The following is a 72,089-nucleotide window of genomic DNA, read 5'->3' on the forward strand; positions in this document are numbered from 1 at the left end:
AATTCTCGTCGGAATCCGATTCATCGGAGAATTGGTAATCCTCCCAATATTTTGCTTCCTTGGCGGAAACACCATTGACCATAATTAACCTTGGTCGGTTGGTTGAGGATTTTCTTTTACTTAACCGTTTTATTATTTCCCCCACCGGTTCTATTTCTTCATCTGGTTCCGATTCTTCATCTGGTTCCGATTCTTCTTCCGGTTCTGATTCTTCTTCCGGTTCCGACTCTTCTTACGGTTCCTCTTCGGGAACTTGTGAATCAGTCCACGAATCATTCCAATTTATATTTGACTCTTCATTATTATTAGGTGAGTCAATGGGACTTGTTCTAGAGGTAGACATCTATCACATAATATCAAACGCGTTAAGAGATTAATATATCACATAATATTCACATGTTAAAAATATATAGTTTCTAACAAAATTTGTTAAGCAATCATTTTTCAAGTAAACACGGTCGAAGTCCAGACTCACTAATGCATCCTAACAAACTCGATAAGACACACTAACGCAAAATTCTGGTTCTCTAAGACCAACGCTCGGATACCAACTGAAATGTCCCGTTCTTATTGATTAAAAACGTTCCATATTAATTGATTTCGTTGCGAGGTTTTGACCTCTATATGAGACGTTTTTCAAAGACTGCATTCATTTTAAAACAAACCATAACCTTTATTTCATCAATAAAGGTTTAAAAAGCTTTACGTAGATTATCAAATAATGATAATCTAAAATATCCTGTTTACACACGACCATTACATAATGGTTTACAATACAAATATGTTACAACAAAATAAGTTTCTTGAATGCAGTTTTTACACAATATCATACAAGCATGGACTCCAAATCTTGTCCTTATTTAAGTATGCGACAGCGGAAGCTCTTAATAATCACCTGAGAATAAACATGCTTAAAACGTCAACAAAAAATGTTGGTGAGTTATAGGTTTAACCTATATATATCAAATCGTAATAATAGACCACAAGATTTCATATTTCAATACACATCCCATACATAGAGATAAAAATCATTCATATGGTGAACACCTGATAACCGACATTAACAAGATGCATATATTTAAGAATATCCCCATCATTCCGGGACACCCTTCGGATATGATATAAATTTCGAAGTACTAAAGCATCCGGTACTTTGGATGGGGTTTGTTAGGCCCAATAGATCTATCTTTAGGATTCGCGTCAATTAGGGTGTCTGTTCCCTAATTCTTAGATTACCAGACTTAATAAAAAGGGGCATATTCGATTTTGATAATTCAACCATAGAATGTAGTTTCACGTACTTGTGTCTATTTTGTAAATCATTTATAAAACCTGCATGTATTCTCATCTCAAAAATATTAGATTTTAAAAGTGGGACTATAACTCACTTTCACAGATTTTTACTTCGTCGAGAAGTAAGACTTGGCCACTGGTTGATTCACGAACCTATAACAATATATACATATATATCAAAGTATGTTCAAAATATATTTACAACACTTTTAATATATTTTGATGTTTTAAGTTTATTAAGTCAGCTGTCCTCGTTAGTAACCTACAACTAGTTGTCCACAATTAGATGTACAGAAATAAATCAATAAATATTATCTTGAATCAATCCACGACCCAGTGTATACGTATCTCAGTATTGATCACAACTCAAACTATATATATTTTGGAATCAACCTCAACCCTGTATAGCTAACTCCAACATTCACATATAGAGTGTCTATGGTTATTCCGAAATATATATAGATGTGTCGACATGATAGGTCGAAACATTGTATACGTGTCTATGGTATCTCAAGATTACATAATATACAATACAAGTTGATTAAGTTATGGTTGGAATAGATTTGTTACCAATTTTCACGTAGCTAAAATGAGAAAAATTATCCAATCTTGTTTTACCCATAACTTCTTCATTTTAAATCCGTTTTGAGTGAATCAAATTGCTATGATTTCATATTGAACTCTATTTTATGAATCTAAACAGAAAAAGTATAGGTTTATAGTCGGAAAAATAAGTTACAAGTAGTTTTTGTAAAGGTAGTCATTTCAGTCGAAAGAACGACGTCTAGATGACCATTTTAGAAAACATACTTCCACTTTGAGTTTAACCATAATTTTTGGATATAGTTTCATGTTCATAATAAAAATCATTTTCTCAGAATAACAACTTTTAAATCAAAGTTTATCATAGTTTTTAATTAACTAACCCAAAACAGCCCGCGGTGTTACTACGACGGCGTAAATCCGGTTTTACGGTGTTTTTCGTGTTTCCAGGTTTTAAATCATTAAGTTAGCATATCATATAGATATAGAACATGTGTTTAGTTGATTTTAAAAGTCAAGTTAGAAGGATTAACTTTTGTTTGCGAACAAGTTTAGAATTAACTAAACTATGTTCTAGTGATTACAAGTTTAAACCTTCGAATAAGATAGCTTTATATGTATGAATCGAATGATGTTATGAACATCATTACTACCTTAAGTTCCTTGGATAAACCTACTGGAAAAGAGAAAAATGGATCTAGCTTCAACGGATCCTTGGATGGCTCGAAGTTCTTGAAGCAGAATCATGACACGAAAACAAGTTCAAGTAAGATCATCACTTGAAATAAGATTGTTATAGTTATAGAAATTGAACCAAAGTTTGAATATGATTATTACCTTGTATTAGAATGATAACCTACTGTAAGAAACAAATATTTCTTGAGGTTGGATGATCACCTTACAAGATTGGAAGTGAGCTAGCAAACTTGAAAGTATTCTTGATTTTATGTAACTAGAACTTGTAGAATATATGAAGAACACTTAGAACTTGAAGATAGAACTTGAGAGAGATCAATTAGATGAAGAAAATTGAAGAATGAAAGTGTTTGTAGGTGTTTTTGGTCGTTGGTGTATGGATTAGATATAAAGGATATGTAATTTTATTTTCATGTAAATAAGTCATGAATGATTACTCATATTTTTGTAATTTTATGAGATATTTCATGCTAGTTGCCAAATGATGGTTCCCACATGTGTTAGGTGACTCACATGGGCTGCTAAGAGCTGATCATTGGAGTGTATATACCAATAGTACATACATCTAAAAGCTGTGTATTGTACGAGTACGAATACGGGTGCATACGAGTAGAATTGTTGATGAAACTGAACGAGGATGTAATTGTAAGCATTTTTGTTAAGTAGAAGTATTTTGATAAGTGTATTGAAGTCTTTCAAAATTGTATAAATACATGTTAAAACACTACATGTATATACATTTTAACTGAGTCGTTAAGTCATCGTTAGTCGTTACATGTAAGTGTTGTTTTGAAACTTTTAGGTTAACGATCTTGTTAAATGTTGTTAACCCAATGTTTATAATATCAAATGAGATTTTAAATTATTATATTATCATGATATTATCATGTATGAATATCTCTTAATATGATATATATACATTAAATGTCTTTACAACGATAATCGTTACATATATGTCTCGTTTAAAAATCATTAAGTTAGTAGTCTTGTTTTTACATATGTAGTTCATTGTTAATATACTTAACGATATGTTTACTTATCATAGTATCATGTTAACTATATATATATCCATATATATGTCATCATATAGTTTTTACAAGTTTTAACGTTCGTGAATCACCGGTCAACTTGGGTGGTCAATTGTCTATATGAAACATATTTCAATTAATCAAGTCTTAACAAGTTTGATTGCTTAACATGTTGGAAACATTTAATCATGTAAATATCAATCTCAATTAATATTTATAAACATGAAAAAGTTCGGGTCACTACAGATATCAACCAAAGAATCACCCACAACTTCTTATTTCTGTCGACCTAAGGTCACCACCAAACGAAGCCATCCACCTTTCTTCACCTTCTTCTTCGAGAACCCACACCACCGAGAACAACCACCATGGTTTCACCTCCCACGACCACTAGTAAACAAACCACCCTCATTCAAATAAATCACCACTTTCTTTAAACCGTAATGATCACCATCACCCTATCTCCTACCACCGGCCATCACCTTCAGCCTCATGATCACCACACCATCACCACCTTGACAACCTCACTATCGAACCACCACCTCCATCGTGAATAAACAACATCACTTAAATCACCTTATGAATAACCCATATCATCACAACACAAACCAAACGATAATCACCTTTTGTTTCTTGTTTCGATTAATCATAATCACCACCGCAACCATACACCACCATTCATCCACTTGTGTTTCTGTATCCAGTTTATAATTCGATCCCCATGCAACATCTTTAATAAAACCCGTCCTTTGAACAACCACTAGAATCGTTTTGTTTTTCTATTGCCAAATCTAAACCACTTGTGTTTAACTAAGAATTTACATAATCTGCAAATTCCTGTCTCTTTTCCTAATCAAACACAGCCGTCTCCATCTCCTGTTAACCGTTCCTGCTACAGCTGTTTCTTTTGTTGTTGTACGCTACCAAAACATTCTCCACACCACCTTCGGACCACTCTCGAACACCCTAATAAAACACCACAGCAATCATCGACACCATCAAGCTATTCCTGCCTACTGACTGCTCGAGTTATTACTGCTACTTACATGTTTCTGCTGGAATATAAACACGAAAAAAAAATGATATTGAACGATGATAAATGATTAATTATGAAAAAGAAGATGATCGGTGGTTTGAGGTATATGTTAATGACGGCTTGCGTATTTTTGTTGTTGCAACTGAATAAAACCAAACCAGACCTCACCTATTGTGTGCTACTAAATTCACGAAATCTGCAATGGGCATTTAATCAAAAGTGGGCTTAGTTAAATTGTTGGGCCGAGATTCACATTTTTTTTGGGCCGAAAACTGGATTTGTTTGTTGGGCCGGTACATGGTTGTAGGGATGAGCCGAGATAAATCATGATGATGGATTATGATACATAATCATGATAATGATGTTAATATTTTATGATGATGATATGAAGAGATGAGTCTTGGTTTAATTGACTGAGTTTTGGTTTTAGAAAGGATATAGCTGCTACTTACAATCTTAAAACAATTAAACTGCAAATTAATTTAAAAACAAGCAAATTGGTTCAATGGTTAGGAGTATGTTGGGGTAGCGAGAGGTTAGGGGTTCAAGCTTTGTCTGAGGCATTTTTTTTTGGGGAAAAGCTTCAAAGGTAGTTATTATTATTATTATTAAAAGTATTATTATTATTATTATTATTATTATTATTATTATTATTATTATTATTATTATTATTATTATTATTATTATTATTATTATTATTATTATTATTATTATTATTATTGTTATTATTAGTTATTTATTATTATTATTATTATTATTATTATTATTATTATCATTATTATTATTATCATTATTATTATTACTACAACATATATTACTTACATAAATGTATCTAACACATATATAATACCTATGTTAATATTGCAAACTATTTTGTTTTCAAAATAAAATATTATTATTTATTATTAATTAAATTACATATAAGATATAAATATATTTTAATGTAAAATTATATATAAATTTTAATATATCATATATGTTTCAATTAAAATACTTTAATAAGAATCCGATATATATAAATATTAACTATGTAATTAAAATATATAAAATAGATATAATTAATATATTTAGTTAGGGTAACATATAAATCATTAGTAAAACTAGTATATTAATAATATCAACTTGTTTAAATGTTATTATATGTTTTAATATATATATATATAGCTGATATAGGTTCGTGAATCCGAGGCCAACCCTATACTTGCTCAATGTCGTCATATGTATTTTTACTACAAAATACATTATGGTGAGTTTCATTTGCTCCCTTTTTAATTGCTTTTGCAATATATATTTTTGGGCTGAGAATACATGCACTGCTTTTATAAATGTTTACGAAATAGACACAAGTACTTAAAAATATATTCTACGTTGAGTTGTACCACTGGCATACTTCCCTGTAGCTTGGTAACTACTATTTACATGGGTATTGTAAACGCGAATCCTGTTGATAGATCTATCAGGCCTGACAACCCCAACCGGACTGGACGACCAGTATTCAACGGTTGCACAGTACTTCGTTTTGGTGACTACACTTGGTACGGTGTAGTGAGATTTCATAATAAAGGGAATATGCGACGTTGATTAAATGTTAAGTATGGTTACCAAGTGCTCAACCACTTAGAATGCTTTACATACACTTGCGAGTGTATTATGTTTATGATTATGAAATCTTGTGGTCTATTAACATATTGAAATGATTGTTATGATAAACCTATGAACTCACCAACCTTTTGGTTGACACTTTAAAGCATGTTTATTCTCATATACGAATTAAGTCTTCCGCTGTGCATTTGCTCAATATAAGGACATTACTTGGAGCCGATCATTGCAATGGGACCAAATGTTGATGATTTCGTCCAGGTGGATTAGGACGGGTTATGACAGTTGGTATCAGAGCTGGTTTAATGCCATTTATGAGCGGGTTAATCGTAGTGGGGGTTCTCACAGTGTTACCTGTGACGAAGCATTGGCTCTTACTCCTTGCGGTCCCTATTAGGGTTGGATGTACGTTGCCGAGAGGCGGGCCGTAAAATCAGTGTCTGAGGTACGCTCAGTGGTCACCAGGCGGTTAGCTGGGAAGGCACTGAGTGGGATGCGTCTCCACTGTTATGACAGTTGGTATCAGAGCGTTGGTCCTAGTGAACCATGTCTTGCATTAGTGTGTCTAACTGATAGTTGTTAGGATGCATTAGCGAGTCTGGACTTCGACCTTAGCTGCATATTATACGTATTGTTTATCATTCCTAGTGGAAAATTTCCTGCTTAGCATTCCTAAGTCTAGACACGTCTTACTGCCTTAATTGCATAGATAGTGTATAGATAAATTCATATCCTAGTGTATCTGTTACTGTAGACTTTATCTGACACATTTCCTTAAATCCCTTCGTAATCTACGGGATCTTCTGTACTATGTATAGGTATTCTATATAATTAGAATATCATCCGATATCCGAAAATCATTTCATATTGAAAAATCCTTTATTCAATCGTACGCAATGGAACTCACCACTAGTTCAAGTCCCTCGGATTCCGATATGGATTTTCACTCGAGCTCTGAAGACAACGTCACCAGAATGAATCAACCAATCAGCCATCCTCAATTTATCTGGTGGGTTCGTAGTCGACTTAACCAATGGAGACGAGAAAAAGGCGATCCTTTCCGCCCACCAACCTGCACCCTCAGCGAAGAACCTGAAGCATTTACCGGTGAACCTATCTGAAACACCATTTTCACCCTCATTACCCGAATATCTCGTCAGGATTATATATTATCTCAAATTCAAAACCTTATTCATCCGCTCGTTCCGACCGACAATCATCCCAGAATAATAGAAGAAGTCAACGAACTTCGCGCTCGAGTAATCAATTTAGAGAATATGGTGCAAAATTTACCAGATTCAGCAACGTCACCGGCACCAACAGTACCATCAGTAATAGCACCAGTACCATCAACAATCTATACCTCAACATCGCAATCTATACCTCAAGCATAATCATCGTTCTACGAATCGTTCTACATAAACTATCTTCGTCCTTCATGGCGATTATGTAATCTCTAATGTTTTAGAGATTATGTACTCTAGTTCTAGCCGTAAATCTAATGAGTTTAATATCACATTGACTCATTAAATCCATGATTACGTCTGAAGAAAATATATATGTATATATGTTTTCATAAAGATTGTAATTAAAAATTCTTTCGTACAAACTGTTAATGGTGAAAATATTTTAACGGGTAGGTAATACCCGGGGAATATTTAGATTTTACATTAATAAGTTACACTGTACATTCTTCCAATCTGATTCAGCAGTCATTTACTATCCTACTTACATCCACCGATATACGTATCCGTTCACCAAAGAACAACTATTTTCATTCATATTTGGATTTTGACCTATCAGAATCCAACAAGTGGCATAATGAAGAAAACATCGGACAAATAAAATTTGTTAGAAACAAACAATTTAACTAATGGGAAGAATTTTGTTAAGAATCCACGCTAACTGTTCCTAGCTAACTGGTTACATTTTAATTATCGCAATTTACATTCTCGCAATTTTATTTATCGTCATTTAATTTCTGCATTTATTTTACGCACTTTAAATAATGGGACACGTATACAAGGTTTCGACATATCATATTGACCCATCTATATATTTATCTTGGAACAACCATAGACACTCTATATGCAAATGACGGAGTTAGCTATACAGGGTTGAGGTTGATTCCAAAATATATATATAGTTTGAGTTGTGATCAATACTGAGACCGGTACACGGATCACGATACGAATTAATTAATTCAATTATTATATATTAAACTGTGTATGAATTATTGGACTGTTAACTGTGGACTATCGACTGTGGACTACCAACATTGGACAATTAAAATGAATTAAAATATTGATTATAATATATGAAACTAAATAATTCTTCAAGGTTGCCACTTGATTTCATCTTAAATCTCATTTTGTATCTTGACGATTAAAATCTGCGGTCAAACCTTTCATGATTCTTGAAAACACCTCAATCGAGAGGATGAACCAATCGCACTTCATCTACAGAAGGAAAGATTTATGCATATAGTTATGCACCTGAAAAATTCTCGGAAACTGAGTAAACGTTTAACACGTATCTGTGCTAGCTCCTTTGACATTAATATTACCAAAAATCACTTTTCAATTCCTTTTCAAATTAGCCAATTTTATCACAGCTCCAGCAAGACAATTTCGACTTTTCGTTCAAAACAACCTTATTATAACTTTGATATATATGTGTGCTCTTTTATTGTTACCGGGGAACCTTTTATATTCCATCATATTACCACTAGCGTTTAATCATCTAAAAACACAATTCTCCTGAAACCACCTTGGTTTGATAACCGATGACCCAAATCCGTTAACTTTGAAAAGGCTGACGAAGCAGCATGTTGTAGATGGTATTAATGGCCAAAAGTTGATGATAAAGAAGGAAGTGTTAGGAACGCTCGATAGAAAATTTGGTACTAAAAATCGGATTGAGCACACCATGAAGGAGACCAAGGATAAATACAAGGACTAAACCCTATATTCAAAGAATCCAGGTAATTTTGGATCCGATGAAATCTTTAGAGAATATCTTGATCCAAAGTCTTGTTAAAATCTTGCGGAAAATTTTTCTTTATCAACCTTCGAACTTAGAAATTTTAAAATATCATCATAAATATCTTCGATATTTCTGAGGATATTTTCATAAATATTCTTGTCCGAAATTATCTACCTCTTTGTATTTCTGAATTCCATTATATTGGAAACTTCTGTAAAGTCTAAGTATAAATTATGAATGAATTGTGGAGAAGTGTTGGGAACTGAAGCATGAGTTAGTATAATATAATGCGCTTGGCCAACGCGATTATATTACAGTAAGTCATGCTGAGTTTCTAATGAAACGTGATGACTCACAGATCATAACATCATCATGTGCCATGTCACACGACTCTTTCATTCTATTTAATCTCTAAGCATATCACGGAAATATTTCCTTGATATTTCCGTTCTTCCGTAATTCCAACAGTTGTTAATAATTCGTGCTAATACATTTTTCTTTTGATTAGAAGACTTCCTTAAATTCCTTGAATTTCGGAAATCCACCATGACTACGTCAAAAGTTAAGATGAAACTTTTCACTATAGCTTCACTCGTACGCTCCACCTGATCGAATCATTTTATCTATATTAATCAATAATGATAAAATTTTAATTATCAACTTATATTCGTCATGAAAACATTTTTATTGTTAGCCATGACGACCTCACTCAAATTTCAGGACGAAATTTTTTTAACCGGTAGGTACTGTCACGACCCGAAAAATTTCGACTAATTTTAAACCAAACTCTTGATACGATTTAATATTTTTGACACGATAAGAAAAATCTGTTAGATTGAGTCTCAAAATTTTTGAACTATCTCATATGTTCATTTAACCTTTAACTGTTCTCAACGAATCACGAACAACTATTTGTAAATAGGTATGTATATATTTTAAATAAATATATATATGATTTGAAATATAATTTATGATGTAATTGTTAGAAATTAATTATGTAAAAATAATAATTTTTATTTAAAACATATTCATATACAATTAGATATATTAAAAATAGATATTAAATAATTGTAATACTCATTAATGTTCCGGTTGATATTAAGCAAGTTAAATTCAAATTGATATTATTTTAAAATAAACGGTGATCCGAAAATTAGCTCTATAAATTTGAAGTTTATTAAAGATATATTTAAGAACCATTTGTTGAATTTTAAAACTTTTCATATTTTACTTGGGGTTGGGAGTGAATGATTAATGTATTTTTTTATAGTTAATGACCAAATTCTATACCAAAATGACTGAAATAAATAAAGATAGTTACTGTAAAATTTTGGGATTTTCCGAAGACTTTTATTCTGCCACTGATTAACAACGGACCACGATATAATACCCATAATAAACTGACAGCTAAATGAATCATTGGATTCTTCTAACTCACACGTTTTAATCTCATTAGATTATTATAATGGATACTTTATATAGGCTACTGTTTCTGATTGATTGAATATCAATCCATAATATGCATATAGAGTTTATTTTTATTATTATTATATTATTTTATCACTGTGCACCCAATCTTCATTCTCTGAATCCATCCATATTCTATATTATATAGATAGCTTATATATACATAGACATAACATAGATATCAACCAAAGAATCACCCACAACTTCTTATTTCTGTCGACCTAAGGTCACCACCAAACGAAGCCATCCACCTTTCTTCACCTTCTTCTTTGAGAACCCACACCACCGAGAACAACCACCATGGTTTCACCTCCCACGACCACTAGTAAACAAACCACCCTCATTCAAATAAATCACCACTTTCTTTAAACCGTAATGATCACCATCACCCTATCTCCTACCACCGGCCATCACCTTCAGCCTCATGATCACCACACCATCACCACCTTGACAACCTCACTATCGAACCACCACCTCCATCGTGAATAAACAACATCACTTAAATCACCTTATGAATAACCCATATCATCACAACACAAACCAAACGATAATCACCTTTTGTTTCTTGTTTCGGTTAATCATAATCACCACCGCAACCATACACCACCATTCATCCACTTGTGTTTCTGTATCCAGTTTATAATTCGATCCCCATACAACATCTTTAAGAAAACCCGTCCTTTGAACAACCACTATAATCGTTTTGTTTTTCTATTGCCAAATCTAAACCACTTGTGTTTAACTAAGAATTTACATAATCTGCAAATTCCTGTCTCTTTTCCTAATCAAACACAGCCGTCTCCATCTCCCGTTAACCGTTCCTGCTACAACTATTTCTTTTGTTGTTGTACGCTACCAAAACATTCTCCACACCACCTTCGGACCACTCTCGAACACCCCAATAAAACACCACAGCAATCATCGACACCATCAAGCTATTCCTGCCTACTGACTGCTCGAGTTATTACTGCTACTTACATGTTTCTGCTGGAATATAAACACGAAAAAAAAATGATATTGAACGATGATAAATGATTAATTATGAAGAAGAAGATGATCGGTGGTTTGAGGTATATGTTAATGACGGCTTGCGTATTTTTGTTGTTGCAACTGAATAAAACCAAACCAGACCTCACCTATTGTGTGCTACTAAATTCACGAAATCTGCAATGGGCATTTAATCAAAAGTGGGCTTAGTTAAATTGTTGGGCCGAGATTCACATTTTTTTTTTGGGCCGAAAACTGGATTTATTTGTTGGGCCGGTACATGGTTGTAGGGATGAGCCGAGATAAATCATGATGATGGATTATGATACATAATCATGATAATGATGTTAATATTTTATGATGATGATATGAAGAGATGAGTCTTGGTTTAATTGACTGAGTTTTGGTTTTAGAAAGGATATAGCTGCTACTTACAATCTTAAAACAATTAAACTGCAAATTAATTTAAAAACAAGCAAATTGGTTCAATGGTTAGGAGTATGTTGGGGTAGCGAGAGGTTAGGGGTTCAAGCTTTGTCTGAGGCATTTTTTTTTTGGGGAAAAGCTTCAAAGGTAGTTATTATTATTATTATTAAAAGTATTATTATTATTATTATTATTATTATTATTATTGTTATTATTAGTTATTTATTATTATTATTATTATTATTATTATTATTATTATTATTATTATTATTATTATTATTATTATTATTATCATTATTATTATTATCATTATTATTATTATTACAACATATATTACTTACATAAATGTATCTAACACATATCTAACACATATATAATACCTATGTTAATATTGCAAACTATTTTGTTTTCAAAATAAAATATTATTATTTATTATTAATTAAATTACATATAAGATATAAATATATTTTAATGTAAAATTATATATAAATTTTAATATATCATATATGTTTCAATTAAAATACTTTAATAAGAATCCGATATATATAAATATTAACTATGTAATTAAAATATATAAAATAGATATAATTAATATATTTAGTTAGGGTAACATATAAATCATTAGTAAAACTAGTATATTAATAATATCAACTTGTTTAAATGTTATTATATGTTTTAATATATATATAGCTGATATAGGTTCGTGAATCCGAGGCCAACCCTATACTTGCTCAATGTCGTCATATGTATTTTTACTACAAAATACATTATGGTGAGTTTCATTTGCTCCCTTTTTAATTGCTTTTGCAATATATATTTTTGGGCTGAGAATACATGCACTGCTTTTATAAATGTTTACGAAATAGACACAAGTACTTAAAAATATATTCTACGTTGAGTTGTACCACTGGCATACTTCCCTGTAGCTTGGTAACTACTATTTACATGGGTATTGTAAACGCGAATCCTGTTGATAGATCTATCGGGCCTGACAACCCCAACCGGACTGGACGACCAGTATTCAACGGTTGCACAGTACTTCGTTTTGGTGACTACACTTGGTACGGTGTAGTGAGATTTCATAATAAAGGGAATATGCGACGTTGATTAAATGTTAAGTATGGTTACCAAGTGCTCAACCACTTAGAATGCTTTACATACACTTGCGAGTGTATTATGTTTATGATTATGAAATCTTGTGGTCTATTAACATATTGAAATGATTGTTATGATAAACCTATGAACTCACCAACCTTTTGGTTGACACTTTAAAGCATGTTTATTCTCATATACGAATTAAGTCTTCCGCTGTGCATTTGCTCAATATAAGGACATTACTTGGAGCCGATCATTGCAATGGGACCAAATGTTGATGATTACGTCCAGGTGGATTAGGACGGGTTATGACATTTATCATAAACAAACATTTCATAATTGTAATAGACCACAAGATTTCATATTTCCAATTCTTATAAATAAACGTCCCATGCATAGAGACAAAAATATCATTCATATGGATTGAACACCTGGTAACCGACATTAACAATGTGCATATAAGAATATCCCCATCATTCCGGGATCCTCCTTCGGACATGATATAAATTTCGAAGTACTAAAGCATCCGGTACTTTGGATGGGGCGTGTTGGGCCCAATATATCTATCTTTAGGATTCGCGTCAATTAGGGTGTCTGTTCCCTAATTCTTAGATTACCAGACTTAATAAAAAAGGGCATATTCGGTTTAATAATTCAACCATAGAATATAGTTTCGATTACTTGTGTCTATTTCGTAAAACAATTATAAAAATTGCGCATGTATTCTCAGCCCAAAAATATAAAGGGTAAAAAGGCAAATGAAACTCACCATACTGTATTTTGTAGTAAAAATACATATAACATCATTGAACAAGTGTAAGGTTGGCCTTGGATTCACGAACCTAAATTAATTATATATATTTATATGTTGGTCAATATTTGTCTAACAATTTAAGTCAAGCCATAGTGTACCACAATCCTAATGCTCGAGTCTAATATGTAAAAGTCAACAAAAGTTAATTTGACTCAAAATGATTTCCAAAATTTATACATAATTATTATATAGTTTAGATATCGTCATTTTATATTTTTAAATATTTTAAAAGATTTATTAGAGTAAATAACATAATTCATTTGTTAATAAAATTTTATATTACAATTTATATATAATAAATTATACTTATATATATATTAGGTATAAAATTTATAAAGTTTATAAAGATAATATGATGGGTATTATTAACGTAATTATATTACACGTAGTAAAATATCTTTGTATTACATATTTATTTGATAAAATAACATTGATAATAATAATAATAAATAAAAGTCATATTATTTTGTAATAGTAATTATTATTATTTAATTAATAAAAATCAATATTTATATTTACTAAAAATGATATTATAATAAAATGATAATTCTAATTATGACGTCTTTAATATTTACGATACTTTTTATTATTAACTTTAAAATACTAATTTTTATTTAAAATGATAATAATAATGATATTTTATAATAACAATGACATTTCTATAAAAAATGATAATTTTGATAAAATGATAGTTTTAATGCTAACGATACTTTTAATAATACTAGTAATGATAAAAATAAAAAGAACGATAATTTTATCTAAATCATTATCTTACAATATTTAAATTTCATCATGATACTCATACTCATTATTTCCTAATTAATTTGTTAAAGGTTCCTAAATCGTCTTTTATATCGCGTTCATTTTAATGAATATAATAATAATCATATTAGTTAAATATTACTGTTACTAGTTTTAATTATAATACTAATAATAATTATTATGATAATGATAATACTAATAATCTATTTTAATGATAATAATAATAATAATAATACTAAGTATAACTTTTAATAATAATAAGTGATAGTAATAAAATAACAATTTTTAAGGATAATACTTTTTATAGATAATGATAATAATAATAATAATAATAATGATAATAATAATAATAATAATAATAATAATAATAATAATAATAATAATAATTAAATAAAAATTAGAACGACGATAATGACGACGATAATAATAATCATTTTTATAGAACTTCAAATGACTGTAACTTCCAATCCGTTCATCGGAACGATTCGACATCTAAAGGAAAAGTTATTAATTTTTCGCTAGCTTTCCAATGACATGCATATCTTATACCTTATCTCGACTGTAGGCGTAACTAATTCAAGATTTAACATAACCTATCTAAGGGCAATATCAAAAGTATAAGCATGCATAATCCTATTTTCTCGAGCACTAGTAAGGGATACACTATTAATAAATAAAAATTAATTTACGAGTACTCACGTATCAATATTGAGATTCAATATTGCAGGAAAGGTACGTAGGCGCAACGGAGATGATAAACACTAGATTGACCTCACGAGCATACCCCCGAACATTACCCATATCCTCCATAGCTATAACCCATAATTTCCTTATCTCTATCCCTCTCACAAAACTTGTCTTGAAATGACCCGCTCATGACCTCGTCGTAATATTTTATGTATAATACTACTAATAACACTTCCTAATAATGCTACTATCAATAATAAAATTAATAATAATAATTTTAATATTAATAGTAATTTTAATATTAATAATAATAATAATTACAATAGATATATATATGTGTGTATGTTACGAGATGCAGAAGGGAAAGAAATGATCCACCAAAACTGAATTTCGTTCGATTTAAAGCATTTGAAGCCACCTACCACCCCATGATCGAAATAATTGAGTGCCGACACTTCTTATCCTTTTCATTTCATTACACAATACGTAATACTTATATGTAATTTAATATTTATTATATTAAATCTTTAGAATTAATTAAATATTATATTATATTTACGCTCATGGTAAAAATATAATTTTTACCAAAATGACACGGTCGTGGTCTCACGATTCATGTACCACTTTCGGTTTTTCGAGCGCACTTTCGTACGCTTAGAAAACTAGCCTTTTACGTTATGTGACGTGTACCTTTTACAAAAATTAAACTTTCTCATCAATAATTTACCTCTATAAAAATGTAACTTATAAAATCGAGCGTTGTGGTCATTTCCTTCTATAAATCAAAGTCTCGTTGTTTGTCAAAATATTTTATTTTTAAATTAAACTTTTTGTGTCATGTACCTTTACTAATAACTAGACCTAAATTATTTAAACTAACCCACTCAAAGTGTAACTTAATCTTTTGAGTGTTTTGATCATTTCCTTTTATAAATCATAAACTCGTTATTTATCAAAGTCCATCTATTAATATTAGTTTAAAATCAAAACGTTCTATGATTAATTATAATCCATCACTTTATAAAATATATTTATTTTTATTTAAAACTATAAACTTGTACATATCGTATATAATGGAAATATTAACGTAATAATATACTAATTAAATTTCTCAATACTAATAATAGTTCAAAGTTTATTTAAAATCCGTTTAGAAAATCTTTTAACATGTAACGTTCACACTTTAAAACTTAAGTCTATATAATTCATTTATGAGCCATCGTTTAACTTAATTTCCTTATCTTTCTTAATATATCTTAATATCTAATGAATCAAATGATCAGGTTCTATTATATCGAAAATGTTTTCGCATGTTTGAAAGTAAATCAATCTAATATTATAAAATTTAATTCTCCACCAACTTTTGTCTAATCCTCAATAATAATACTTTTGTCCTTACACGTAATCACTTTACTAAATCTTCCGAATACTGTTAAAAAGTAAAGGTTTCCTAATTCAAAGTGGACCTCATAACAAAGACTCGTAATCATAATTCAATGTATCTGATAATTCAATCATTTGATTACATGAATATAGTTTCAAAGCTTTCGAGACTCAACATTACAGATTTTTTTTTGCTTATCGTGTCGGATATATATAAAGATCAAAGTTTAAATTTGTTTGAAAATTTTCGGGTCATCACATACTCCACATTTATTTATTTTTTGGATTTTACCGAGTTAGGAATTGTAATTGATTGATCAATTCATCGGATATCTGTCCGATTCATCGGATATATATCGATCCGATTCATTATAGTGGTTGGTGGAGAATGAAGTTCGTAAAATTTTCTAAAATTGTTCGCAAAAAGTAGGTGAACTCTTGTAATGGAACGGATGTAATATTATTTAGTTAAAATTATTTAATTTTTCATTAAATAATACTTAGTATTTGTTAAACAACTAAAAAAGGATTCAAAATGTAAGCAAATAAAAACAAATAAAGAAATAAAAGACCAACAAACAAATAAAAGATCATTAGAGTGAAATGATTTTTAATTGGAATTGGAATAAATATGAAAATAAAAATGTATATATATATATATATATATATATATATATATATATATATATATATATATATATATATATATATATATATATATATATATATATATATATATTGTGGAGTATCTAGATATACTGAATTTATAAGGCCACTCCCTATCGTAACTAAATTATTCATCCTCTTAACCTTTCACATCAGCGCCACATCAACATCAATATCCTATAACTAACTCATAATTAAACACTCTCTATCATGTCTAAAACAATACTCCTCTTAATATACAACGTACAAGCAATAAAGCATCAAGTCCAACAATAAAAAGCACTGAGACCCGCAATTCCTATAACTCTTCCGTTAAATCTATGGTGAAAGCGGATAACTAACGCGAGTAACTAAGTGGTGTCTATGGTTAGTTACGGGTAATGAGGGGTGGTCTAACTATCTATGGAAAAATAATAAAAAAGTTAAAATAAAATAGTCAAAGATGTCAGGGGCTAGGGGGAGGGGTCCTCTTAGAATTTCCGGCAAAGTATACACACTATTGCAAGTGGTTGTGTCTCATCTTTCTTGAAAGACAGTACGCTCCATTCAATACTCTTTGCCAGATGTCAGACACCGACAGTGTTTTGTCATTTCTAATTATCTTCTTGCTCAGAGGGTAAAGATTGGTCCCAACAAAAGTGGAAAACAATGTCATATTACCCATATCTAAATCAAGTTTCCCGCCGTTTATATTTCAACGATCATATGCAATGTATACAGTATACTGTTTACTATTTCTTCGCAAATGTCTCTTATCAATTTATCATGTACACTATACTATTTAATATTGTACACATCATTTTCATTGATAAGAGCTTCGGGAGTGATTTGTGGAACGGTAATTCTTGATCGACCCCTTCCCTATTTGACCCCTTAGCCTGCGCCTCCCACTTACATCTGACAACTTTGACTTTTTTGTTTATTTATTATGAATTACGAATTATTAATATAAATTAATGTATTCGTTGTATTTAATGATATTTTTTTTCTGATAATCTAGGTATCATACATTTTTTTAATTGACTAATTCCATTACGACTACCCGCTTTGCGAGCAGCCCGTAATTATTGCAGGCGAACTTCCGTGACCATGAGTTTGTTAATTTATTAATAAATTAATACTAATAGAACTTATAAAGTTAATTACTTCTAGTTTTTTGCTTTTCAAATATTTTTTGGTAATCGCGTTGTATAAGCATAACCTTTCATATACATAATATGTTCATGATTATGTAATGAACTTTTCATTGTTATATAAGGGTGAGTTACTCGATAAACAACATTATATTTATAATTTTTAAACTAATTTTTAAAGTGACAATTAACTGCTTGTAAATTATATGAGTCTTGAACAACTGGGCCAATTAATTTACAAGTATTTGAACAAAATAATACATTTGAGACTTAGTCATTAAGGGGACTATAATTATTTGGACATAAAATACAATTAAAATTTGAGCTTTATTTGGTCGTGGAGGAAGTTGAGCACCCCTTAGTCCCACATTGTCTCCGCCTCTTATTGAATTAGTAAAAGAAGTGTATATGTTACGGAGTAATATTTTAAATAAAAAAGATAGAGTAGTAGAAGTATTACTCCGTATTTATTAAAGTGTCCACTCTAAGTTGTATTATCATACTCATATTGTATGTATCCATCCAGCCCTAAAAAAAAGAAAAAAGGGGAATAATCAGACTAATAGCATGGGAACGAATAGGTAGACTAATAGCCTAGGTGTGCTTGTAGTCGGTCCACCCGTTTCATATATTATATTATATTATATTATATTATATTATATTAATAGTACTCCAATAATAAACTAAATAGAAAGTTTAGAAAACTCTCATCACTATTTTTTTTTTTGTTACTTCACAGCTATACATCTTTCTTTTTTTATCTTTTCTTTTTTGTTGCAAAAAAATAAAACTTTATAAAACTCGAGGAAACTTCATCAAAAAGATGAAGACTTGTAACAAATTACAACCAAATGGCATCAACGACCTTACAACAAACGAAACAACACACCAAAACCAACGTAACAAAAACAAAACAATCCAACAAATCACACCAATAATAAGAAAAATCACATCCCTTCCACGTCAAAATTACGCAACTCTTCTCCATGAACCTTTCCGGCCCTAAGAATTTTCTTTTGCCTTTGCTTCATATTATGTGCCGTTTTCGGATTAAGCACTTTACCTTCAACCCAACAATCTTTAAACTCTTTAGTCGCCTCCTCGAAAAACCTAGAATTTTTGCCCGACAGAGAGCTCCCGATGTCTACATTTGACGAAGACGAAGGTGAGTCCGTATTACTCACAGTATGTCGGACACCAACATCTGTAACACTCTCGACACCAGCAGGATGTCGAACTGGACCAACAATTACCGAATGGGCCTTCACGTTCGAAGAAGCACCCCAAGGAGAAATAGGCCAAAAATCCCCAGGACCCAAAACTAAGTTCTATTAGAACTTTCAAAATGTCAAAATATCAAATCATTTAACGCTTAATTATTTTGTTTTAAGCGTTGGTTACGTGATTTTTCTCTTACATGTTGATCGTAGGATTGGTCGGTGTGATACCCAACAGAGGGTCAATTCTACCCTTTTTCTTAATATTTGTTTTTATCAAGCCGAAGCTAAAACAATCTTAACTAAATAAATAGTAGTTTATATATGTTATCGTATCAAATATTACGGACTACTCTATATTCTAATAAAGACAACATAGTCTCCTTAGTGTTTAAATGGTGGTGGCATTTTTTAAACAACCCGAATGACTTGTGGGCTAGAGTTGTTTAATCGATACATGGGCATAAATTTCATTCGGATCACAGCAGCTCGTCAGTTTGGGCTTCGATCATTTCTGTCTGTTCGAATATCACGAATAAGAACCTGTTACCGACAGATTGTTTTCATATGTTAATAGGGGATGGTCGTTGTATTCGATTTTGGCATGACATATGGGTTGGAAACGAACCTCTTTCGCATCGTTTTAAAAGAATACTTCACTTGGATTCAACCCCGAATGCGTTCATCTCGGATAAATGGGTCGATGGTAATTGGCTTTTCACTTGGGTTAGAGATTATTTAGGTGGAAGAAATGAGGTCCTTATTAATAGTCTTTTCGGGATTATTGGTAAACCTGTTTTGTGTGATCGCCCGGATTCTTGGACATGCTCGTTGAATAAGGATGGTTGTTATACAGTTAAAAAAGCTAGAGAGCTTTTAGATCGCATGCTTCTTCCGACCTCACAAGTTAATACTCTTTGGTACGTGTTTTTACCTAGAAAAGTTAATATTTTCTTATGGCGTTTTCGTTTAGATTCTCTTCCTGTTCGTTGGAACCTATCCGCGAAGGGGATTGATGTTTCTTCTATTGTTTGTCCGTCTTGTAATAATGGGGTGGAGTATAGAGATCATTTGTTTTTCGAGTGTGATGTGGCTCGGGGTTTATGGCATAAAATTCGTATCTGGCTTGATTGTGATATGCCTCAATTTTTATCTTGGGATTCCTTTTTGGCATGGTTAGAAGGTATTCGTTTACGTCCATTGTCTAAAGATCGGATCATTGCGGTTATGGTGACGTCTTTGTGGGCTTTATGACGATTCAGGAACGATGTTGTTTTCTTAGATTCTTTTTGTAACAAAAGTAGTTTATTTGATTTCATTAGATTAATTACTTTTCGTTGGATTAAACATAGAGGTCATTTAGTTTCAAATTGAAATTCATGACTTTCTATGCCTTTGTAATTTTCTTTTAGCTCCTTGCTGGGAATCTTTTTTAATTTATATAATTATTCTTTGACCGTTAAAAAAAAATGAGGAATACTTTAACAATCATAAGAGCACATGATATGGTACTTGATTATCGTCCTAGTGGACGGACCACAACGGTGTAGTTGTCAAGTTGATAGAGGCAACATGTGTGGAACCATAGATTAATAAAGTGACTACTTTTTTTAGAGTTCAAATGGTAGGTTTCGATTTGGATTTAATGTCACCGTATTGGGAAGTTGAATTTAACTTTAGACAAGTGATTATGTGTTTTAAACAATAATAATATAATCAGTTGTAATAAAACGGATTAATAATTAATCCTCCTATTGCTAAAAGCTACGGCCTTCTTTGCCGCCTCATAAGGCAACAACGACAACAGCGAGCAACGCCTCTCGCACTTGCTATTTCGATTCTTCCCCCCCTCAACTTCACACAACTTGCAAAACAAACACCAAATTTCAGGGGGGTAAATTCAACTTCCCTAAATTAAAAAAAAAAAAAAATTCACCCAAATCCTTTGACAGTCCGTATCTTCCGCCTCGCTCCGAGTTAAATTTCACCAACCACTTTGTTAAACTCGAAATATTTTCACGAACAAAGCAAACCTAACTAAGTTCTTTGTTAAAAGCTATGGCCTTCTTTGTTCCACTCTGTTAATCCTCCTATTGCTAAAAGCTATGGCCTTCTTTGTCGTCCCATAAGGCAACAACGACAACAGTGAGCAAAGCCTCTCGCACTTGCTATTTTGATTCTTCCCCCCCTCAACTTCACACAACTTGCAAAACAAACACCAAATTTCAGGGGGGTAAATGCAACTTCCCTAAATTAAAAAAAAAAATTCACCCAAATCCTTTGACAGCCCGTATCTTTCGCCTCGCTCCGAGTTAAATTTCACCAACCACTCTGTTAAACTCGAAATATTTTCACGAACAAAACAAAACTAAGTACGTTCGAAACGGACACTTTTTAAAAACGCTAAACACAACGTCAGCCCGTATCTTCCCGCTCGCCTCGAGTTATATTTTTCCGAGAGCACCGACATACTCGAAATAATTTTATGAACAAAACGATACTAACTACGTTCGAAACGGGCACTTTTTAAAAACGCTAAACACAACGACAACCCGTATCTTCCTGCTCGCCGCGAGTTAAATTTTTTCGCCAACACCGTCAGACTCGAAATAATCTTACCAACGAAACGATACTGAGCACGTCCGAACCGGACTAGTTAGTAGCATTTGATTTTGATTATACTATTTAATAACGCAATAATAAAATAATTACTAGTTTTTAGTATTTGGTACTACGTATATAAGATCTTTTGAGAACTTTACAAGTAAAAAAGGCTAAAAGGGACATATAAAAAATACAGTATACATATTTTAATACTATATAATTCTTCAAATTTATTAATTGTACAAATTTATAATTTATGAAATATTGAAAATATCAAAATAGTAAGTTCTTATAGTTATAACTAGATGATTACCAAAACTTAACATAGCAAATTTAGTCCAAATAAAGTGCCCTCTAAAATGAACAATAAAAATCGATTAGTTCTTTGTTGAGATTCTTTGAAGAAAAACACTCGAGTACCTAACCGTTTTCGGTGGTGTCAATGACAAACTGTTCCAATGTTGGAATTTAGTGGTGTTTAGTCATGATTAATCACATTGCTAAGTCTTTTAACCTCACGATCCATTATTTCGACGGGTTCTTCGATGAATTGAAGTTTATCTGGATTCTTTGAATATAGGGTATGGTCCTTGTATTTGTCCTTGGTCTCCTTCATGGTTAACCGTTTTCCACGTCACAACCAAATTCAATTTTTTTGCTCATTATGAATGAAATTGACATCCTTACTCCACCCGTGTTGACATAGCGTAAGGGCGTCAAATTCATTAAACTTCTGCCAAGTAACCGTCATAAAAATTGATGCCTTCGATCTCAAGTAAATGCACAACTTTGATTTTTGGGGAATTTTTTTCCGGTGAACATTCAGTTAGTTTTGTTCGGTAAACGAGTGAATAATAGCTCCTGCGTTGTAGCGGGAAAATAATTTCGCTCGATAACTTAAACATGATTTCGCTCGTTTGCAGCAAAGAAAATTTGGCTAGTAAACAATTATTCGATATTATTATTATATCATTATAATACGCATAGAAACTATCACAATTTGTTAATTGAGAAGTAAGAAAAGATTAAAACTTCACATTAATGTTTCGGACGTCGCTTGCAAAAAGCAATCCAATAGGGTACTAAAATGGATGAAATTCTTTGTGATTGTGCGAGAAATTCGTAATATCGATTTTTATGTTTATTCTTATAACACGTTTGAAATAATGGCATTTTGATTAATACCTCTAATAGTTATAACTAGAAGAGTGGACCGCGCTTCGCGGCGGTGTGCAATTTTTTTTTTAATTTTGTGATATAGTTGCGTTTTTATTGTCTTCCGAAACATCTACATACCATAAAGTGAAAATGATTATACACGATGAACAAATGGTGTCGGTAAAGACTAAAGACCATAATAAGAACTAAAAAAGACTCATACATGCTGATTTCATAGTTCTTCTATATAATTTTAGCAAAATCAGATGGTAACAACAATACTAACAATTTAGTATACATATATATTACAAATATTAATAGGAAGAATGTTATTCATGTGGTTTGTAAACGAAATACATGTTCATCAACTTACTAAAAAAATGCATTTTCAAATTAACAACACATATGGTTGTTGCACCTAATAAGTGTTCCAGTTACAACACCACACAGCAAAAAATTAGTTACCTTATAATGGCAACATGTCCACAATCAAAGTACAAATTCGATTAAAGCGTGTGATCAGCAAACTAAACTAACGATTAGGGATTCGGTATCGGTTCCGGTCCTTGATTTTAAGCTAATTCGGTAGCGGTACCATTCGGTGTCGGTCCAATTCGGTATCGGTACCATTTGGTATCCGTACCCAAAATTTAAACCGTATTTAATACCGAAAATACCAAAAATCGAAAAAATGTAAATTCGGGACAAACGGGTATAATATCGAAAAATACCGGTACCGAACCCGGTACCGATATTGAAAAAATGGTACGGTATCGGTATTCGATATCGGGTAAATTCGGGATCGGTATTTTTCGGTTCCGGTACGGTTCCGTACCGAAACCATCCCTACAGTTTATCAACAAAACTAACAATTAAACAAACCTTCAATACACACATTAAGCCTTATACATGTTACATAAAGTCTTCATAGTGGATATTATTTCATGGTCTTTTACAAACTAACCTTATGACAACCCAAGTACAACCTTATGACTATTATGTGGGCTATAGGCGAATTTCTAAACAAAGAAATAGAAGTTTATTAACTTAGCAAATGCAATGAGCAAAGTTTAATACACATTACACAACTCAAATATGGACTAAAAAATATGTAGATAATGTGATACGTACCTAGGTTTAAATGCAGTAGAAATAGCAGTAGCTTCAAAGTAATTAAACCATCGGCAGCTCATTTTTCATACTATTATGAACTGCAACAGCTCTCTAATACAATCAACAAACAAATAATTAACAAATCTGTTTAACTATAATAAAATGCAAATAAATCAAATATAAACACAACTGAAAAAACAGCTTACATCGAATAGCAGCCTTTTATTAATCATAACAGAAATTAAAGGTTTCACGTTTTGGTTCTTTAACTGTTGTCTAATTCCCTCGAAAGCTCCAAAAGTTGGCAGGTTGATCGTTCACGATGTGGCTCAAACACATTCTCTTGATTAGTTACTGAATACTAATTGTATAAAACCTTCTCTGTTTAAGCCACTATAAGTTCAACTCATTTAAGGTGGCAATTTGAACCCATTAATGGTGTATATGTACATAAGAACATCTATAACTAAATCATAAGTTCAACAACCAAACCATATGCTTAAAATCATAACTGTTTCCAATTTCTTTTTAGTGTCGCCTGAACATCACATATTTGTGGAAAATGTGTTCTACTATAACATGATAGGATTAAAACTTTTTTACCTTGTAAGAAAAAACAGCACAAAGTGATAATCTAAGATCATTCTCACCAACCAAAACTGCAACACCCGTAATTCATGTATTTATTTTTAGCTTTAATAGCATACCCAAATACCCATTCATTTCTACCATCCTACTAAAGCATCTTTATATATATCTTTCTATTAAAGCTTTTAATTAAATGGTAACGATGTAAATAAATCCGGGTCACAAATGACCATTTACCGAGAATGGAAACTCCATAATAGATTTTAAACGCATAACAATGCTGGTTCGATGCATATAAATGTCTAAGCTTGCTAAAATTCCAACAAACATGATCCATTATGTGATAGAGATTAGTCAAACCAAATTATAAACGGTAAAAAACTAATCAATCACTAATTAAAAAAGTTTAATATGACACATAAAAATAACAGCAGTACCTTCTTATTCAAGTTTTCTCTAATTCCAACAATCCATCACAAAGTATAAGGAATCGGCTTTTTGGATTAATAGATGCTATAAAAACTCTATCAATTTCAACATACACAAATTCATTTTCTATAGGAGACCTATTAATCCCAGCTGCGAGATAATGAGCAACATTTTTTCAAACTCGATATCGATCAACATAAACAATAAACATGCCTTAAAGAGAAACGGACCATGGAGATGAGATTTATGTTATTTGCTTCGAGTAGTGACTTGATATGTAGATGGCTACAAAAAATATGCCTTACTTGCTAACTACCTAGAAGTAGTTCTGTATACGATCTAAAGAAACTCATAAATTAAAAAAAAAAAAAAAACTTATGATCCTAATCTACTAAAAATCATAGATTAGGTGTACAATAGGACTTGGAAGCACTCTCATTTTCACCATCCAAGGCACTTAAATAATCCCCAGTAAATGATTTTGGGTCCTAAAATGGCATTAAGACTAATATATCTAAATGTCTAATGAAACATTAAAATAAACAATTGAAACAGGTCCAACTATGTTACTCTAATGGAACTTCACTAAAAACAGATCATACAGAAATTTCAAAAGGGTACGTATTGAAACTCGAAGTCTGTGAACGGGAACAGATCATAAATAAAAAAATATATCTGATATCTAAGATGGAAGTTAAATACCTTGTGCACAAAATTGGCATCTTGTGATTCCAAAGGGTTCCCATAATCACCATGGTCATTTGCCCTGAAATATTTGGTAATGTTAATCAGTAAGCTAAATTAAGAATAAAGAGTAGAACTTTTGTTAAGTGATTAAATGTTATTATTTGGGTCACTGTTAACAAAATCATCCATCAACCAATGTTAGAAAATTATCACTATAGCACAAGAAAGCAATCTCTAAATCAAGTTTTTTGTTTGACATGTTCTGGTCAGTTTTTGCCACTTCAACAACTGTGGTATACATTTAAAAGCGAACCCATTATTGTTGAACCCAAAGTGGTATACATTTCATTTTACGTCAACTTAGATATACAAATACAGAGTATAATTCATCAAAGCACTACTTTTGAAAAATAATACGTTCATATATAAAAAAGGAGACAATAATTTAATCGAGGACATGCGATAATTACCTTCTTTAGCATCCTCTTTTGGTTAATTAGAAAAAAATCAAAAAAAAGCTGGACACAAAGCGCTGCACTATAGCCAAATTCATCTAGGTCATTTCATCAAACACCTTGTCTGCATGAAAGAAAATGCATATCTATAAAGCATACATATATACACATACTATAAATTTGAGATTGAGATTAAGTAGATAAAACAATAATAATTCCGAATAAAATTGAACGCATTCATTGACCACAGATCCTTCACCTCAACATTGTCATTGACACTGAACAATATTTCGAACAAAAACATTTCAATTTTCGTTTCCCACAAAATCTACTAAACTGTATTTTTGACATGACTATATTAACTTAAATCTCACTTTTACATTGAAAATGATAGTTCTAAAAGCCTCTTGTCTCAGCTTCATGATGTCATCACAAACACTGCACTGAAATAAAATAAAAAATAAAATCAAAGAAAGCAAAAACAAAAGACAGGATAGTAATTCTTAATTAATGCAATTGTAATAAAATTCATACTCATATATAAGAAGTTATTTTATATAGCTACTTACCTTTGATTTTCTAGATGTAAAAGTTTGAAAAATTTTCATCTATTACTGAAATCTATATAAATTATAAATGACAAATTAAAAAAGAAAGGTTTTATAGGAAGAGACCAGAAAAAGCATTAAAATAAACAAATATGACCATAAACTTACCATATTATAGTCGAAACTGAGTCTTCACATCCAAATATTGTTTACAGTCTAGATTCAAAATACGCTTAATATGTTAACAAAGATGAATATAGAAAATGCTAAAAATAACTAAAGAACAACCGAGTTATCTAATGCCATTACCTGTGGATAATAAACATGCATTCATGTTTGATAAACATTGGCAACCACAATATTATCAAAATCATTTTCCTTTGAAGGGTTTTTTAGTATCAAATAGATTAAATGCATAACCAAAAGAAATTACCTGAAACAATAACATAGAACAACAATAAACAAAAGGAGAGCAAAAATTGATTAAACAAAAGTAATGGAAATACCTATTTCCTCTCGAAAAAAGCTCATGATAGCTTGGATCACTCAAAGAGGATGTTTATTAGTAACTTTATAGCGTTTTATGTAATTATAGTTCTCTCTTGGTAATTTCATCGAACAGGTTGTACGCATTACAAATTTGAAGTTTGTGAATTAGAAAATATAAAACCTACATACTTATATGATACTTTATGCAGTTTGCGATTACATAACATGAAGTATAAAACATGAAAATAATAACATCCTAGAAAAGTAGCTTACCTTATGATGGTGTGCAAACAGGCCAAACGGGTGTGCATTTTATAGTTTTGGGGTTTTTATGTTGTGGATTTTATCTTGCTTTTGATCGAATTCAAATGAAATTGGAATCACCTGTGGCATATTAAAAGTAGAAGATGAAGAGCGTAATTGATTTGGTGGCGGTGGCGGCGGGGTTTGGTTGCGGTGGAGACGCAGGTGGTGGGGGCGGAGTCGCCAAAAAAATCACCGCAAGAATGTTATTGTTGATGATGATGTCGACGGATGATGATGGTGATCATGAGGAGGCGGTAATGGCGCATAGGGAAGGGTACAGAGTCTTCTTCTCCAAAAAAAAAAAAAAAATAGTAAAAAAACGTTACTGTTATATTATTTACGGGAATTAGTATAATCACCGCAAGAATGTTATTGTTGATGATGATGTCGACGGATGATGATGGTGATCATGAGGAGGCGGTAATGGCGCATAGGGAAGGGTCCAGAGTCTTTTCTCCAAAAAAAAAAAATTTAGTAAAAAAACGTTACTGTTATACTATTTACGGGAATTAGTATAATCACCGCAAGAATGTTATTGTTGATGATGATGTCGACGGATGATGATGGTGATCATGAGGAGGCGGTAATGGCGCATAGGGAAGGGTACAGAGTCTTCTTCACCAAAAAAAAAAAATTTTAGTAAAAAAACGTTACTGTTATACTATTTACGGGAATTAGTATATAGTATACTGTTATACTATTTACGGGAATTAGTATGTAGTATAATAATATAAATATAAATATAAATATAAATATAAATATAAATATAAATATAATATAATATAATATAATATAATATAATATAATATAATATAATATAATATAATATAATATAATATAATATAATGATATCATAATAGATATTGACACGATTAATATAAATTTTTTATAAACTATAAACACATGGTGCTATTTCTTTTTGTAACGGCGAAATCGGCATCGAATGCTCTAATTTGTCATCCACACACGCGTTAGGAGGAAACCCAATTCGCGACGATGCAGTACCATCGAAGGTTGGAAAAATCCAGAGACCTTCTCAAATTGCATTGATGTTGGCAGTACAATCAAAGGATGAAAACTCTCTGCTTGGAGTGAGAATCGAACCCGGGTTGGCAGTACCCCAATTTAGATCTTACACCCATACCACTCAAGCCAGGATTCGATGAACACATGATGCTATTAAAAAAGCATCAAAATCAAAAGACAACGTTTTTTTAAACGACATTTCGTAAACAACCAGACGACCATATTCTCCATGACGTTTCATATAAATGGAGAAATGGGCAACATGTTGTTACGGTGAATGACTCAGTTGGATAACTTTAACATTGTTTAAGGTTGTAAAACTCACAACTCGGGAAGAACTCAGCAGGAGGTTTTTGAGGAGTTATCGGCGTCTCGGGGACAACTCGGGGGAGAACTCGATGTTGACTAGCGTCTACTCTTCTAATATAAATAAATATTTTTAATATATCATAGATATATATATATATATATATATATATATATATATATATATATATATATATATATATATTAGATATAAACAAACTTTTTATAAATATATAAATTTAGTTACATATAAATATTTGTTTTATTTTGGGTAAAGGGTTTTACCCGGTGAATATTATTTATAAAAATAATAAAAAGTACATATAAGGACAATGACCTCAAGCGCACCTTGAGGCCTTTCAAACAACCACGACCTAAGCTAGAATAAAAAAAAAAATACTAGCAAAACCAAAGCACCTAGCCACACCTGACCTAGAAAGCGACCTATAACTGATGTTATGCGAGGTGTATACGAAATAGTTATATTTTTAATACGAAAAACTATTAAATACGATACAATTTTACACAAGTTATTTATTTATTTATAGAGTGGATATACCTAAACCTTGCTACAACACTTATAGGCAGTGTATCTAATCGTACAGTAGTCTAGTTTTTAGTAAGTCCGGTTCGTTCCACAGGGAGCTAGCCAAGTTTAATGCTATATTTTTAAAACTATATTTGTAAATATATAAATATAAATATAAGTAGTATTATTATTATAAAAGAGAGTTTTTACCGTTTAATGACCGGTTTGTCGATTTTAAAACTTTAGTCGCAGTTAAAACCTAATGTAAAATATTAAAAATAAAAATAACTTAATTTAAAGCGTAAAGTAATTGAAAATAATTAAAAATGCGATAATTTAAAGTTCGATAAATAAAATGAAGATAAATAAAAATTGCGATAATTAAAAAAATGTACGATAATTAAAAATGCTATAAGATATAAAATAAATGAATTATGCTTATTTAAACTTCCGTAATCATGATTTTTGACGTGTTGATTTTAATTTATTACCATGGGTTAATTGTCCTTTGTCCTAGATTATTCGATACGTCCATCTGGTTTTTGTCCATAACAGTCCATCAGTCATAAATATAAAGTGCGAGTGTCCTCGTCAAATTATCCTTATATCCGAAGTCAAATATTCCAACTAAATGGGGACTTAAACTGTAATAAGGTTTTATTACTTTATTATCAATTACACCAAGTGTCCTTGCATGTAATCCACCCCTGTTTTAATGAGTCCATTGACTATTAATCCATTCCCGTGTCCGGTCAAATGAACGATTATTAGTACTTATAAATATCCCGCCCATCGTGTCCGATCGAGTGTATGTGGTTATTTATAATTACTTCCAATTGTAAATCTTTATATTAAATTAATGAACTATCATTCAATTAAACAAATACAAAGCCCATTAATAGCCCATAGTCTAATTTTCACAAGTGTCAGTCTTTTGTCCATACCCCAATTATGGTCCAAAGCCCAATTACCCCGTCTTTAATATTTAGCCTAACATCACGATTACTTCGATTTAAATAAGCATAATAATAACTTAGTTACGAGACATTAATTTAAAAAGGTTGAACATAACTTACAATGATTAAAAATAGCGTAGCGTTACACGGACAGAATTTTGACTTATACACTTACAACATTTGCTAACATAACCTTATTATTATTAATCTTAAATTAAAATTAAAATTATAAATTATATATATATATATATATATATATATATATATATATATATATATATATATATATATATATATATATATATATATATATATATATATATATATATATATATATATATATATATATATATATATCGTGAGATAGAGAGATTGAAAAAGGAGTAAGGAATCGATCAGAATGCGCGGCCTTTTATAGGCCCACGTTTCACTGTTAAGCTCCGCGAGTGCGGATGTTTGCTTCATAAAAGCTCCGCGAGTGCAGAGGTCTGGAATCCAGCTCACCAAATGAATTAAACGTGGGCTGCTTTGATTAAAATAATATACAATATATATATATAATTAATTACATATAATATTATATTCTTGTGCATAGTTGACTTGTAATTTTTGGTCCGTTGCGTCGCGCGCTGAAAGTTGGTTCATGTCTCGGTTCTGGATTTTCGAACGCCTTTTCGTACAATTTAATATCTTGCACTTTGTGTTTCACGGCTTGTACTCCTGTAATTTTTAGACGTTTCTCATCAATAATTTGAACCACTTGGATTGTACTTTGTACTTTTTAGCTTTTTGGTCATTTGCGTCTTCAATTCGTCGAATCTGTCTTTTGTCTTCACCTTTTATTATTTAAACGAATATTATTTGTAAATAGAACATTTGCAACTAAAAGCTTGTCTTTCTTGAGGGATAATGCTATGAAATATATGTTCGTTTTTAGCATTATCAAATATTCCCACACTTGAGCGTTGCTTGTCCTCAAGCAATATAGTCTTGAAATAAAAATACTAGAATCACTTCTTTATTCTTCACACTTTGTACATCAGTGATTTCTATACGGCGGTATGAACAATGGTAGTAACATTGTGGTTTACAGTCCCACATGACTATGAAAATTTAGATCCTTTAAGGAAATTGGATCTTTATGAAAACATTTGATCTTTTTGAAAATTCAATCTAACTTTTATCCTGGATAAGTTTTCCGGGATAACCCTTCACCGGTGTTTGCGAGATGTTTTTGTAGGTTTGGTGAGTTTTAGATTTGAAAATTTTAGCTCAAAACTTGCGGTTTTGTGTCACCCACTTGCTATCCTTGTATTGGGAAAGCAACACGTCCAGTATACTTGCTCCGTATATTATCTTTTGGTAAACTACCGTCCGGTTGTAAAGGAAAGCGTTGAACAAGCAACTGTTAAGGCAATGTCCCGTGACATGCTTTTGATTATGGTCTATATCGTGTCGGATGCAATTACTATCTTTTGTAGGAGCAATAGTAAAGATCACCCTATAGTTTTTTTGGTCTGGCACAAGGTCCTGTCTTCGACTATGCTATGCAACCACCGTTCTTACGGTTGACACCCGATTTGGTTCAGGTGACCTAATGAATTCTAGGTGAATTTCTAGGATTTTACGTTCAATGGTAATGAACGCATTGAAAATAGGTTTTCAGAAAACAAATCGGTTTGTAATTTTGATCAAAATATTTTCTCGTTCAAGCTCGAGTTTAGATATCATTGAATTCCATGAGTTTGAATTCTCAATCTTTAAGGTCAATCTCAAGGATTGAGTAATATCAGTCTTAAAAGCTGATTTTTGATCTTTAAGGAGATTATCCTTTCTGGGGATCTGATTCATTAGTCTTATAAGCTAATTTGCATGGTGCCCCCATTGTACGAGACAGATCCTCTCATGGTTAGGATAAGTCTGACCACTTGGCGAACCTGTTTGATGCTGAGGTCCGTGGATTTTCAGCTGATTTTCAAGAAAACTTTTCAAGGTTTTTCGTAGACTCTACAACTGGTCTGGACGACAACTTCCTGACCTAAATCAAGAAGCGCGTGTCTTTTTCTCGAAAGTCTTTACTTCCTTTTAAATCAAGTGGCACATTTCTTTCAAATATATTATAAGAAATCGGGTAAAACTGATAAAATTGTCCAAAACAAAAGTATCTTCAATTATTTGTAGAAAAATATGTGATATACGTTCTAAATAACTTGATAAATTTTTTCCACACTTGGCTTTTATTTTCCTTTCTTTGCCTTTTTATTTTCCTCTATTCCATTTTAAATGAATTCAAGCGTTTTGAGTTGTTTCTTCAATTTATGTCCTTTCCGAGGTAACAATAATTTCGGTGTTAACACCTAGTTTTATCGTTCATAAATATGTATAAACATAATTTTGAGTTCATTTAGTTGAAAATTTTAAATTTTTTTACTAGAATTGGGTAGTCAGTATATAAGACTAGGCTGTTCTTTATTATCAGAGAGCACTAGATTCTAATACAACTACTGCGTTACTAGTATTTTTAATGGTAACCAAGTGTACAAGTCAAAAATTTTAAAAATCCGAAAGAATTTAACCCCTTCCCACACTTAAGATCTTGCAATGTCCTCATTTGCAAGAAATCAGTACAATTTAAATTATTGAGGGTGATTAGTGTAGAAAAATGATTAAATTTTACCAAAGTTTCCAAACATATTGGTATTTGTGTTGAATGATAAATGGTGCACATCATTTGTTCATTCCTGCAGTTGTTATTTCACATATATTTTGCATCTTGTCGTCAAAATTAGTTGCTTTTGCTGAACTTAATGCCAGTCTTTGAAAATGCGTTGTTTTACCCTGTTTTGTACATGAGATAAACTACAAACATATATATACATATTTTTGAAGTTGGGTATATCACCCCACATTCAAAAATTATTAAAAATCTAATAATAAAAGTTAGAAAATTATAAAAACTATTATAGTATCAAAAGAAATATTAAAAGTATAAAATTACAAGTTACCAAATAAATAAAAATAGGCATAAAAGAAAATTAGGGTTGATGAGGATGGTGCTAGTAGGGATCCCATTCATAGCCGTATGTGCTGTAGAATGCTTGAGCTGGGTCATATGTTGGGTACGGTGGTCGGGTCTGTATAGTCCAGGGAGGAAATACGGGCATTGGAGTAGGAATGTAGTTTGTATTTATATGTGCACAATGACTTATGATTTGGTTTTGATGATACTGTCAATCTTGAAATGCTCTTTGTCTAGCCATTTCATACTTATGTTGAGCCATAAAAATTTGCATTTCTGTCATCTGATTCCCCCTCCCGCATTACCTTGCTGCTGATCTCTTTCGACCTGTGGATGCTGGCTATCATATGGTGCTGCAGCGTTATGTCGTTTCTTTAAAACCTTAGCACCATGATATACTTTCAAACCAATTGTATCATGGGGTTCTGGTGCTGCAATTATTAATCCCCCATGACTTCTATCGACACCGAGATATTTAGCAATTAAAGTAACAAAGATACCACCTCCTATTATACCATTAGGCCGTATACTCTTAACCATAACCGATAAATAATAACCCACACAATAAGGTATACTCACAGTGCTCTGTGGGTCTCGAATACACATGAGATAAAATAAATCATTCTCATTTACTTTCTCTTTGTTCTTACCTCGCTGTGTAATCGAGTTTGCTAAGAACCTATGGATTACTCTTAGCTCAGCTCTATCAATATTAGTATAAGAGTTATTCCCCCCACGAAGTCGGTTATGCCTAGTCATTCTACTCCATAATCCATTCATATCAAAATTTTCATCAACCCTCCTACCATTAACTATCAACCTTTGACAATCGGTAGATGCTAGTTCCTCAGGCGTATATATACACAAAGTCTGAGCCATGTCTAGTAGAGACATATGGTGCATCACACCTCCTAATAAAAATCTAATAAAACTACGATCGGTTAAGGTAGCTACCCGATCATTTATTTCAACACTACATAATAATTCCACACACCATTCTCTATATACACGCCTACGTATATTAAACAAACGTTCCCAATTATTAAAAGTAGAATTACCATACCTTTGTGTAAGTAATTCTCTGATTGGATCGGCCAATCCCACTGTTTCTAACGGTTTCCAATCTATTACCCTGGGTACTTCAACAACATTAGACTGAAGGGTGCGCAAGTTCCTCTGATATTTTGGATAATCTATCCAATGTCGGTCAAACCTTAAATTAGGATGTAAATCTGCCAATTCTATATTTGAATATGAAATAAATTGATGCGGTAGATTTTGTCTATATTGGTCGTTAATCTCCTGTTGTTCTGCATTCTCAGGAGAAGCATTGTGAGCCTGAGATGCGGATGAAGATTCACCCCTTTCAGTCTGCAAAACACATTAAACACAATTTTTGTGCATCCAAATATGCATTAGTGTTAGCAAAATCATAAATCAAAACAATCAATATGACATGTTTAATCCATATTAAACTTTATACGTAGTTTCATAATATTAACAATTCTACACTTTTACAGATAAACATATATGAAAATGTATACAATGTTCTTTAGCTTTTATCTCAAATAACATGTCAAAATAATTATTACTAGCAATTAAACAAGTTCCAAATGACATTCATATCAATTAAATCGAGTTCATGCATTTTTGACTCAAAAAGTCCACTTTAATACTTAAAAATCATGTTTAGGATCAAAGTTTTGATCATTTAGCAACCTACAGATGTTACACTACTCAATTTAGTATAAACTAACAACAAAATTCGGCCATAACCCGTTTATATCAAAAAGCCCCAATTTTGCTCAAGAACACAAACCATAGATTACTCAAAATTTGAAGTTTAAGGCTTCTAATCATGTTAAATAGCATCAATCTAGGTTATACAAACATAATACACAAACAATTTAAGCATAATTAAACTAGAAATTATCAAAATCAAATTAGGTATAAATTTATTCAAGAACACTAAAAATCCAAATTAAAGAGTGTTTAGATGTAGAAATTATCGATCTCCTTGAGAAACTTCTTGGTAGGATCCTTCTCAACATGATTTTAGCAAAAAATTTGATGTTTAACGGTAAAAAATCGCGATTTTTATAGTGTTTTGTGTGTGTTTTTCGCAGAAAATATGGGTGTGGTTGTGTTGGGGACTGGTCTGTTCGACCAGTTAACCCATCTGGAATTTGATACCTCTGCGAGTGCGGATGTGAGACCCTTTCAAGATCCGCGAGTGCGGAATTTTTTTTTATATATATAAAAACCTTTTACTAATAAAACATAAATTAATAAATTTTAAAAATTTGTTTATTTTAGAATGAGGGCGTTTCGGATCTTAGTCCTAGTTCGTCTCTCGACAAAATTTTAAAATTTATCACTTTAAAGCGTTGTTTTAGAAGCAAAGATTTTTGGGTTTTTTAATGTTTTTGGCATACTTTAATTCAAATAAGATTAAAAATAATGATAATAAAATTTCTCATCCCGCCCTCGGGTAAAGCAATTTCGGTTCAACGACCTAGTTTTCAACTCACGATGAATTTTTAGAAATCATATTTTTAATTTAATGAAATAAAGTAAATTTTATTTTTAAATTCTCACCAAACTTATATTTAAAATGCATAAAATTAAAAATTCATATTATTAATATTTTTATACATTAATTTTACAAACTTATATTAAAAATATTAATTTTTTTTTAAATATTTAAAAACTTAAATATATTGATTTTAAAAAATTAGATTATTAATTTAGTATTTATATATTAATTTTAAAAACATGGTAAAAATTAAAATTAAAAATTTTTTTGGTCTTTTATCCCACTTTAATCAATCAAATATTATTAAAAATATATGCCCCTCTTTTCGGTAAAGTAATTTCGGTTCCATAGCCTAGTTTTACTCCTGACGAATTTTTGAAATATTTTGGGTTGATTAATTAAATATATTTATAGCTTAAGAATAAACGGTAAATTTCGCAGTGATGTAATAAATTTTTGTATGATATCAATAATTTCGGTTTCGCATACCTAATTTTATTGAATATCAATTTAATACTTTATAGCGAACGATTCAGCGTTTATTATCAAAAGGTTAAAAACAATAAATAAAAACAAAAATAAAAACTGTACATACTTACATGTGAGATAGAATTCTCAGAGACCTACTTTAGCTGACTCATAGGAGAGTCGTGTGATTTGGTTCTCCATAGCTACGTAAGCGTAACCTCGATTCTTCAATATCTTTTCTTCTAAACATATAAATGGTCCTTCTCTGCATAGAGTAACAAATTCGGTATTTGAATATGTTTGATAGTTCGAACATTTACCTTCGTGTGACCATTTTCCACATTTATAACATCTTTCAAGGTGTCGTGCTCTTCTTTTTGTTGCGGATTTTGATTTTCCTTTACCAAAATGTATCTTATGATGATCTTTTATGAGTTCTTTCCTTACTTCGTCCATTTTGCCTCTTATGAATGATACCAGTTCACTCGGGAAAGTGTTATTATTACGTTTAGTAATCATAGCGTGTAGTAGTAGACCATGGTTCAGATCAAAGGAATTCTTCATCTCGTAAAACCTAAAAGAAATAAAAATTCAGAATGGAGGGAGAAGACTAGTTCTTTAGGGTCTGCTAGGGAAAGACCATGCGGATTCCATTCTCGAGAACTACACGAAAACAGAATATCTAACTCTAACAGAAATACATATTACCCTAAAAAGATTCGAATATTCCCACACTTAGTTAGCTGTGGTATCGAAATTGTGATTTACTTCATCTTCAACTTCCATTGGATTATCTATGTAATGTTTAACTCTGTGACCATTAACTTTAAATTCAACCCCATTTGAATTTATTAATTCTACTGTTCCATATGAGAAAACTCTTTTGACTATGAATGGTCCAGACCATCTTGATTTCAATTTTCCAGGAAATAGCTTGAATCTTGAATTGAAAAGAAGAACTCTGTCTCCTTCTTTAAATTCTTTTGAACTTCTGATTCTTTTATCATGACATTTCTTCGTTCTTTCCTTATAGATTAACGAATTTTCGTATGCATCATGTCTTAATTCTTCTAATTCATTTAGTTGACTTAACCGTAGACGTCCAGCTTCATGTAAATTAAGATTACATGTCTTCAAAGCCCAAAATGCTTTGTGCTCAATTTCTACTGGAAGGTGACATGCTTTTCCGTAAATGAGTTTAAAAGGTGTGGTTCCAATTGGAGTTTTGTATGTTGTTTTAAAAGCCCAGAGTGCATCCTCCAATTTCATGGACCATTGCTTTGGATTTGATCCTATAGTTTTCTCTAGAATACGTTTTAATGCTCGGTTGGTATTTTCAACTTGTCCACTTGTTTGTGGATGATAAGCGGTTGAAATTTTATGAGTTACTCCATATCTTTTGAGAACTTTCTCAAGTTGACTATTACAAAAATGAGTACCCCGATCACTTATTAAAGCTTTTGGTGTTCCGAATCTTGCAAAAAGACTTTTTAAAAAGTTGACTACAACTCGTGCATCGTTAGTTGGGAGAGCTTGTGCTTCCGCTGTAGTGACCCGAACTTTTTCATGTTTATATATATTAATTGATATTGATATTTACATGATTAAATGTTTTCAACATGTTAAGCAATCAAACTTGTTAAGACTTGATTAATTGAAATATGTTTCATATAGACAATTGACCACCCAAGTTGACCGGTGATTCACGAACGTTAAAACTTGTAAAAACTATATGATGACATATATATGGATATATATATAGTTAACATGATACTATGATAAGTAAACATATCATTAAGTATATTAACAATGAACTACATATGTAAAAACAAGACTACTAACTTAATGATTTTTAAACGAGACATATATGTAACGATTATCGTTGTAAAGACATTTAATGTATATATATCATATTAAGAGATATTCATACATGATAATATCATGATAATATAATAATTTAAAATCTCATTTGATATTATAAACATTGGGTTAACAACATTTAACAAGATCGTTAACCTAAAGGTTTCAAAACAACACTTACATGTAACAACTAACGATGACTTAACGACTCAGTTAAAATGTATATACATGTAGTGTTTTAACATGTATTTATACACTTTTGAAAGACTTCAATACACTTATCAAAATACTTCTACTTAACAAAAATGCTTACAATTACATCCTCGTTCAGTTTCATCAACAATTCTACTCGTATGCACCCGTATTCGTACTCGTACAATACACAGCTTTTAGATGTATGTACTATTGGTATATACACTCCAATGATCAGCTATTAGCAGCCCATGTGAGTCACCTAACACATGTGGGAACCATCATTTGGCAACTAGCATGAAATATCTCATAAAATTACAAAAATATGAGTAATCATTCATGACTTATTTACATGAAAACAAAATTACATATCCTTTATATCTAATCCATACACCAATGACCAAAAACACCTACAAACACTTTCATTCTTCAATTTTCTTCATCTAATTGATCTCTCTCAAGTTCTATCTTCAAGTTCTAAGTGTTCTTCATATATTCTACAAGTTCTAGTTACATAAAATCAAAAATACTTTCAAGTTTGCTAGCTCACTTCCAATCTTGTAAGGTGATCATCCAACCTCAAGAAATCTTTGTTTCTTACAGTAGGTTATCATTCTAATACAAGGTAATAATTATATTCAAACTTTGGTTCAATTTCTATAACTATAACAATCTTATTTCAAGTGATGATCTTACTTGAACTTGTTTTCGTGTCATGATTCTGCTTCAAGAACTTCGAGCCATCCAAGGATCCGTTGAAGCTAGATCCATTTTTCTCTTTTCCAGTAGGTTTATCCAAGGAAATTAAGGTAGTAATGATGTTCATAACATCATTCGATTCATACGTATAAAGCTATCTTATTCGAAGGTTTAAACTTGTAATCACTATAACATAGTTTAGTTAATTCTAAACTTGTTCGCAAACAAAAGTTAATCCTTCTAACTTGACTTTTAAAATCAACTAAACACATGTTCTATATCTATATGATATGCTAACTTAATGATTTAAAAACTGGAAACACGAAAAACACCGTAAAACCGGATTTACGCCGTCGTAGTAACACCGCGGGCTGTTTTGGGTTAGTTAATTAAAAACTATGATAAATTTTGATTTAAAAGTTGTTATTCTGAGAAAATGATTTTTATTATGAACATGAAACTATATCCAAAAATTATGGTTAAACTCAAAGTGGAAGTATGTTTTCTAAAATGGTCATCTAGACGTCGTTCTTTCGACTGAAATGACTACCTTTACAAAAACGACTTGTAACTTATTTTTCCGACTATAAACCTATACTTTTTCTGTTTAGATTCATAAAATAGAGTTCAATATGAAACCATAGCAATTTGATTCACTCAAAACGGATTTAAAATGAAGAAGTTATGGGTAAAACAAGATTGGATAATTTTTCTCATTTTAGCTACGTGAAAATTGGTAACAAATCTATTCCAACCATAACTTAATCAACTTGTATTGTATATTATGTAATCTTGAGATACCATATACACGTATACAATGTTTCGACCTATCATGTCGACACATCTATATATATTTCGGAACAACAATAGACACTCTATATGTGAATGTTGGAGTTAGCTATACAGGGTTGAGGTTGATTCCAAAATATATATAGTTTGAGTTGTGATCAATACTGAGATACGTATACACTGGGTCGTGGATTGATTCAAGATAATATTTATCGATTTATTTCTGTACATCTAACTGTGGACAACTAGTTGTAGGTTACTAACGAGGACAGCTGACTTAAGAAACTTAAAACATCAAAATATATTAAAAGTGTTGTAAATATATTTTGAACATACTTTGATATATATGTATATATTGTTATAGGTTCGTGAATCAACCAGTGGCCAAGTCTTACTTCCCGACGAATTAAAAATCTGTGAAAGTGAGTTATAGTCCCACTTTTAAAATCTAATATTTTTGGGATGAGAATACATGCAGGTTTTATAAATGATTTACAAAATAGACACAAGTACGTGAAACTACATTCTATGGTTGAATTATCGAAATCGAATATGCCCCTTTTTATTAAGTCTGGTAATCTAAGAATTAGGGAACAGACACCCTAATTGACGCGAATCCTAAAGATAGATCTATTGGGCCTAACAAACACCATCCAAAGTACCGGATGCTTTAGTACTTCGAAATTTATATCATATCCGAAGGGTGTCCCGGAATGATGGGGATATTCTTATATATGCATCTTGTTAATGTCGGTTACCAGGTATTCACCATATGAATGATTTTTATCTCTATGTATGGGATGTGTATTGAAATATGAAATCTTGTGGTCTATTATTATGATTTGATATATATAGGTTAAACCTATAACTCACCAACATTTTTGTTGACGTTTTAAGCATGTTTATTCTCAGGTGATTATTAAGAGCTTCCGCTGTCGCATACTTAAATAAGGACGAGATTTGGAGTCCATGCTTGTATGATTTTGTGTAAAAACTGCATTCAAGAAACTTATTTTGTTGTAACATATTTGTATTGTAAACCATTATGTAATGGTCGTGTGTAAACAGGATATTTTAGATTATCATTATTTGATAATCTACGTATAGCTTTTTTAACCTTTATTGATGAAATAAAGGTTATGGTTTGTTTTAAAATGAATTCAGTGTTTGAAAAACGTCTCATATAGAGGTCAAAACCTCGCAACGAAATCAATTAATATGGAACGTTTTTAATCAATAAGAACGGGACATTTCAGTTGGTATCCGAGCGTTGGTCTTAGAGAAACAGAATTTTGCATTAGTGTGTCTTATCGAGTTTGTTAGGATGCATTAGTGAGTTTGGACTTCGACCGTGTTTACTTGAAAAATGATTGCTTAACAAATTTTGTTGGAAACTATATATTTTTAACATGTGAATATTATGTGATATATTAATCTCTTAACGCGTTTGATATTATGTGATAGATGTCTACCTCTAGAACAAGTCCCATTGACTCACCTAATAATAATGAAGAGTCAAATATAAATTGGAATGATTCGTGGACTGATTCACAAGTTCCCGAAGAGGAACCGGAAGAAGAGTCGGAACCGGAAGAAGAATCGGAACCGGAAGAAGAATCGGAACCGGATGAAGAAATAGAACCGGTGGGGGAAATAATAAAACGGTTAAGTAAAAGAAAATCCTCAACCAACCGACCAAGGTTAATTATGGTCAATGGTGTTTCCGCCAAGGAAGCAAAATATTGGGAGGATTACCAATTCTCCGATGAATCGGATTCCGACGAGAATTCCGATGATGTTATAGAAATTACCCTAACTGAATTTAAAAATGCAAAAGAAAATAATCAGGGAAAGGGCATAAAAATAGAGAAATCTAATTCCAACCCCGATGAACTTTATATGTATCGTCAACCCCCGAAGTCCTTAAGTTGTAACAATGACCCGGGAACCTCTAAACCACCAGGTTTTTCTAAACCAATGTGGAAAACGACGGTTCGTATTAGGGGAACATCATATATCCCTAGAAACTTTGCAAAACGAACCAAAACCGAAGAAGAAGAAACAAGCGAGTCGGAATAAGATAGTTGTATTCGTGTGGTGTAATATATGTAATATAGTGTGCTTATGCTTTATGATATATGTAAAAATTGCTTGTATTAATAAGTATTTTTTTTATGAATCTAACTCTTGTCTATTTTACAATATAAAAACACAAAATGGATAGACAACCCAATATTTTAAGAGACCTACCCGGAGACATGATTGATGAAATCTTGTCTAGAGTCGGTCAGAATTCTTCGGCACAACTATTTAAGGCGAGATCAGTTTGTAAGACATTCGAAGAACGTTCTAAGAATGCCTTGGTTTATAAAAGGCTTTCGTTCGAAAGATGGGGGATATCACATTGGGAAATCCATAAGTTACGATGTGTTTACTTTGACGCATATATTGCGGGGAACCCAAATGCTATTTTACGCAATGGGTTAAGAAATTATTTTGACTCAATATATCCGAATATTGGACTTCGTGATTTAGAAAAAGCGGCTAACATGCAACATAAAGAAGCATGTTATGCTTACGGATTAGTAATGTTCGCTTCTCACCAAAGTGAGAACAAGAACATCGGGCTACAACTATTAAACAAAACGTTTCCACAAGTGACGGAGTCGGTAATTGGGGTAAGAAATGAGGTTTTTAGATTGTTACGGGACTGTTGGACATTACGTAACCCTCATCCCTTTGACGACGTTACAACACGCTGTCTTATCAATGGCCATAACGGTTATGTTCCACAAGACCAAGGATGGGAAGTAATCCTAGTAAAACCAGAATGCATGACTTGTTTCTGGACGTATGAATTACGTGTCTTTATTGCCTTTGCTGAACGACTTGTGTACTAGCTAGAATTATCTTCACAACCATCTTGTATCAAATTTATTGTGTGCTATATTTCATGCTATATGTAAAATAAGCGGTATTGTAAGTTTGTAAAATATTGTGTAAAAGTTTGAACGCGAAATATTATTATAATCAGTTTTTCATATAGAATTGTAGTAGTTGAATTGTATATTAGCTACTAAGTATGAACTTAACGGGTAGGTACTACCCGAATTTAAACTTATAAAACGCTAATATGAAGAAAAAGCTTTTATAAATGAGTTCATATTATGCTACGAAATACTATTAACTACTCTTAATATTCTGTATGATTAACTTGTTCCATTTGACTATTTTGAAGGAAATGGCACCGACTACTCGACACACCGTGAATATGAATAAAGAGGAATTCCGTACTTTTCTAGCTTCAAACATAGCCGCAGTACAGGCTGCGCTACATACCAACAATAACCTTGGATCTAGCAGTACAGGAAATCGTGTAGGATGCACCTACAAAGAATTCACAGCCTGCAAACCTTTGGAATTTGATGGAACCGAAGGACCGATCGGATTGAAACGGTGGACCGAGAAGGTCGAATCGGTGTTTGCCATAAGTAAGTGTACTGAAGAGGACAAAGTGAAGTACGCTACGCATACCTTCACAGGTTCTGCGTTAACATGGTGGAATACCTATCTAGAGCAAGTGGGACAAGACGATGCGTACGCACTACCGTGGTCAGCATTCAAGCACTTGATGAACGAGAAGTACCGTCCCAGAACCGAGGTCAATAAGCTCAAGACAGAACTTAGAGGGTTACGAACCCATGGATTTGATATTACCACGTACGAAAGACGATTCACAGAATTGTGCCTATTGTGTCCGGGAGCATTCGAAGATGAGGAAGAGAAGATCGACGCGTTTGTGAAAGGATTACCGGAAAGAATCCAAGAAGATATAAGTTCACACGAGCCTGCCTCCATACAACAGGCATGTAGAATGGCTCACAAACTAGTGAACCAGATTGAAGAAAGAATTAAAGAACAGACTGCTGAAGAGGCCAATGTGAAGCAAGTCAAAAGAAAGTGGGAGGAAAACGGTGATAAGAATCACCAATACAGCAACAACAGCAATTACAACAATAATCGCAACAATTATCCCAACAATCGCAACATCAATCGCAACTACAACAAATGTCCCAACAACAACAACAACAAAAACAACAACAACAACAACAACAACAACAACAGCAACAACTACAACAATCATCCCAACAACAATAATAACCGCAACAGCAACAAAAATCAAAAGCAGCTATGCCAAAGGTGTGAAAAGTATCACTCGGGGTTCTGCACCAAATTTTGCAACAAGTGTAAAAGAAATGGTCATAGCGCGGCGAAGTGTGAGGTCTACGGACCAGGGGTTAATAGAACGAAAGGAACAAATGGTGTCGGAACGAGTAATGGCGGAGCAAGTAGTGTCGGAGCAAGTTATGCCAATGTAGTTTGTTATAAATGTGGAAAACCGGGCCACATTATTAGAAATTGCCCGAACCAGGAGAACATGAATGGACAAGGCCGCGGAAGAGTTTTCAATATTAATGCGGCAGAGGCACAGGAAGACCCGGAGCTTGTTACGGGTACGTTTCTTATTGACAATAAATCTTCTTACGTTTTATTTGATTCGGGTGCGGATAGAAGCTATATGAGTAGAGATTTTTGTGCTAAATTAAGTTGTCCATTGACGCCTTTGGATAGTAAATTTTTACTCGAATTAGCAAATGGTAAATTAATTTCAGCAGATAATATATGTCGGATTCGAGAAATTAAACTCGTTAGCGAAACATTTAAGATTGATTTGATACCAGTAGAGTTAGGGAGTTTTGATGTGATAATCGGTATGGACTGGTTGAAAGAAGTGAAAGCAGAGATAGTTTGTTATAAAAATGCAATTCGCATTATACGAGAAAAAGGAAAACCCTTAATGGTGTACGGAGAAAAGGGCAACACGAAGCTACATCTTATTAGTAATTTGAAGGCACAAAAACTAATAAGAAAAGGTTGCTATGCTGTTCTAGCACACGTCGAGAAAGTACAAACTGAAGAAAAGAGCATCAATGATGTTCCCATTGCAAAAGAATTTCCTGATGTATTTCCGAAAGAATTACCGGGATTACCCCCACATCGATCCGTTGAATTTCAAATAGATCTTGTACCAGGAGCTGCACCAATAGCTCGTGCTCCTTACAGACTCGCACCCAGGGAGATGAAAAAACTGCAAAGCCAATTACAAGAACTTTTAGAGCGTGGTTTCATTCGACCAAGCACATCACCGTGGGGAGCTCCTGTTTTGTTTGTCAAGAAGAAAGATGGTACATTCAGGTTGTGTATCGACTACCGAGAGTTGAACAAACTTACCATCAAGAACCGCTACCCACTACCGAGAATCGACGACTTATTTGATCAACTACAAGGCTCGTCTGTTTATTCAAAGATTGACTTACGTTCCGGGTATCATCAAATGCGGGTGAAAGAAGATGATATTCCAAAGACTGCTTTCAGAACACATTACGGTCATTACGAGTTTATGGTCATGTCGTTTGGTTTAACTAATGCACCAGCTGTGTTCATGGACCTTATGAACCGAGTGTGTGGACCATACCTTGACAAGTTTGTCATTGTTTTCATTGATGACATACTTATTTACTCAAAGAATGACCAAGAACACGGTGAACATTTGAGAAAGGTGTTAGAAGTATTGAGGAAGGAAGAATTATACGCTAAGTTTTCAAAGTGTGCATTTTGGTTGGAAGAAGTTCAATTCCTCGGTCACATAGTGAACAAAGAAGGTATTAAGGTGGATCCGGCAAAGATAGAAACTGTTGAAAAGTGAGAAACCCCAAAAACTCCGAAACACATACGCCAGTTTTTAGGACTAGCTGGTTACTACAGAAGGTTCATCCAAGACTTTTCCAGAATAGCAAAACCCTTGACTGCATTAACGCATAAAGGGAAGAAATTTGAATGGAATGATGAACAAGAGAAAGCGTTTCAGTTATTGAAGAAAAAGCTAACTACGGCACCTATATTGTCATTGCCTGAAGGGAATGATGATTTTGTGATTTATTGTGACGCATCAAAGCAAGGTCTCGGTTGTGTATTAATGCAACGAACGAAGGTGATTGCTTATGCGTCTAGACAATTGAAGATTCACGAACAAAATTATACGACGCATGATTTGGAATTAGGCGCGGTTGTTTTTGCATTAAAGAGTTGGAGGCACTACTTATATGGGGTCAAAAGTATTATATATACCGACCACAAAAGTCTTCAACACATATTTAATCAGAAACAACTGAATATGAGGCAGCGTAGGTGGATTGAATTGTTGAATGATTACGACTTTGAGATTCGTTACCACCCGGGGAAGGTAAATGTGGTAGCCGATGCCTTAAGCAGGAAGGACAGAGAACCCATTCGAGTAAAATCTATGAATATAATGATTCATAATAACCTTACTACTCAAATAAAGGAGGCGCAACAAGGAGTTTTAAAAGAGGGAAATTTAAAGGATGAAATACCCAAAGGATCGGAGAAGCATCTTAATATTCGGGAAGACGGAACCCGGTATAGGGCTGAAAGGATTTGGGTACCAAAATTTGCAGATATGAGAGAAATGGTACTTAGAGAAGCTCATAAAACCATATACTCAATACATCCTGGAACGGGGAAGATGTACAAGGATCTCAAGAAACATTTTTGGTGGCCGGGTATGAAAGCCGATGTTGCTAAATACGTAGGAGAATGTTTGACGTGTTCTAAGGTCAAAGCTGAGCATCAGAAACCATCAGGTCTACTTCAACAACCCGAAATCCCGGAATGGAAATGGGAAAACATTACCATGGATTTCATCACTAAATTGCCAAGGACTGCAAGTGGTTATGATACTATTTGGGTAATAGTTGATCGTCTCACCAAGTCAGCACACTTCCTGCCAATAAGAGAAGATGACAAGATGGAGAAGTTAGCACGACTGTATTTGAAGGAAGTTGTCTCCAGACATGGAATACCAATCTCTATTATCTCTGATAGGGATGGCAGATTTATTTCAAGATTCTGGCAGACATTACAGCAAGTATTAGGAACTCGTCTAGACATGAGTACTGCCTATCATCCACAAACTGATGGACAGAGCGAAAGGACGATACAAACGCTTGAAGACATGCTACGAGCATGTGTTATTAATTTCGGAAACAGTTGGGATCGACATCTACCGTTAGCAGAATTTTCCTACAACAACAGCTACCATTCAAGCATTGAGATGGCGCCGTTTGAAGCACTTTATGGTAGAAAGTTCAGGTCTCTGATTTGTTGGAGTGAAGTGGGGGATAGACAGATTACGGGTCCGGAGATTATACAAGAAACTACCGAGAAGTTCATCCAAATTCAACAACGGTTGAAAACCGCCCAAAGTCGACAAAAGAGCTACGCTGACATTAAAAGAAAAGATATAGAATTTGAAATTAGAGAGATGGTCATGCTTAAAGTTGCACCTTGGAAATGCGTTGTTTGATTTGGTAAACGAGGAAAATTAAATCCAAGGTATATTGGACCATTCAAGATTATTGATCGTGTCGGACCAGTAGCTTACCGACTTGAGTTACCTCAACAACTAGCAGCTGTACATAACACTTTCCACGTCTAGAATTTGAAGAAATGTTTTGCTAAAGAAGATCTCACTATTCCGTTAGATGAAATCCAAATCAACGAAAAACTTCAATTCATCGAAGAACCCGTCGAAATAATGGATCGTGAGGTTAAAAGACTTAAGCAAAACAAGATACCAATTGTTAAGGTTCGATGGAATGCTCGTAGAGGACCTGAGTTCACCTGGGAGCGTGAAGATCAGATGAAGAAGAAATACCCGCATCTATTTCCAGAAGATTCGTCAACACCTTCAACAGCTTAAAATTTCGGGACGAAATTTATTTAACGGGTAGGTACTGTAGTGACCCGAACTTTTTCATGTTTATATATATTAATTGATATTGATATTTACATGATTAAATGTTTCCAACATGTTAAGCAATCAAACTTGTTAAGACTTGATTAATTGAAATATGTTTCATATAGACAATTGACCACCCAAGTTGACCGGTGATTCACGAACGTTAAAACTTGTAAAAACTATATGATGACATATATATGGATATATATATAGTTAACATGATACTATGATAAGTAAACATATCATTAAGTATATTAACAATGAACTACATATGTAAAAACAAGACTACTAACTTAATGATTTTTAAACGAGACATATATGTAACGATTATCGTTGTAAAGACATTTAATGTATATATATCATATTAAGAGATATTCATACATGATAATATCATGATAATATAATAATTTAAAATCTCATTTGATATTATAAACATTGGGTTAACAACATTTAACAAGACCGTTAACCTAAAGGTTTAAAAACAACACTTACATGTAACGACTAACGATGACTTAACGACTCAGTTAAAATGTATATACATGTAGTGTTTTAATATGTATTTATACACTTTTGAAAGACTTCAATACACTTATCAAAATACTTCTACTTAACAAAAATGCTTACAATTACATCCTCATTCAGTTTCATCAACAATTCTACTCGTATGCACCCGTATTCGTACTCGTACAATACACAGCTTTTAGATGTATGTACTATTGGTATATACACTCCAATGATCAGCTCTTAGCAGCCCATGTGAGTCACCTAGCACATGTGGGAACCATCATTTGGCAACTAGCATGAAATATCTCATAAAATTACAAAAATATGAGTAATCATTCATGACTTATTTACATGAAAACAAAATTACATATCCTTTATATCTAATCCATACACCAATGATCAAAAACACCTAAAAACACTTTCATTCTTCAATTTTCTTCATCTAATTGATCTCTCTCAAGTTCTATCTTCAAGTTCTAAGTGTTCTTCATATATTCTACAAGTTCTAGTTACATAAAATCAAGAATACTTTCAAGTTTGCTAGCTCACTTCCAATCTTGTAAGGTGATCATCCAACCTCAAGAAATCTTTGTTTCTTACAGTAGGTTATCATTATAATACAAGGTAATAATCATATTCAAACTTTGGTTCAATTTCTATAACTATAACAATCTTATTTCAAGTGATGATCTTACTTGAATATGTTTTCGTGTCATGATTCTGCTTCAAGAACTTCGAGCCATCCAAGGATCCGTTGAAGCTAGATCCATTTTTCTCTTTTCCAGTAGGTTTATCCAAGGAAATTAAGGTAGTAATGATGTTCATAACATCATTCGATTCATACGTATAAAGCTATCTTATTCGAAGGTTTAAACTTGTAATCACTATAACATAGTTTAGTTAATTCTAAACTTGTTCGCAAACAAAAGTTAATCCTTCTAACTTGACTTTTAAAATCAACTAAACACATGTTCTATATCTATATGATATGCTAACTTAATGATTTAAAACCTGGAAACACGAAAAACACCGTAAAACCGGATTTACGCCGTCGTAGTAACACCGCGGGCTGTTTTGGGTTAGTTAATTAAAAACTATGATAAACTTTGATTTAAAAGTTGTTATTCTGAGAAAATGATTTTTATTATGAACATGAAACTATATCCAAAAATTATGGTTAAACTCAAAGTGGAAGTATGTTTTCTAAAATGGTCATCTAGACGTCGTTCTTTCGACTGAAATGACTACCTTTACAAAAACAACTTGTAACTTATTTTTCCGACTATAAACCTATACTTTTTCTGTTTAGATTCATAAAATAGAGTTCAATATAAAACCATAGCAATTTGATTCACTCAAAACGGATTTAAAATGAAGAAGTTATGGGTAAAACAAGATTGGATAATTTTTATCATTTTAGCTACGTGAAAATTGGTAACAAATCTATTCCAACCATAACTTAATCAACTTGTATTGTATATTATGTAATCTTGAGATACCATAGACACGTATACAATGTTTCGATCTATCATGTCGACACATCTATATATATTTCGGAACAACCATAGACACTCTATATGTGAATGTTGGAGTTAGCTATACAGGGTTGAGGTTGATTCCAAAATATATATAGTTTGAGTTGTGATCAATACTGAGATACATATACACTGGGTCGTGGATTGATTCAAGATAATATTTATCGATTTATTTCTGTACATCTAACTGTGGACAACTAGTTGTAGGTTACTAACGAGGACAGCTGACTTAAGAAACTTAAAACATCAAAATATATTAAAAGTGTTGTAAATATATTTTGAACATACTTTGATATATATGTATATATTGTTATAGGTTCGTGAATCAACCAGTGGCCAAGTCTTACTTCCCGACGAAGTAAAAATCTGTGAAAGTGAGTTATAGTCCCACTTTTAAAATCTAATATTTTTAGGATGAGAATACATGCAGGTTTTATAAATGATTTACAAAATAGACACAAGTACGTGAAACTACATTCTATGGTTGAATTATCGAAATCGAATATGCCCCTTTTTATTAAGTCTGGTAATCTAAGAATTAGGGAACAGACACCCTAATTGACGCGAATCCTAAAGATAGATCTATTGGGCCTAACAAACCCCATCCAAAGTACCGGATGCTTTAGTACTTCGAAATTTATATCATATCCGAAGGGTGTCCCGGAATGATGGGGATATTCTTATATATGCATCTTGTTAATGTCGGTTACCAGGTATTCACCATATGAATGATTTTTATCTCTATGTATGGGATGTGTATTGAAATATGAAATCTTGTGGTCTATTATTATGATTTGATATATATAGGTTAAACCTATAACTCACCAACATTTTTGTTGACGTTTTAAGCATGTTTATTCTCAGGTGATTATTAAGAGCTTCCGCTGTCGTATACTTAAATAAGGACGAGATTTGGAGTCCATGCTTGTATGATTTTGTGTAAAAACTGCATTCAAGAAACTTATTTTGTTGTAACATATTTGTATTGTAAACCATTATGTAATGGTCGTGTGTAAACAGGATATTTTAGATTATCATTATTTGATAATCTACGTAAAGCTTTTTTAACCTTTATTGATGAAATAAAGGTTATGGTTTGTTTTAAAATGAATGCAGTCTTTGAAAAACGTCTCATATAGAGGTCAAAACCTCGCAACGAAATCAATTAATATGGAACGTTTTTAATCAATAAGAACGGGACATTTCATCCGCCCATTTAGATACATAATCAATGGCAACGAGAATGTAGAGATTATTATGAGATTTTGGAAATGGACCCATAAAGTCAATACCCCAATTGTCAAATACTTCACATACTTGAATGACATTTTGTGGCATTTCATCACGTTGACTTATTTTTCTCCCCCTTTGACAAGCATCACAGGATTTGCAAAGAAGGTGTGCGTCTTTGAAAATTGTAGGCCAATAGAATCCAGCATCATAAACTTTTCTTGCTGTGAGTTGAGGCCCATAATGCCCTCCTGTTGGTCCTGTGTGACAATGGTTTAAGATTTGACTGGCTTCATCCTCGAATACACATCAGCGTATTATTCCATCGGGACAACTTTTAAATAAATGTGGATCTTCCCAAAAATAGTGTTTTATATCACTAAAGAATTTCTTTCGTTTTTTGGTACGACAACCTTTTTTCAAGGAATCCACATACTAAGTAGTTTGCATAGTCTGCAAATCATGGAATTTCATTATAATCTATCTTCAATAGATATTCATCAGGAAAGTTATCTTGTATAGCCGATTCATTTAGAACTTCTAATTCAGGATTTTCAAGACGAGAAAAATGATCAGCGGCGAGATTTTCTGCTCCCTTTTTGTCTCGGATCTCAATATCGAACTCTTTTAAGAGTAAGATCCAACGAATTAATTGTGGTTTGGCATCTTATTTCGAAAATAAGTATCTAAGAGCAGAATGGTCGGTATAGACCACCATTTTTGCTAGAACGAGATATGAACGAAATTTGTCAAAAGCAAAGACAATAGCAAGAAGTTCTTTTTTAGTAGTTGTGTAATTTGTTTGTGCTCCTTGTAACGTCTTACTAGCGTAATAAATAGGTTGAAATCATTTTTCAATCCTTTGTCCTAAAACGGCTCCCATTGTAAAATCACTTGCATCGCACATAGGTTCAAATGGTAGATTCTAGTTTGGAGTTATCATGATCGGCGCATTAGTGAGTTTTTCTTTAAGAATGTTAAAAGATTTGATGCATTCATCCGAAAAGATGAATGGAGCATCCTTTTCTAGGAGTTTATTCATAGGAGTGGCAATTTTAGAAAAATCTTTTATAAAATGTCGGTAAAAACCGGCATGCCCTAGAAAACTCCTAACTCCTCTAAGATTGGTGGGATGTGAAAGTTTAGCAATTACATCTACTTTAGCTCTATCCACTTCAATTCCTTCCTTTGATATTTCATGACCAAGAACGATGCCTTCTTTAACCATGAAATGGCATTTCTCCCAATTAAGTACTAGATTTGATTGTTCGCATCTAATAAGCATTCGTTCAAGATTAACTAGACATGATTCAAATGTATCACCGAAGACTGAAAAGTCATCCATGAAAACTTCCATGCATTCTTCTATCATGTCGTGAAAAATCGCCATCATGTACCTTTGAAAGGTTGCAGGGGCGTTGCAATGTCCAAATGGCATGCGTTTATAAGCAAAAGTACCATAAGGGCACGTAAACGTGGTTTTCTCTTGGTCCTCGGATGCTATTGGAATTTGAAAATATCCGAAAAAACCGTCAAGAAAACAATAGTAACTATTTCCGGCTAATCTTTCCAACATTTGATCAATGTAAGGTAAGGGAAAGTGATCTTTTCTGGTGGCGTCATTTAATTTTCTATAATCAATACAAACACGCCATCCTGTTACAGTCCTAGTAGGAATAAGCTCATTTTTTCATTTGTGATGACAATCATGCCACCCTTCTTAGGTACGCATTGAACTAGGCTTACACATGGACTATCAGAGATTGGATAAATTAAACATGTATCTAGTAGTTTAATAATTTCTTTCTTAACAACATCTTGCATATTAGGATTTAGTCTTCGTTGGCGTTGCACATAGGTTTTGTGACCTTCTTCCATTAGGATTTTATGTGTGCAATACGAAGGACTTATGCCTTTAATGTCATGAATTTTCCATGCAATAGCTGGTTAATGAGCTTTTAGCACAGAAATAAGTTGAGATTTTTCATTTTCAGTAAGAGAAGACGATATTATTACAGGTAATTCAGATTCACCATGTAAATAAGCATATTCCAAATGGTTTGAAAGTGGCTTTAACTCTAATGTCGGTGGTTCTTCTATCGATGATTTGTATCGATATCTTTCTTCCTCTTTTAGCATTTGAATTTCTTCTGTTGTTGGTTCATATTCATTAGCCATGAGTGTAGCTAATATTTCAGCTTCATCAATTGGTTCAGTTCCTTCTCCTAAAGAACATTCTCCTGTTCCTTGTAATTCTAGAAATTCTTCTAACAATTCTGCATGTGAATCTATAGTTTGAATGTAATAACGTGTATCATCTGCAGATTGCGGTTGTTGCATGGCTCTATCAACAGAAAAGGTAACACTCTCGTCCTCTATACTTAGGGTCAGTTTCTTACCGAACACATCTATTATTGCTTTAGCCGTGTTTAAGAATGGTCTTCCTAATATGAGAGGAACTCGAGAATCTTCTTCCATGTCCAGAATAACAAAATCTACTGGAAATACTAAAGTACCAACTTTAACTAGCATGTTCTCCATTATCCCTCTAGGATATTTTACTGATCGATCGGCTAGTTGTATGCTTATTCGTGTTGGTTTCAATTCTCCAAGGTCTAGTTTAGCGTATAGTGAATACGGCATTAAATTTATACTAGCACCTAAGTTCGCCAATGCTTCTATTGAACTAAGACTACCCAAAAAACATGGAATTGTGAAACTTCCTGGATCTGATAATTTTTCTGTATCTTATTTAACAGCACTGCAGAACAATTAGCATTCATAGTAACAGCAGACAGTTCTTCTATTTTCTTTCTATTTGTGATTAGATCTTTCAAGAATTTAGCATATCTAGGCATTCCTGAAATCACATCAATGAAAGGAAGATTTACATTTATTTGTTTAAACATATCCAAGAATTTGGATTGCTCGGCTTCAAGTCTTTCTTTTCTCATTTTACTTGGGTAAGGAAGCGGTGATTGGTATGGTTTAACATAAGGTTTAGTTTTAACTATGTTTTCTTCATTAACCTTTTCAACTACCGGTTTTGTTTCCTTCTCTTGCTCAGATTATGGTTCTTGTGGAGTAGGAATAGAGTCATCAGAAATTACAGGTATTTCAGGTGGTTTAAGTGTGATACCACTTCTTGTGGTAATGGCTTTAGCTGTTTCATTCCGGGGGTTAGTATTTGTATCGCTGGGTAGACTTCCCGGTTTTCTTTCACCTATTAACCTTGCTAGGTTACTTACTTCTTGTTCCAGATTTTGAATAGAAGCTTGTTGATTTCTAAATGCTTGAGCATTTTGTTCATTTTTTGTTTCTGAGATGTGAAAAATTGCGTTTGAGATTCAACTAGCTTCGACATCATATCTTCAAAATTTGGCTTTTTATCATCGGTTTGTGGTGGTTTAATTGGAAAAATAGGTCTTTACTGATTGTAAGTATTATTAGATACTTGTTGATTGCTAGGACCTTGTTGGTTGTTGTATGGAACATTTTGGTTATAATTCTGATTTTGATTGTAGATTGGTCTTGGTGGTTGATAATTATTCTGATAATTATTTCCAGGCCTTTGGTTCATGTATGAAACATTCTCTCTTTGTTCTATTGATTGTTCAATACTGAGACAATCTTTTGCCAAATGTGGTCCTCCACACTGCTCACAACTAATTCGTATTGAGTGAATATCCTTAATCATCTTTTCCATTCGTCTTTCGACAACATCTATCTTTGCGGAAATGGAATCAAAGTCATGGCTAGAATCGGCTCTAGCCGCTTTAGATGATCTAACGATATCTTTTTCTTGGTGCCACTCATGTGAGTGGAAGCAGTGTTATCAATAATTTTGTAAGCTTCAGTTGTAGTTTTCTTCATAATGGAACCACCAGCTGCTATGTCGATGTCTTTTCGTGTAGTGATGTTGCATCCTTGATAGAATATTTGTACTATTTGATAAGTGTCTAAACCATGTTGCGGACATCCTCTCAACAACTTTCCAAATCTTGTCCATGCCTCATATAAAGTTTCATTTGGCTTTTGTGTGAACGTAAAATTTCTCCTTGAAGTCTCACGGCTTTAGATGCCGGAAAGAATTGTTTAAGAAATTTTTCAACTAAAACATCTCATGTATCAATCGCTCCTTCAGGTAACGATTCTAACCAATCTTTGGCTTCTCCCTTTAAAGTCCAGGAAAATAACATGAGATATATCTGTTCATCCTCAACTTCTCTTATTTTAAATAGAGTACAGATTCTATTAAAGGTTCGAAGATGTTCATTTGGATCTTCCTTCGGCGCACCACCAAATTGGCATTGATTAGTTACCATGTGTAGGATTTGTCCTTTGATTTCATAATCTGGCGCATTAATGTCTGGTTGAGTAATTGCATGACCTTGGCCAGTGCGTTTAGCTCTTATTCGGTCTTCCATACTTAGAGGTTCCAGATTTTCCAAGATTGAATTTGTTGAATTTGAATCACTAGAGGATTCTGATTTAATGGTTTCTTCCTCGACAATCTCTGGATGAGTAATTTGTGGTTCAGGAGGAATGATTAGTGGTTCAGGATCTCTGAATTGTCCCTGAATATCCTCTGGATTCTCAATTGTGAGGTCGGGTTCAAAAAATGGATTATCGAAAATTTGAATTGGAGTACTTGGTTGACTAGATGACGATTCTAAAGAAAAATCAACGGTGACAATATTGGCTAGATGTCTTGATCGAGTTACAGGTGGTGAACGTATGAAAGGTGGTGAACGTTTTGCTCGGTGCATTCACTGAATATCCTATTAGTTATAAAAATAAAAATTATATAAGTTATCAAATTAATAGATTTTTCTGATTTTGCCCACGTTTCGAATAGCCAATAGATGCAGCAGGTAGCCAGGACCCTTTAAATCGGAAGCCCACAACTCGCCACTAACAAATCCAACTATTACTACGAACCAGAAAATTTTGGATGTCTATTAATTTAACCGCTTAACATAATTTTTCGTTTTGAAATTTAAAGAAATTTTAGAGAAGAAATAGAAAATTCTATGTCCTAAAAACTAGAATGTCGAGAAATAAGAAAGAAAAAGAGTACGTCGAAAATAAAAGGTCGAAAATAAATGTCGAAAAACAAACAGTCGAAAAATAAAAATAAGAAAATAAGCGTCGAAACTTAGAATTCTAAAAATTAAAACTTACGACTAAAGGTATTAAAGTTTAAAAGGAATTCAATATCTAAAACGGCAATAACTTAAAAAGTACTAAATTCTATTTAATACTAAAGCGATAAGCGACGTCGTAAAATTCTAAAGCACCTCAATCTTAGTCTAAAGAAAAAACACTTAAGGGATTTTACGGCAAAACTTAAAGATCTAGAAATACTACGGCAAAAATACTAAGTTTAAAACTAATTACGAACGAAAAATATACAAATTATGAATTAAGCGATTAAAATATACAAATTTTAAAAAAAAAAAAAATATGATAAAATTACTTATTTTTATAAAAATATTATTTTTATATTTTTATTTTATAAAAGTATTAAGTTTATAACTAATTAAACCTTAAAATACAAATTAATTAATAAAACTAAAAAAAATTAATAAAAAATAATTAATTAATTAAAACCTAATTAGGGTTAATTAATAATAATAATAATTAAATTAAAACCCTAAAACGTAATTAATGCAGTCTGAGGTTGCAGCTGTCAGACATCTCCGCGAGTGCGAATACTAGCTGCCCAAAAGTACCGCGAGTGCGGATGATGCAGATTCAAACGAGCTGTAGTCAGGTTCAACGTTTTAATTTTTTTTTACTTTTTTTTGTTTTTAGTTTTTATAAAATATAACTTAAATAAAACTTATATTTTAACAATTACTTATTAGATTTTTATAATTCTAAAAAAAAACTTTTTAATTAAAACACCTAAATATATATATATATATATATATATATATATATATATATATATATATATATATATATATATATATATTTATGTATTTATATTTTGTTTTTAATATTTAAAACTTATATTTTTACAAAAATAGATTAAAACTTAATAAAAATCTTTTTTGTAGCGTTTCGCTTCGGCGTTGAACTTTCCCCGGCAGCGGCGCCAAAAATACTTGATGTTATGCGAGGTGTATACGAAATAGTTATATTTTTATTACGGAAAACTATTAAATACGATACAATTTTACACAAGTTATTTATTTATTTATAGAGTGGATATACCTAAACCTTGCTACAACACTTATAGGCAGTGTACCTAATCGTACAGTAGTGTAGTTTTTAGTAAGTCCGGTTCGTTCCATAGGGAGCTAGCCAAGTTTAACGCTATATTTTTAAAACTATATTTGTAAATATATAAATATAAATATAAGTAGTATTATTATTATAAAAGGGGGTTTTTACCGTTTAATGACCGGTTTGTCAATTTTAAAACTTTAGTCGCAGTTAAAACCTAATGTAAAATATTAAAAATAAAAATAACTTAATTTAAAGCGTAAAGTAATTGACAATAATTAAAAATGCGACAATCTAAAGTTCGATAAATAAAATGATGATAAATAAAAATTGCGATAATTAAAAAAATGTACGATAATTAAAAATGCGATAAGATATAAAATAAAGGAATTATGCTTATTTAAACTTCCGTAATCATGATGTTTGACGTGTTGATTTTAATTTATTACCATGGGTTAATTGTCCTTTGTCCTGGATTATTCGATATGTCCATCTGGTTTTTGTCCATAACAGTCCATCAGTCATAAATATAAAGTGAGAGTGTACTCGTCAAATTATCCTTATATCCGAAGTCAAATATTCCAACTAAATGGGGACTTAAACTGTAATAAGGTTTTAATACTTTATTATCAATTACACCAAGTGTCCTTGCATGTAATCCACCCCTGTTTTAATGAGTCCATTGACTATTAATCCATTCTCGTGTCCGGTCAAATGAACGATTATTAGTACTTATAAATATCCCGCCCATCGTGTCTGATCGAGTGTATATGGTTATTTATAATTACTTCCAATTGTAAATCTTTATATTAAATTAACGAACTATCATTCAATTAAACAAATATAAAGCCCATTAATAGCCCATAGTCTAATTTTTACAAGTGTCGGTCTTTTGTCCAAACCCCAATTATGGTCCAAAGTCCAATTACCCCATCTTTAATATTTAGCCTAACATCACGATTACTTCGATTTAAATAAGCATAATAATAACTTAGCTACGAGACATTAATTTAAAAAGGTTGAACATAACTTACAATGATTAAAAATAGCGTAGCGTTACACGGACAGAATTTCGACTTATACACTTACAACATTCGCTAACATAACCTTATTATTATTAATCTTAAATTAAAATTAAAATTATAAATTATATATATATATATATATATATATATATATATATATATATATATATATATATATATATATATATATATATATATATATATATATATATATATATATATATATCGTGAGAGAGAGATTGAAAAAGGAGTAAGGAATCGATCAGAATGCGCGGCCTTTTATAGGCCCACGTTTCACTGTTGAGCTCCGCGATTGCGGATGTTTGCTTCATAAAAGCTCCGCGAGTGCGGAGGTCTGGAATCCAGCTCACCAAATGAATTAAACGTAGGCTGCTTTGATTAAAATAATATATAATATATATATAATTAATTATATATAATATTATATTCTTGTGCATAGTTGACTTGTAATTTTTGGTCCATTGCGTCGCGCGCTGAAAGTTGGTTCATGTCCCGGTTCCGGATTTTTGAACGCCTTTTCGTACAATTTAATATCTTGTACTTTGTGTTTCACGACTTGTACTCTTGTAATTTTTAGACGTTTCTCATCAATAATTTAAACTACTTGGATTGTACTTTATACTTTTTAGCTTTTTGGTCATTTGCGTCTTCAATTCGTCGAATCTGTCTTTTGTCTTCACTTTTTATTATTTAAACGAATATTATTTGTAAATAGAACAATTGCAACTAAAAACTTGTCTTTCTTGAGGGATAATGCTATGAAATATATGTTCGTTTTTAGCATTATCAATAACCAGCCTGATTTCATGCCAAACGTAGTCCTTTGATTTGCAACTGTTTTCGTTGCTATAAACTCAGTTGTTTCCTCTTTATCAGATTCAACATCGCTCTCTTCATCAATAAGGTTATATGCATCTTTATTCAGAGCTCCGAACGAGTTTTGAATCTTCACTTGTGGTCCTTTACTTGTCCCAATTCCTGAATTTCTCTTGTCCCCCGTATTCACCTTTGGCGATCCATTATTAGAATCAATAGTCTTCTATGGTCTGTAAACCAATTTTTGCTTTGGCTTACCTACACCAAAAGTAACCTTTTGTTTATTATTATCCTTTGTCACCTATTTAGCCAGTTTTTTACCAACTTCCTCAAAACCATCTTCATCAATAGACTGCTTACCCTCGGTAAGTGTCACCTTTTTCGAACACTGAGAATCCATGTGCCTAAATATAGCACAACACTTACATCGCGGGGGTTTCCATTCATATTCTACCTTTAAAGTACATACGGTTTTACTCTTCCCATCGATACTCGGAATCGCCATTTTAATATAATCCTTAAGCTCCTTATCCGACGAGACTTTAATCAAAGCTCGAGTAAAATTAGGCCTACCCCACGACTCAAGACACATTGTGCTCGTGTATGAGTCTAACATCATGGGACAACCAATTTTAGAAGTTATGACACTCAACCCAGTTTCAGTAAACCCTGCTAATGGGATATCATGAATTTTCACCCAAATCGGTCAACGCGTTAAATCCTCCTTTATTAATGTAACATCAGGAGACCATGCATTGAGAATAATAGGGATCGAGCGAATAATCCACGGACCTGATTCTAGCACTCCTTTCAATCCAGTTTCTGAAGCAAACTTAAAGAAGAAGAAACCCTTAGAGTTCATCATTATCTTTTCTAAACCAAGCTTCATCCATACGTTTGTAACATAGTTTTTAACAATTGGCTATGCTATACATTTACTGAGAAAATACCCATAAAGTGTATTATTATACCTTTCATTCACTTCCAAAACCGATGCTAACGGCAACTCAACATCAATACCATCGTCTAACTTACTAGCCGACTCTATAAACCTGAAATTAACAATTTTCTTGTTTTGTTTACCATTAAAAGCACACAAATAAGATGTTGATTCATTCTTGTCAACTGCACCAGGTGGTTTCACAGCCCTATGTACATCATCATTTGGAGAGATCCTTTAACGACCCGTCCTAATCCATCTGGACGAATACATTACATTTGGTTACATCGCGAGGTACTTGACCTCTATATGATACATTTTTCAAACATTGTATTGGTTTTTAAAAGACAAACTTTCATTACATCGAAAGTTGACGGCATGCATACCATTTCATAATATATCCAACAATAATTGACCTAATCTATCATAATAATCTTTATTGAACTCAACGACTTGAATGCAACATCTTTTGAAATATGTCATGAATGACTCCAAGTAATATCTCTAAAATGAGCAAATGCACAGCGGAAGATTTCTTTCATACCTGAGAATAAACATGCTTTAAAGTGTCAACCAAAAGGTTGGTGAGTTCATTAGTTTATCGTAATCAATCATTTTCATAAATTAATATACCACAAGATTTTCATTTTCATTTCTCATAAACATAATCTCATATCAGGCATTTCGCACGGCATAGAGATAAAAATTATTCATATGGTGAACGCTTAATAACCGAACTAACAGGATGCATATAGAAAATCCCCATCATTTCGGGACTCTCATCGGACATGATAATCGAAGTACTAAAGCATTCGTAACTCGAATGAGACGTGTCAAGGTCCATAGATCTATCTTTAGGATTCGCGTCAATTAGGGGCCATTTCCCTAATTCTTAGGCTACCAAGCTAAAAAGGGGCATATTCGATTTCGATAATCCAACCATAAAATGTAGTTTCGATTACTTGTGTCTATTTCGTAAAATATTTATAAAAGCAACGCATGTATTCTCAGTCCCAAAAATATATATTGCAAAAGCATTTAAAAATGGAGCAAATGAAACTCACAATACTGTATTTTGTAGTAAAAATACATATGACGATACTGAACAATGCAGGGTTGACCTTGGATTCACGAACCTATATCAATTGTATATTTATTAATACATGTAATCATAGTCGAGCAAGTTTATATATATTATTATTAATAATATACTTGTTATATTATATTTTATATAGATATAGATAGTATAATATATTTAATTTATATATCTTATATAACTATTATTTATCATTCTTTAATATGTTAACAATAAGAATCGATATTAGGGTTTATATAAGATGTCAATATATATTTATGTATTAATTTGTACATTATATATATATATATATATATATATATATATATATATATATATATATATATATATATATATATATATATATATGTATATATATATGTATATATATATATATATATATATATATATATATATATATATATATATATGTATATATATGTATATATATATGTATATATATATATATATATATATATATATATATATATATATATATATATATATATATATATATATATATTATATATATATAGTCTAGTTAATATCATTTTAATAATAGAAATATAGTGATATGTAATATTGATATTATTGCAGTGTATCATTATATAAAAATATTTACTTGTAATAATACTAAAAATGATAAGAGTGATAGTCATAATATGGATAATAATATTATTAATAATAATGTAAATTTTAATAATGATAATCTTAATAAAGATATTAACTTTAATAATAGTGTTAATTTTAGTAAGCATAGTAGTTTTAATAAAAGTGATGAATTCCCTTAATAATATAATGATAATAATGATAATAATAGCAGTGTTAATAATAATAATCAAATTTATCATAAACTTCATGTTTAGTTTCTAAACCTATACCTATAGTTCCTATAACTTAAAGTTATAACCATATTCATAATTTTTGCCATGTCAACTTTTATTATAAATTTTGTAATATAGATGTTATTAATAGGTTCATAATCCTGTTAATAATAATATCAATAATAATACTATAATGATAGTGTTAGTAATGATAATACTAATAGTTTTTAAATGATAATATTAGTACAAATGGTAATACTAATAGTTATAGAAGGATATTAATACTAATAATGATAAAATGATACAAATTCTAATTTTTAATGATAATAATAATAATTTTTTTTACTTTCATAATAATAATAATAATAATAATAATAATAATAATAATCATAATTATAATGATGATAATAATTTCTAAAATGATAAGAGTTCTAATAATAATATTATTGATACTTATAATAATACTTATGATTATAATACATATACATATAGTAGTAACAATAATAATTTTTAACATTAATAATAACATAACAATAACAATAATAACCATTACAATAATTATACTAGTAATAATAATACTAATAACAATAATAATAATAATAATAATAATAATAATAATAATAATAATAATAATAATAATAATAATAATAATAATAATAATAATAATAATACTAATAATAATAATTTTTGTGATGAGAGCTACCTTCCAATAATCTTTATAAAAAAAATTGACCCGAGCCGGGCTCGAACCGCGACCTCCCGTTCGCCAACACAACCCTTGACCATTCCTCCATATTAGTTTTTCTGTTATAATACTAACCCTAAATAAATATAACCCGTTTCGTTTGTTCATCATCTTCTTTATCATAAATAACCAATCGACCAAACCAGTTTTTAATCACAACCAAGATTTTCGATACCTCACATAAATATAAACAATCAATATTACTTGCACGTGTAATTAGAAAACGAAAAAAAAATTAAAATCAACTAAAACTGCTGCTGCAGTTTCGATTCAACAAAAATAAGAAAAAAAACTTAATTTTGAAATTGAAAATGTTTTAGACAAAAATTACAACACCAATTGTGTTTCATATCACCATTATAAACTTTATAAATCATCAATTTTACTGGAATCATCAATACGAATCTGAATTTTACCAAGAACAATTAGCTTGACTTTTAAATTCTTAACTTTGACCTCGAAATTAAGGTTCGGTAGATAGAATTGAATTTTGAAATTTTACAAATAGATTACATAGATTATTCCTAACAAAACTGCAATATTACATATTTGATATTATTTTCGAATTTTGTGTTTTGGAAAAATAAGAATATACAGGGTACCGACTTATTAAATGGGTTTACAGTTTAATATTTTTGAAGAATTGATAATTGATAGAGAAGGCTCAAGTGATCTTGTCCAATACTCTGAACTAATCTATTGGTTTATAGAAATTTTTCAATCGACAAAAGAGAGTCACGAGTGTACACAAAAGCATAAACGGATAAAAAAATCTGATATATATATATATATATATATATATATATATATATATATATATATATATATACATTCTTTACGTGTAATTATATATATATATTTGTTTTTATATCAATTATTTTATAATTACATCTGTATTTATATAACTGAATTTGTTATATATTCTAATTAATCTTATCGGTTAACAATAATAATAACATTCTTAATATTGAAATTAATAATAATAATAAAAATTATAATAATATAATGATGATAATAATATTGTTCTTAATGATAATAATAAAAATTTTAAAATCTATAACATTGATATTATTAATGATAATAATAACACTAACTATAATATTGCTAATTATAATAATATTAATTATAATAATATTAGTAATAATAATACTATAATAATTTATATATCTCAAATTCGTATTTTTTTTAAAATAATATTAATAACACTAGTATTAATATTGAAAGAAATAACAATACAACTTTATTTATTACATATTATTGATTATGTAATATAACTATATAATATACTATCCACTATATCTTATATTGAGTATTAAAGTTTTATACATTACAATATACATATAATAATAATTATACATAGAAATCATATATATTTATATATATTCATTTTAAATTTTACCTAATTACTTTGTATCTCATTTTACATATTTAATTTCAATATTTAAATTATATTTTATAATTTTGATTTATTATATATACTTACGTTTATAAATGTATATACATATTTAGTTACAAACGATTGTTCGTGAATCGTCGGGGATAGTCAAAGGTTAAATGTTTTTCATGTAAATAATTCAAATATTTTGAGACTTAACAATATAGACTGTGCTTATCGTGTTGAAATCAAATATAAAGATTAAATTTAAATTTGTTTGGAAATTTTTCGAGTCGTCACAGATCCTAAGATTATCAAGTTTTAGGAAGACATATTCATACTCAGTTGGTTTATGTCTACCACCATCAAGATCTTCCGAGGATGATACCATAGTAATATGGACCTTATCATCGTCATTATTTTCTTTCCCATCCAGTCCCTTGTGACAACCCGAAAATTTCTGACCAAATTTAAACTTTGTCTTTATATTATTCCGACACGATAAGCAAAGTTGTTAAGTTAAATCTCAAGAATTTTAAACTGTGTTCATACATTCATCTAACCTTGACCAAATTTTGACGATTCACGAACCATTATATAAATGGTTATCATATATATATATATATATTATAACCTGAAAATGTTAACAAAGTATTAAACATATAATACTTTACATGAACGTATTTGCTTCAATATGTTTATCGATGGAATTAGAAGATAATATCAAATGATTGAATTATCAGAAACATTGTGATATGATTACGAGTCTCGGTTGAGAGGTCCACTTTGATTTAGGAAACCTTTCCTTTTTAACGGTATTCGGAATAATTGGTAAAGTGATTTACAAGTAAGAACAAAAGTGTCAATTAACGGAAACTAGACAAGGGTTAGTGTAGTTCCTGTTTGATGTTCTATTTATATGCGTTGTAGTGACCCGAACTTTTCCATGTTTATATATATTAATTGAGATTGATATTTACATGACTAAATGTTTCCAACGTGTTAAGCAATCAAACTTGTTAAGACTTGATTAAATGAAATAAGTTTCATATAAACAATTGATCACCCAAGTTGACCGGCGATTCACGAACGTTACAAAATTGTAAAAACTACATGTTGTGGTATATATAGACATATATATATGGTTGACATAATATTATGATGAGTAAGTATCTCACTAAGTATATTAACAATGTGTGATATACATAAGAAATGAGACTACTAAGTTAAGAAACTCGAAATGATATATATAACGATTATTGTTATGATAACGTCTACTAAATACATATGTATCATATTAAGATATTGATACACTATATTTAACATGATAAAATGATATTTAAATATATCATTAAGTGTGTTAACAATGAACTACATATGTAAAAACAAGACTACTAACTCAAGAATTACGAAACGAGACTTATATGTAACGATTATCGTTGTAACGATATTTTAATGTATATATCATATTAAAAGATATTCATACATCATAATATCATGATAATATAATAATTTAACATCTCATTTGATATAATAAACATTGGGTTAACAACATTAATTGAGATTGTTAACTTAAAGGTTTCAAAACAACACTTACATGTAACGACTAACGAAGACTTAACGACTCCATTAGAATGTATATACATGTTGTGTTTTGATATGTATTCTTACACTTTTGAAAGACTTCAAGACACATATCAAAGTACTTCTACTTAACAAAAATGCTTACAATTACATCCTCGTTCAGTTTCATCAACAATTCTACTCGTATGCACCCGTATTCGTACTCGTACAATACACAACTTTTAGATGTATGTGCTATTGGTATATACACTCCAATTATCAGCTCTTAGCAGCCCATTTGAGTCACCTAACACATGTGGGAACCATCATTTGGAAACTAGCATGAAATATTTCATAAAATTACAAAAATATTAGTAATCATTCATGACTTATTTACATGAAAACAAAATTACATATCCTTTATATCTAATCCATATACCAACGACCAAAAACACCTACAAACACTTTTATTCTTCAATTTTCTTCATCTAATTGATCTCTCTCAAGTTCCATCTTCAAGTTCTAAGTGTTCTTCATAAATTCCATAAGTATAGTTTCATAAAAATCAAGAATACTACCAAGTTTGCAAGTTTACTTCCAAGCTTTCTAATCCATTCCAAGTAATCATCTAAGATCAAGGAACCTTTGTTATTTACAGTAGGTTATCTTTCTAATTTAAGGTAATATTCATATTTAAACTTTGATTCAATTTCTACAACTATAACAATCTTATTTCGAGTGAAAATCTTACTTGAACTGTTTTCGTGTCATGATTCTGCTTCAAGAACTTTCAAGCCATCCAAGGATCCTTTAAAGCTAGATCCATTTTTCTCATTTCCGGTAGTTTTATCCAGAAAACTTGAGGTAGTAATGATGTTCATAACATCATTCGATTCATAGATATAAAACTATCTTATTCGAAGGTTTAAACTTGTAATCACTAGAACATAGTTTAGTTAATTCTAAACTTGTTCGCAAACAAAAGTTAATCCTTCTAACTTGACTTTTAAAATCAAATAAACACATGTTCTATATCTATATGATATGCTAACTTAATGATTTAAAGCCTGGAAACACGATGAACACCATAAAATTGGATATACGCCGTCGTAGTGAAACCGGGGGCTGTTTTGGTTTGAATAATTAAAAACTATGATAAACTTTGATTTAAAAGTTGTTCTTTTGGGAAAATTATTTTTCATATGAACATGAAACTATATCCAAAAATCTTGGTTAAACTCAAAGTGAAAGTATGTTTTTCAAAATGGTCATCAAGATGTCGTTCTTTCGACGGAAATGACTACCTCTTTAGTAATTGACATGTAACTTAAATTTCCGACAATAAACCTATACTTTTTCTATTTGGATTCTTAAATTAGAGTTCAATATGATACCATAGCAATTTGATTCACTTAAAACGGATTTAAAATGAAGAAGTTATGGGTAAAACAAGATTGGATATTTTTGATCTTTTTAGCTACGGGAAATGTTTAACAAATCTATACAAATCATATCCTAGCTAAATTATATTGTATTATACATGTATTCTAATATATTATGTAATCTTGGGATACCATAGACACGTATGCAAATTTTTTGACATATCATATCGACCCATGTATATATATTATTTGGAACAACCATAGACTCTATATGCAGTAATGTTGGAGTTAGCTATACAGGGTTGAGGTTGATTCCAAAAATATATATACTTTGAGTTGTGATCTAGCCTGAGACATGTATACACTGGGTCGTGGATTGATTCAAGATAATATATCGATTTATTTCTGCACATCTAACTGTGGACAACTAGTTGTAGGTTACTAACGAGGACAGCTGACTTAATACACTCAAATCTTTAAAACATAATAAAAATGGTTTTAATTATATTTTGATCATACTTTGATATATATGTACATATTTGTATAGGTTCGTGAATCGATCTGTGGCCAAGTCTTATTTCCGAGGAAGGAAATATCTGTGAAAGTGAGTTATAGTCCCACTTTTAAAATCTAATATTTTTGAGATGAGAATACATGCAGGTTTTATAAATGATTTACAAAATAGACACAAGTACGTGAAACTACATTCTATGGTTGAATTATCGAAATCGAATATGCCCCCTTTTATTAAGTCTGGTAATCTAAGAATTTGGAAACAGACACCCTAATTGACGCGAATCCTAAAGATAGATCTATTGGGCCTAACAAACCCTATCCAAAGTACCGGATACTTTAGTACTTCGAAATTTATATCATATCCGAAGGGTGTCTCGGAATGATGGGGATATTCTTATATATGCATCTTGTTAATGTCGGTTACCAGGTGTTCACCATATGAATGATTTTTATCTCTATGTATGGGATGTGTATTGAAATATGAAATCTTGTGGTCTATTGTTACGATTTGATATATATAGGTTAAACCTATAACTCACCAACATTTTTGTTGACGTTTAAAGCATGTTTATTCTTAGGTGAATATTAAGAGCTTCCGCTGTTGCATACTAAAATAAGGACAAGATTTGGAGTCCATGTTTGTATGATATTGTGTAAAAACTGCATTCAAGAAACATATGTCGATGTAATATATTTTTATTGTAAACCATTATGTAATGGTCGTGTGTAAACAGTATATTTTAGATTATCATTATTTGATAATCTACGTAATGTTTTTAAAACCTTTATTGATAAAATAAAGGTTATGGTTGTTTTAAAAATGAATGCAGTCTTTGAAAAATGTTTCATATAGAGGTCAAAACCTCGCAACGAAATCAATTAATATGGAACGTTTATAATCAATATGAACGGGACATTTCATGCGTCAACTATTTAACTTTAATATTATTTAAGATGAAAGTAAGATTATTCAATATAGATAAGTTAGAAAATAGATATCGACGTTTTACCTTAAAATGATTTCATACGATTATTTAACTTTTGGACTTTATCCCACACTTCACCCACAAAGTGTAATTTAAAAAAAAAAAAAATTGAAACCTATTATGAATATATATAATTCTACTTTTCTAAAACATTTTATGATATAACAATTTCCATTATTTTAACCTTTTAACAAAATGATTTTTAAATATATTTAGTTTTGGAAAACAAAGTTATCATATTTATTTGATTTAGTTTCAGACGTACAAAAACGTTTTCTGTTTAAAAAGAACTTTATTATTAAAACACATATAAATTTTATAAATATCTAGAACCACTTTTGACAACTCATTACTTAACCAGTATGATAAAGATAACGATATTTATATTTTTTTATTAAATATATAAAACGATTTAAATTAATATTATATATATTTATACGCGTATTATACGTACATAGTTTTTTACTTTTACTATACTTTAATCTTATCTTTACTTTACTTTTACTTTACTTTAACTTTAATAATTCACTTTAATAATTCATACTTTAATAATTCACTTTAATAATTCATACTTTAATAATTCACTATAATAATTCATACTTTAATAATTCACTTTAATAATTCATACTTTAATAATTCACTTTAATAATTCAAAAATCTATTATAAATAGAATTCAATAGGTTTCATTATTTTATAGAAACTTGAAAATATATTTCTCTAAACTCTCTCAATCGATTTACATATATATATTTACTTAGTATTATTTCAAGGTATTATTAGTATACATAAAATACTACGACGGAGTTATGTTCAGGCGATTTCAAAATAAGTTTTCAAACGGGATAGAGCTAAGGAAATTATGGGTTATAGCTATGGAGGTTATGGGTATTGTTCGAGGGTATTGCTCATGAGGTCAACCTAACGTTTATCATTTTCGTTGCGTCTACGTACTTTCCTGCAATATTGAAACACAATATTGATACGTGAGCATTCATATCTTATCTTTTATATATTAATAGTGTATTCCTGACTAGTGCTCGAGTATATATGATTATGCATGTTTGTATGCTTAGTTTCGTCGTTAAATAGTTTATGATAAATCATGAATTTAATACATATGCTACTAAGATACGGTATATGATATGCATGTCGTTGGAAAGCTGGCGAGAAATTAATAACTTTTCATTTAGAAAGCTTATGGTTTCGATAAATGGATTAAAAGATATGGTCAACTGTATTATTATTAATTTTAGTATTATTATTATTAAAATGATTATTATTATTACAATCGTCGTTATTATTATTATTTAATTATTATTATTATTTAATTATTATTATTATTATTATTAATATCATTATCGTTATTAATATAAGTATTATTATTGTTATTGTTATTACTATCGTTATTATCATTAAGGTTATTATTAACATTATCATTATTATTATTATTATTATTATTATTATTATTATTATTATTATTATTATTATTATTAGTATTATCATTAATATTATTATAATACTTATTAGTATCATTATCATTAAAACTAATATTAGTATCATTTAATTTTTATGATTACTATTATTATCATTATTATGAATGCGATATAAAAGAGAACTAAAAGCTATTAAACAAGTCGATTAGGAAATAATGAGTATAAGTATCATGATTCAGTTAAAATATTGTTAAAATTATGATTTAGATAAAAATATCATTTTCATTATTTTTTTTATCATTATTAGTAATATTATTATGACATTAGTATTATTACAAAAGATTATTATTTGATATCAAAATTATTATTATCATTAGTAAATATCAATATTGTTATTATTATTATTATTATTAAAATAATTAATATTATTATTAATATAAAATAATACAACTTTTGGTTCATTATTATTGTTATCAATATTATATTATTTAATCAAATAAATACTTGATACAAATATATATTTATGATACATATCACTACATTTTTTTATCATTAAAAAGATATTATGTGAATATCATACAAATTATAATACTTACTATATAAAAATATATTTTTACTATATATTAACATTAATTTTTTATCATTAATACATTATAATAAATGATGAGATTAAAATATTGTAAGATACCGATTTAAATAAAAATATCGTTTTTATTATTTTTATCATTATTATTTGATGTGCGAGCGGAGGTGTACGAAATAGTATTATTTTTTACTATGAAATACGGTACAATTTACACAAGTTTTATTATTTATTTATAGATGGGATATATCTAAACCTTGCTACAACACTTATAGGCAGTGTACCTAATCGTAGAGTAGTGTAGTTTTTAGTAAGTCCGGTTCGTTCCACAGGGAGCTAGCTGAGTTTAACGCTATATTTTTAACAACTATATTTATATAAAATATATATAATTATATATAGTAATATTATTATAAAAGGGGTTTTTACCGTTTAATGACCAGTTTGTCGATTTTATATTTTAAGCATAAAAATAAATGACAATAATTAAAGTGCGTACAAAAATACAAATAAAGCGTAAAAAAATAAATAAATTGCGATAAAGTAAATTGCAGTAAATAAAATGACAGTAAATAAAAGTACGATGAAATATGAAATAAAACAATTATGCTTATTTAAACTTCCGTAACCATGATGTTTGACGTTTTGATCTTAATTTATTTATCTGGGTTAATTGTCCTTTGTCCTGGATTTATTTGATACCTATCTGGTTTTTGTCCATAATAGTCCATCGGTCATAATTATAAAATGCTCGTCAGATTAACCTTATTCCTGAAGTCAAATATTCCAACTAATTAGGGATTCGAACTGTAACAAGGTTTTAATACTTCGTTTAATGATTACAC

At 31.1% G+C, this 72,089-nt stretch overlaps 1 long non-coding RNA gene across 1 annotated transcript; it reads right to left on the reverse strand.

Moving 5' to 3' along the window:
• Positions 1 to 27,022: 27,022 nt before the first annotated feature.
• LOC139896906 (uncharacterized) lies at positions 27,023 to 28,419 on the reverse strand. The gene is made up of 3 exons (XR_011776363.1): positions 28,162 to 28,419; positions 27,709 to 27,832; positions 27,023 to 27,294 (listed from the first exon to the last, which is right to left on the reverse strand). It is a non-coding gene; the product is annotated as an uncharacterized lncRNA (long non-coding RNA).
• Positions 28,420 to 72,089: the final 43,670 nt, after the last annotated feature.

The sequence above is a fragment of the Rutidosis leptorrhynchoides genome, chromosome 3, assembly GCF_046630445.1.
Source record: "Rutidosis leptorrhynchoides isolate AG116_Rl617_1_P2 chromosome 3, CSIRO_AGI_Rlap_v1, whole genome shotgun sequence".
In the NCBI taxonomy this organism is placed as follows: domain Eukaryota; kingdom Viridiplantae; phylum Streptophyta; class Magnoliopsida; order Asterales; family Asteraceae; genus Rutidosis; species Rutidosis leptorrhynchoides.